Genomic DNA, 61,528 nt, shown 5'->3' with positions numbered 1-61,528 from the left:
ACAACACCAGCGGTGTGGTGAGAGAGCTGCCCTTTTGTCCAAAGCCTCTCCTTTCCCAGGGTATCTGTGCCCTGCTGCTTCTCCAGGGCTTTGGAGCTGGAGCCTCCAGACATCAGACTTGGCACAGAGGCCACACCTTTCCTGGCAGGCAGAGGGGTGCACACTGGAGACTGTGCTCCTCCCTCCGAGCAGTCACCCTACACGGACTTGAGGGGGGCACTTCCAGGGACCTGAGGGGGGCTACCTCCTACTCCTCCAAGACTGGATAGAGTAGAAAGAAAACTATCTTTTTGAAAGAATCATCGAGACTATCTTTAAATCCTCTGAATCTCATAGTCAAGTACACGATCACTTCTTCCCTTATTTTTCTCCCTTACCCTCTTCAGACGCACACACAGAGCACCTGTGGGAAGGAGGGCAGTGGTTGGCAAGGCGAAATGACAACTGTGAACAGGGAGGTCACTTTTGCCCCACCCCCCTCAGGCAGACACCCTGACTTACGGCAGAACCTGGAGGCTCCTGTGATGTCTGACAAAGACTGCCAGCAAACCGAGCAAGGGCGGACCCACCGGAACACCTTGTGTGTCAAGTTTCTAAAAGTGTTCAGCAGAATTTTTGGGGTAAGTTTTCTCTATAGTCATTGACTTGTACATGTCTATTAACTATTTAATTGTGATATTTTATTGAGAACTAGTTAGGCCACAGCACAGGCCCTGTCGTGTCTTGAGGGATGGACTCTCCTGACAGATGCCTTCCTTCACCAAAGGGCATCACGCACCACTGGCAGTTAATTACACTGCCAGGCTTTTATTCTCATAGCTGCATTGATTGAAAAAAATTATTCAAATGTTCACAAACCGGAATTGGCTTCAACATTTCAAAAAATGGAGCTTGGCTCTTTTTACATGTGAGTTCTAGAAAGGCTCCTCTCTGCCTTTCTCAAGGTCACACAGGTTAGTTATTCAAAGCTAGACACAGGAACCAAGCTTCCTGTGTCTGGACTCAGTGCTTTTTCCTGAGCCAGCCTGGGGTCTCTAAGCAGGGCTCCCCTGCAGAGATGACCTAACCCTCTCTGCTTTTCTCCCTATCACTGCACCATCTCCTGCAGGAGGTCGCCGTAGCAACTGTTATCTGCAAAAACCAGCTCCAAGGGATTGAGGTGGGACACTTCATGGGAGGAGATGTTGGCATCTACACCAACGTTTACAAATACATATCCTGGATTGAAGACATCACTAGAGAGAAATGAGACCCTTCTTTCCCTCTGCATCCTACTGGCTCTGCCGGAAGTACTGAACAAGCCATTACTTCCCCCAAACTCAAAAATAAATAAATAAATAAATCTCTAAATAAAAATCTTTGGATGCAGCACATCAGTGGCCTATGTTTTCTTGTTTGGCCTCTGCCCAGATCCCATGATGATGTGAAGAACCAAGAACAAACATAAAATGGGCGCTTAACATCATTAGTAGGTTACATCCATTATCTCATTTAATGCTCACAAATAACTTTTGAGGTTACCTTTCATCCGCTTTACAGATGGGAAGCAGGTCACTGAACATTATTCATAGCATAGTAGACAACAGAGCCTGTCGCAGAACCCCAAAATGCCACTCTTAATTCCATGCTCTTGGCCACAATATTATAGGGGAGTCCACAGTATCATAACAGATGTTGGCTTCTGCTGTCCTAATCCCTCTGGTTATATTCAAGGGCTAAATCTCTCACTTGAGGTGAAGTGCTCCACTACTGGAATAAGTTCTCCTAAGAATGGCCATGCTTCACCTCAGTGCTGTAGAGAGAGGGCAAGTGGGTGAGTAGGAAGGGAAAAACAGAAATTTAGGACAGGGCCAATTACTATAAACCCAGTCCTGAGAAGGTCTGGCAGCTTCAGAGCAACTGAATAGTCCCTCAGAATATTAGACCAAACTAAGACATCCATCTTCAGTGTTTGAGAATATACTTGCCTCTGTAGTCTTGATATTACCTATTAACCTCTGTTTAAATCTTTGCTAACTGGACAAACACAAAATGGCATCCACAAAATGGTATCCAAAAATTTGCATTTCTTATGACTAATGATAAATAGAATGTTTATATAAACTTTTGATTTCTTCATCTTTTAATTGACTCTAAAGACATTTTCACTCTTTGGTATGTTTTCATTCTTAATCATTATAATGATTAAGAATAATAATTCATCTTCCTGATGATATATATTCAGTTAGATTTTTTTCTCATTTTATCCTTTGTCATTTAAATTCACATGCATGATGCTTATGATATCCAGTTTCACATTTTTATGTAGTGAAAAATGTAAATAAGTTTTAGTATGATTTTTCTCCTTGATGGCATACTTGGAAATTTCTTCTATATCCCAATATTTTAAAATACTCATTCATATTTTCTTCTTGCATTTCAGTTTCATTTCTTACATTTTATTCTTAATCTCAAATTTTATATATTTTAAGTGTGAAGTAAAAATATTATATTCTAAATGACTGGCAACTTGTTTCCAGCACCATTTATAGAATGGTCCTTTTTCCAAAAACTACATTTATCTTATGCTATACTTACATATTTTTCTGGCATTTCCAGTCCATCTTTAATTTATTCCTTGCAAGTACAAATGTTTAAAATTATTTTTCACCAAGACTAGAAATGATAGTAATGTTAAGGGTAAATATTTATAGCTCTTACTATACACCATATATTCATCTTAACAATTTACATCTATTAAATCATTGAGCTGCAGAGCAACAAACCTGCCTCTTCTAAATGATATATGTATTCTTCTAAAACTTCAAACTCGGGGCATCCCTGGTGGCACAGAGGGTTGAGCGCAGTGCTGTGAAGCTGTCCGCAGCCTCTGCAGTGAGGGTTTGATTCCCTGCAGGCCAGGGAGATTCCCACATGGCGTGGCAGACCTCTCCTGTCGCACCCGCTGCTCCCGTCAGTAGTGTATTTCAGTCAGTCTACCTGTTCTGCTCCCCACTCTGTCTCTGGTGAATCCTCTCGCCCTCCCACACCTCTGGCCTGTACCCCAGCTCTTGTATAAAAATAAATAAATCTTTTTTAAAAATTAAATAAATAGATTTAAAAAAATAAAAAGTGAAACTTCAAACTCTTCAAAATCATGTGAAAAATGAAAGGACTTCCAGGGTAGACATTGGAAGAGATTACTGAAGACCTATGGAACTTTGTGACCAGAGCACTAGGCTGCCATAAAAAGAATCATACTAAATTGCCTAGAAAAATGCATCTCCACTAACTAGCCTTTGCATCCAGCTTCAGTCAGTTGTTCACAGTCTCTAAACTGAGGTTTTGGCTTCTCTAGAACCTTTCCCTTCTGCCTGAATTGACTCCAATTATATAAACACTGATTTCTTTAATTCAGTTGTGAATATGCTATCACATCCTTCAAAGTCCTTTAGCATTTCAAGATTTTCTTTATTAAAACATTTCAGAATTTGCTCACTAACCTCAAAAAAATCAATCCACTAAGCTTTCACTGATAACTTTATAACAAACTCCCTGTTCCTTCATATGAAATGTATTGCTAATCCAAAAATTGTCTAAACATGTCTTCTTGTTACTAGAAAAAAAGAATAAAATATTTGCTAGAATAAAATGGAATGAAAAAATCTTATATATCTATATTCTGTTGAAAAGTGTCACTCATTTTTGATCTGCTCATTCTCAAATAAAGTCTTATAAACTTTTCTTTAGTCTTCATATTCTTGAATTGCTCTAGAATGTTCCTGAGTGTGACAAGAGTCCCCCCATCTTATCTCTCTTGTTTGGTACCTTTGATCTTTTTAAATCAAGGAGTTTTTCCTGTTTATTGTCTTCTCAGTACCTAATTGCTAAGAAGAAAAACCATACAGGGTACAATTTCACCAAATCATTGGATTTTTAAGATCAATGTGTATATTTAAAAGTCTTGTGATAATTTTTTTCCTTGTAATAAAAAATGTATTCATTAAATCAAGGGTTTTTTAAATCTATCTTTCACTCAGTACATTTCTTGCTTATTAACTCTTCAAATACTTCATTATTTTTCTCACTTTCCTTCTCTCTCTGGGACTCCTTTTAACATAGATATGACCTTTCTTTTTGTGCCATATAACTTTTCTAATCTTTTACATTTTAATCCTTTAATTTGTTTCTAATGCCTTCTGAGAAAATTCAGTGATCTTCCAGTTCATTAAGCTACCTTCAGCTGTATCCATTCAGCTACTTAAATTGTGCAGCACTTTATTTCTTCTAATTTAGATATACAAATTTTAGAAGTCAAAAGAGAATCATACTTTTCTTTACACAAGACCTGCTAGCTTAGGAAGGTATCTGACCAAAATTCAGAGTCCCATCTTTGCCAAGATTTGGAGACTTGTCACTACGAATCAAAGAACACATTCACAGAAAAGGAATTACCAAGGACACAATGCTGAGCACTAAAGTGTGAGTGGTGGTGCTTCCCACTGACTCCATGTTACAGCCAAATTCCTTCTAGTAAGTTTATTGTGTCACATGAAGTTGGAATATGTAAAAAGTACAGGAATGGTGAAGCATTTACATAATTCAGATTCTGTACATACTGTTATATGTTTTAGCTTTAAAAAGTAAAGTTAAAAATATATTACCTTGGGGCGTTTGCAATTGTATGGGGGAATATAAAAATAAAATTTATTATTTAAAAAAATAATAAATAAATAAATAAAAATGAAAAAAAAATTAAAAAAATAAAAAAAATATATTACCTAACAAAATATATATATATATTACCTAAATTTATAAAATTAATAACTGGTAGGATGACAAATAAAACTAATCAAATTTTGGAGATGGGAATGGATTTGGGGTTAAGTGAGATAATTCTCAAACTTTGATAAAAAAAAATCCAAAAGTTACAGCTCAATGTTGATAAACCAAGAAAGAGAGGCAACATCTTCTTATTTAGAGTTGTGAGCATAATCACTAGAAGAACTAAGACAAATGATAAAACTCAACTCTTTCTCAGTGGTAAGACTAACAATAGGGAGTGGAATGGGGAAATGTTCACCTTTCTCTACCTTTTAAAACTTCTTTAGCTCTATCATGCACCATCAGAAATCACACCACCTAATAGGAAGGAAAACTAGTAATCTCTAAACACACGCGCATGTGTGCACACACACAGAATCACATGGTTGCAGCTGCAGCTCTGGGAATGCAAACTGTAAAAGATTCAATTACACATGAATCAATTCAAGAACATGGATTTGCCTCCAGATTTGTTTTCTTGTATAAAACGCAAAGCAGCCTCACACCCCATCATGAGCTATATCTTGTACAAAATTTGAAGTAAATTAAATTCCAAAAGGTAACAGGAAAATGCCAGTTTTTTGTCCCTAAGAAGAGTCAAGTCATAGAAACTTTGGTCTGCTGTCATTTTTTTTTTCACTTAAGATTTTTATTTTTGCATAGAAGAACTGGGTTGTAGGCCAGAGGTGTGTGGGAGGGTGAAAGGATTCACCAAAGACAGAATGGCAAACAGAACAGGCAGATCCACTGAAATACATTGCTGAGGGGAACAGTGGGTAAGACAGGAGAAGTCTACTGAGCCATGTGGGTTAGCTCCTTGGCCAGGGATTGAATTCAGGCCGTTGCAACAGACACAGTGGTAGCGCTGAGACTTTAACCCCTATGCCACCAGGGAGACCCTGTTGTGATTTTAGATCTTGGTTCTCAGGTATCCCAACCAATATCAGAGTTGAAATTTTAGTTATTTATTACAACTTGTTTAAAATAGTCATAAACTTGATTATTCAATAGGCTAGTCTCACTATGAAGTCACACAAGAGGAACTTAAGGTTTATTAGGAAAAGCACAAGTATATTTGTCATCCAACAATCTGGGACTGTTCTTACGCATCATTTACCAGTTGACAATCTTGAGCAATCATCACTACAGCTTGAGTTTTCTCATCTGCAAAATGGGAGTAGAACTATGAGCAGCAGAGAGCTGCTATTAAAATCTAATGAGAGACTAGACTACACATGAGAATACCTAATAACACGTAAACCCCAACACAAACATTAGGGACTGCTGTTATCATTATTCCAATTGGTCACGAAGGAATTCTACTTGAACACAGGTATGTTATATAATGGAAAATTCATCCTAATATAGAAAATATAATCAAGATAAAGCACGCCTCTACTTGGAAAGACCGGACATTATCATTTCCAGAAGATAAAACACACACTTATGCTCACGCAATTCACAGTGGGGCCAGCACTTTCCTCAATGATACCTAATATCCACCTGTGCCCAGCACACTCACAGCTTTGAACAAAGAAAGATATATGTTGGAGAAAACAGATCAGTGAAGGTAGATTAGCATGGTTAATAACAAGTAAAAAAAAATTAAGTATCTCAAGTGTTATATTTTGTCTTACATATCCGATAGAATTGAAGTAAAGAAAATGTATTCAAACGGGGCTAAAAGGCAGAGAAATATGCAGGAAGAGGGCTGGGATTAAAGGAGGGAGAAGCAAAGCTAGTTCTTTAAGAAGGCAGCGAGAGGCAAAGGAAAGCCCTGGGCCAGGAGAAGGAGACTAAGGTCTGGTGTGAGCACTGGCATCAGCTCTGCAAAACACTAGGCAGACCATTGCCCATTCTGTGTCCAGCTCCTTCATGTTACAGAGGGTGAATTGCAAGACCAGTAAGAACAGCTAGCTGATCATTATAAAATGTGTAAAACTGTCTACTATGGACTAAGTGGTGTTCTAGGCAACAGAGATGTAGGAGATACTAACACAGACACAGTCCCTGCTGACATGGATTGGACATTCCAGATGATCTCCATCAAGACTGGCACCCAACTCTGACTTCAGGCTGTGGAGGCCCCAGATGGAGAGTCAGGAGGCTCCACGACTGCTCTCTTTGTGAGAAGAAAGTGCCCCTCACTCCCATCTTGCTCCACACCAGATCCCAGGTACTGGAACTTAATATATAGATTATGATAGCCAGCTAATTTTTATCGTAAAAGGAAAGTCTAGAAATCACAGAAATTTCCAAAAATATAAAAATGTTTTCTTTTGTTTTCTAGTAAGATTTCATAAGAGATAATTTTTTTTAAAAAATTGATGCTTCTTTTTTAAAAGATCATTTCTAAAATCACTGAAATAATGAATAGGTGCAATTTCATAAAAATTAAGGATCACTAGACTGGTTATTCCTAATCTCTGTTCCCTATAATAGGAAGGATATAACTGATAAACGTAATTTTTTTTTTTTTTTTTGGTGGGACCCTCGCTGGCAGCCCGGGGAACGAACTGGCGCTGCAGAGGCTGCGGGCAGCCTCGCAGCCCAGCGCTCAACCGCTGCGCCACCAGGGGAGGCCCTAAATGTAATTTTTAAAGTAATGAATCACTTGCTATTTATATGATATATAAAACATAACACCTCTTTTACCATAGAACCCCACCCCTAATTTCTTTAAATACATTAAAACAATGTACTTCACGTTGTAAAAAGACAAGCAGTACTGGTTTTTATTCTGTATTTCCTGTTCCTATTGACTTGGTGTCACAATGGAAAATGTTTAAAGAAACAAAAGTCAGCTCTGTTAGGGGGAGCTATCAAAAGAGCATCTCCAAAGATCTGACCACACTTGGCACCTTCAGCTTATGGGCCCCAGGACCTCTAAGCACACGCTGCCTTCCGCAGGATTCTCTGACAAGACTGCTTCACCCTGGGGTTACCCATGATCAGTTCGACAGAATGAAGAGAAGGATAAGCAGCCATAAGTGTCTCAGAGATGAAGAGAGAGGTAGGACGAGCGGAAGACTTGGCACTGACAGAAAAGGGGACAGCCAGCACGTAAACAGTGTGGAGAACAAAGAAGCAACCCAGGGACTTCAGGGCAGTGATGTGAGCCTCGGCCCAAGCATCACTCCTACCAGATGTGCACACCTGCATCTTCCTGTGACGTCTATACAAAGACACTATCAGCATCCCAGAGGAAAAAGAAACACCATGAAAGGCAACCCACTTCCTAAACTGAGCTGTACCATATAGATATACACAAAGCACCGAGGTGAGCGGAGGTACAGAAGGCTGCTGTTTCCTTGGGAAGAACTGTGGAGCTTTAAGTCAATGTGAGCTACAGCCAACAAACTGATCACGAGGCACCCCAGAAGTCCCCAGAGACTGGGCAAATAAGTCTTTGTCTTCCCTTTCAGCCACAAGCAGACAGGGTGTTCTACAGTGGTAATCTTCCTGCAGTAGAAGATACTGAGGAAAGTGGCAAACCACAGGCTGACCTGGCTTATCAGGACACAGAAGGTATTGAGCTGAAGAGGCCAACGTCTGCTCTTGGAAAATGGAAACAAGCTTAAGTCCATCATAGTCAGCCACTGAAGGAGAAATCTGCAGACAGCCAGACCCAGAATAAGGAGATTGTAGACAGAGCCCTTGAATTTCCTGACCAATTCTCTAAAACTCCAGACAGCAAGGACTCCGTTTGCAACCAGGCCAATGAGAAACTCAGCCACTGCCACCAGCATCAGCAGCCCCACGGCAGCAGGAATCAGCATGGCTGGGAGCAGAGATGCCACTGCTGTCCCAGGAGGTGGGCAGCTTCAGGCAGATGAGCATCTGCAGCCCCTTGGCCAGCTTCAGGTCCCCCGAAGTGATGCTATGCTCACAATAAATTTTTATACTGCGAAATCTGGCTTTGCCTGGGCTGGCACTGCTCCAACCTGTCCTCAAGCAGACTGACAGCTGTGGCCAGGATCAGAGTTTAGAAGTTATGATTCCCTCTGTATTTGCATGCACAAGCACAAACCCAGAGCCTAGGCTCGGAGATTGAAACAGCACCACAATCGTCAACCCTCCTTCTCAAGAGTCATGGGCTTGGTACCAAAAATTATATACAAAGGAGCAGGAAACCCAAAGTCCCCTTATGAAACCTCCAACAGCCTTTTTTAAGGCCTGAGCTAATCATGCCCATTGTGATGATTGCTTAAGGTTATGGGAAAATGCAACCTTCCTTCCTCCAGTTTCCTTGACCTGGTAAAGACCCGCTATCCCACGTTTATTTCCAAATATACTCACACTGGCAGCAATTCCTCTAGTTGGCAATCAAGAAATCCCAATCTCTGGTTTAATGTCAATGGCTGGGCCACTGACGACCACTCAGAGAGCTGTCAGTGCATTGGAGTAAGGTGTTTACTTTATCTATCCCTGAGGTCTGGCCTACCAGCCAGACACCAATGGGGGATGATGTGCTTGTGGGCTTTTTGATAGCAGGATGTTCTCCAGGTATTATGGTGAAAATGAGAGGTTATGTTCTGACATAAAGAACGGGCCCAAGGTGGTAGCTTTCAGAATGCCTAGATTGTCCCATCTTGTTTCTCTCCACTATTAGGGATAATCTTAATGGTAATTTTGGGCTTGGTGTTTGGACCAGGCCTTTGAAATGTATCATGTCTCTCTCTTCCACCTTCAGATGATTGTCCAACAAAACCCTCAAACTACCCCACCCTTGACAGGACCCTATGCCACTGCCCAGCACTTCTATCACACACTTTAATGTCTCCGTCCTCTTTATCCTTCCTTTTTTTTTTTTAACTGAAAATGACGCATCAGCAGGATGCTGATAACAATGGTCAGGGAAGTGCAAAATCACACATGTTTAAGTGTTTATGAAGAAATATGCAGTTATTTAATAGCTTAATAAAGATCGTTTTTGCATGGTATGGGAAAATACTGACAACATACTGCTAAGTGAAATGGAAATAAATGTATACATACAATGTGATACTAATTTTTGTAAGAAGCAATATGTACATACAAAGAAAACTGCAATTAGCAATTAGGTGGGAAAATTCTGCTATACTTTAAGCCAGGCTAGTGACTCCCAAGGATCATTTACCATGGGAAACTCATTACCCAGGGTTCCTCAGCTAAACCTAAAAAATAGAAGTGGCAACGTCAACGGTGAAGTTTTGTTTAATCTGAGGAGCTTCCCTTTATACTTTAGTACCCAAGGGAACAAATTTCCATTATACAGGGAAGCAACACCCATGTAAAATGCATTAATCACAATGTTCAAGAAAATTTCTTAGAAAAACTGCTAGTTTAAATATATAAGTCAAAGAAACTGTAGGATAAACTGAAATACAGGTACTTGGGCCAAGGAAGTCAGACTACACGAACAATAAATTTCTCTGGACGACGAGAACTTTGCTAACAGAAAAATCTTGTTCCCAAACTATGAGGTGACTCCAGTCATTACTGAATATAGACATTTCACTATTTGTTGAAACAAAGAAACTTCTTTCCTTTTGTTTTCAGTTTAGGATGTGTGAGAATAATGAGAACAGAATGTCCTGGGTGGTAAAGAGCAAAAATGATCATATCAATAATTCCAGCCTCCAGGCTCATCTCTACACAAGGCAGGAAAATGAACATGGTAGCAACGGAATAGGGGATGTAGAGCACCAGGAAATAGATCATCAGCTTCATAGCACCCACATGAGCTGCAGTCTGGGGATTCCAAAAAGCAGTGGTGCTTCTCTGCAGCGTCTGTACATGTCTCCGCAAGGAACTGATTAACAGGGAAGCAGACATCACATTGATGATGAGCTGCAGGAAAGAACTCAACACCAAAAACGTTGCGAAAGGCACAGTGTCCACACTGATGTGAAACTCTGTGCCATTTCTCCCAGCCAGAAATTCAGGATGGGGTGATGTCTGTAAAAACACAAGATACAGGAGCGTGGTAACGGCAGAAATCAGCACACAGGCCAGCAGCAGCTGGGGGACCTTTGCGGAGAGATTTCGTTTCAACAGTAGAAACAGTGAGTGTTGGAAGTTAGTGATCTTCACACAGTACAAGGCGTTGAGCAAGGTTACAAACCAGAGGCTATTAGAGTCCAAAAACATCCAACAGAACATTAAAAAGGTGGATACATGCACTGACTTTTCAACATTTGCAGAAACAAACGTGTATATCAAATATAGAAGTAACAATCCCAGCAACAGAAACCGGTTGATGCCCAAGCTAAACAGGAGACTGTCGAAACTGGAGAGTCTATGGTTTTTCATCCAGGTCTTACAACTGACCACTGCAGTAAACAGACTGGCAATGAGCCCGACAAAATTAAAAGTCATGGTGACAATAACAGCAGAGAAAAACACTATGTAACGCATCTTGACTCACTGAGGATTCCGAGTGGTGCTGCCGATGCTGGGAGCAGGAGGAAGGCTGGAGTGTGCCAGCCGCAGTGCCCAGCCCGGGAGGACAAGTCGTTCTTGTGTTTCCCCCAGTGCCCAGTGTGGCAAAAGAGCCATTAGTGCTCCAAGAGCCAGCTGCTTTTACTGAATGCAAATCTTCCAAAGATTGCCTTACTATTTCTCCTTCACATCCTGCTTTCCTTAGAAATGCCTCATTATGGCAGCTGAGGTGAAGCTGGCAGTGCTCTCCCCAAGACCAGGAGAGCTGCAGGGAGGACACAGGGCAGGCCCAAGGCCTTCAAGTCAATTGACAGATTCCCGGTCCACCAGCATTTGGTCCCTATTCATAGTGAATGCAGCTTTTCTTCACAACAACCCCAAATAAGTCAGGAATTCCAAAATCACTCCTATGCGCCCCAGCGCCCAACAACATAGCCACAGAAAATCAGTCCAAGTTCCCTCTCCCCTGTGATCTGTTGGTGTTTTACTGATTGTCGCCAACTATGGTTCCAGCCATGCCAACATGACCCTTTTATCCCTTAGCACCTACAATGAATAACAGTTATCTAACTCAAATAGATCAAATTCAAAAAAGGCCTTTGTCACTTAATTCCATCTTTTCATAATGATTCTGTTCTTACTTGGTGTTTTCTCACTAATTACATATATAGATTAGCACCATAATGATTTGCTGTGATTTGATTTCGTTTGGGAAATAAATATCAGCTATCACTTGTTTCCTTTATGATCTAGGTGCATGCTCAGATCCCATATGGCTACTCCCTCTTGGTATTTAACTCCCTATGAATGTATTTTGGTCCCAGATACACTGTGATGCTTTGATATAGGTTTGTGGCCAGACAACTCAATGTCTGATTTCTCTGTAACTGCTGAGGTAGCAATGGTGACACCATGCCGGTAAATGACACTGGCCAAGGCTAGGAGAGAGAGCAGGGCTATGGCATCTATTGTCTACTTTAGCTGGTGGGTGGAACCAAAGTACACTTCCAGATACAGCCAGCACACGCCCCAAACCAGCAGCGAAACAAAGCATACAACGTTCTGCTACCAAATTCGTATAGGAATACACTGGAGAGTGGGTAAGATCGCAAGACTAGCAAGTACAGCAGAGGGGAAGACATACATACACAAGGTCCCGTAAGACAGACGACAGGAAGGCAAGCTAGTGGAAGCCTTGAGTAGAGCCAGGGGCTCACAGAGCCTTTTGCACAAACTAGTGGGCACTGACTGACACATGCCAGCTGAGTTAAACAAGCAAACACACAGTGAACAAGCAAAGCAGCTATGAAAGGGAGGATTATGTTATCAAATGGATTTCTACTTCGTTACCTATAATATAGATCATTGCAAAATAATTAATTACAAACACCACATCTGAGCAGAATGAATAATATGGAGCAAGATCTGAAAATAAACTTTCAGTGAGGAACTGATAGCTGAGTTATTCCCCTGCCCCCCCAGGGGATTCAGAAGACCAGGTCCTTTCCCAAATAGATACGGCCCCCATCACTGTGTCTCGAGGCACAGTAAGACTGCTTTCTCCAGCAACACACCCACTCCCAGACACAGCCCAGGCCCAGCATTAATAAAGGGCAGACCACAGATGTCTGGGATTACACTACAGTCTGACATCTCCAAATCTTGCATAAAGATAAACAGAGAAGGGGATTCCACCTTCACCCACATGCTGGCCTTCAGTTTAATGACCAGGAGTAGTACTTCAGCGTTTTCCCTGCACTTAATTCGACCCTGCTAGGTCAGGGTAGATTTAGGGATCACAGTAAGAGTAGAAGGGAGGGACTCCTCTGAAGTTTAAGCAAAGGCACCAAGAATCAAAAAACAGCCAAGCCACAATCTAGTGAGGTTATGTTCAAGTAAGTAACAGGAAAATCTCCACACTTGAACCAGAGGCAGCATCAAGATTTCAAAGAAGGAATGAAACCAGGAGTCAGAGCAAAGCAAAGTTGTCAAAGTGACAGAAAGTAGGAGCATGTGTTCAAGAGGGGGTAGAACGAATAAGAGATCTGGGTCAGGGTTTGCAAAGCAGATGTCAATCAACACAGCGTGGATTTCCATAAACTTCCCTGTGCAAAAAGCAGCACAGACTTCTACTGGCTACAGACGCACCCATCTCTGAATCCTTATTTTTTAAGAATTTTAAATGAATTATCAAATCATTCTTTCAAGTTTCAAATGCAGATTTTCAAAAGATCATTTTAGGTTAAGTCAGATTTACGAACTTCCCTAGCAGCTTCAAGAGGCAAGTATCCATTTGAAAGTAAACAGTGTAGATCAAAAGATATTTTATTTTCATAATTTTAGAAACAAATACGTAAATATAAGGACAATCCTAAAATTAATTCGGGATTCCATATGACCAAATGCCAAGTAGTGTGTTGACCCTTCAAAACACAATCCCATTCACAAAATAACAACCATAGCAGCCACATTTACTGACAGTTTATTCCATGTGGGACTTGAAGCATTTTTCATGATACCTCACTAATTCCTCCTAACAACATATCACAAAACACTACTACTGTCCCCCTTTTATAAATGAGGAAAAAGTGAAACAGAGGGAGGTTTAGAAACATCCCCAAGACCACCCAGTTCATAAAAGCCAGGGTCAGGATGTGGGCCCAGGTGGTCTGGTTTCAGGGTCCACATTCTTAGCCTCAACTATCTACACCTAAGAGACCATAAACGCTAGATTTACTGCGTGTCCCAACTGCACATATTCACAAGTTTGAGACTCCTTCATGGTCTTAAGCAACAATATACTCGTTGATATGTCAATGCTGTCTCAGTGTAAAAAAAATAATAACAGGACAAAACACAACAAAGCAAAAATGGACAATTATAAACCAGAGACATCCTGCAGGGGAGGAGGCCGGAGAGATCGGAGGGAGGGAGGAGCACAGGGGACTGAGGTGATGGTGCATGGGTGCACTGGTGAAGGAAACGCTATGGGGACTACACCTAAGGGGGTGGGGGAATAGCAGATATTGTTTAAAAATGAACAATGATGTAAAAAATAAAAAAATTAATATAAAAAAAGATATGTCGATGCTGTCCAGTGAAAGCAAATTAATATCTATGTAATTTCTTTAAAATAAAATTAACTAAACTCATAAAACTGCTTATATTGTTTTTTAAAGCTCTGAAATCTTAAAGCAGATATGCATCTTGGTTAATTTTAAATAAAAACTGCTTACACAAAAAAAAAGAGAGGAAAAAAAACTTTGCTTATTCTGAAAAATTAAAAATTACTACAAAATCATAATAATAAAGGAATGCAAGAACTACTAAAATGAAATGACTTCACTACCAAGCTGCACTGAATCTCGTACCCAATGGCCTTCATGTTATTTCATAGTTTTTGACAGTCATAACAGTTTGCTAGAAACTGGTATCCTGGGGAACTGCTGGTGCTAGACAATTCACTGGTTTTTTTTTAAGATTTATTTATTTATGCATACAAGAACTGGGGTACAGGCCAGAGGTGCGGGGGGGTGAGAGGATTCACCAGACACAGAGTGGGGAAAAGAACAGGCAGATTTACTGATATACACTGCTGAGGGAGCAGCAGGTGAGACAGGAGTGGTCTGCTGTGCCATGTGGGTTGCTCCCTGGCCGGGGATCAAACTCAGTGCTGCAGTGGCTGCAGGATAGCTTCATAGTGCTATGCTTAACCCCTTGCACCACCAGGGAGGTCCCCAATTCACTGTTAATAACACAATAGCTTCACCTACTGAGTGCTGCATAGAATACGCCGACACACGTCACTTCACCAATCTCTAGTACACCTGAGATTCATGTCACAATCACATTTTAAATGAGGGAAGAAAAGACCAAAGAGGCAATAAAAGTAATTGCCAAATGTCAAAAATCTTGGAAAAGGGAAAGCAACTGAATTCTGACCCACGTCTGTGGGACCACAATGCTTTTGTCCTCTTCCTCCAGGCCACTATATTGTTTTATTTAAATCACCTTATCACTATCATATAACGTTTAAATTAAACCTAGTAACTAGCTTATTATAATGAGCTAGTAATAATTAAAATACATTTCCACAGTTATATAATGACAGTGTTTTTACTATACTGACATTTGCCAAAGTCTGTTTCTCCCTCCAAAACAACCAGACAGAGAGGCCATGAGAAGCATCCTCCAGCAGGAAGGGGCAAAGCAGCAGTGTCTGCTGGACCCTCTGCTGTTGCGTCAGGCAACACCACGCTGACAAAGACACGGGAGTCGTGGAGCAGGCTGCACAAGGCAGGATGCTGCTTGAGAGCAAGATCCTGGCCATTTTTATTGAGAGAATAATCATACAGCATCAGCTACGTGCGTTAGAAGGACAAGGAGAAAATCATATGGGGAACACTAAGGAATGTCATTAGGGCTTGGGGAGACATGAGTCCGCTGACCATGTTATCAGCCTGATGACCGAGAGTTGTCATCGAAACCAGACCCCAGGCCTCCAAACATGGCCCTAATCTTAGCAACAAGGCATTCCACTGATCAGCTTCTGGGGTCCCTTGTCATACATCGGTCCTCGGCCCCCGGGCATTCCCGGTCATACCTCATGATACATACCCTCCCCAGAGTGATCAAGCTTTCTGCTCTTGATTGATTTGAAAGGCACCTTGAAAGGCTTGGTTCATATGACTGATTGACTGGGAAGTTCTGACCTTTGTATAGGAACACAGAACTGCAGTTAACCATAATGGTGGCTGAACAGGCCACTTAAGTCTGCCACACTCTGCCACTTAGGGAGAAAAGGCCACCTTGGACCCACACTTCAGATAACAAGGCTCACACCAGAGCATCTCCACAAACAACTGCTTCAGCTTTTTGTGTCCCAGAATGAGAATAAATGAGTGGCCAGTGGAATAAAACATTTTAATTATATCTCCAATCATCCTAATCATCTGAGTTCCTGGTAGGAAATGACTGGATGATATCATTAAAAGGGCAAGGAAGTAAAGTAGAAAGAGAAAGAGGAAGGAGAAGATGATTTTGATGGCCCTCTTGTGCGCCTCAGTGCTTGGGTCACTGGAGCTGGTGCCATTTTGCTGCATCTGCCGCGTGTGCCTCCCCAGGGAGAGGATGAGCAGAAAGGAGGAGGCCAGAGACACAATTAGGGGAGGAAAGTTCCACAGTATCCCAAGCCCGTGGATCAGTTCATATTCACTTTTCTTTCTGAAGTGCTCAGTCACATTCCTTGGGACATCACTTCCAATCAAAGCAGAATAGATCTTAAATTCATGGATCAGAGACGTGGCACTTGCACACGACAGAAGCAGAGCACCCAGCAACATCCCTGCAACCAACCTGGAGACTCTCCACTTGAGCCACAGGAATGTGGGGTGAGAGAAACTGGCAATTTTCAGGCAGTAGAAGTTATTGAGACAGGTGACAAGCCAAATGCTCAAATCATTTGTAAAAGTCCAGATAATTTCAAGTAAATGCTCTGCTATTCCTTTATCACCTACTTTGGAAGGAAACAACATTAAAACTCCATCAGCCAAGAGAGAAAACAGTAAAACAATCCTGGAGAGAGCCAGTGTAGTGACAATGAAGTCAGACAAAGAGATTCTCTTGCTCTTGAGCCAACTACTGCCATGGACCCACACAATGAAGCCGTTCCCCAGCATTCCTAGGATGAACTGTGTGGTGGACAGAAGCAGAAACAGGCACTCCGTGAGTCCCATCATGTCAGCTGCTAGGCAGGCCTGATCTTGTTCTTCCTGTTGATGGGCAATCTCCTTGCCGATTTGAAATTTTTCTCTCTGTCTACCTATGGCTTCACAGTACCTGTTACTTGTCTCTGCCCAAATGAGGCTGCTGTAGAGCACAGTGTAGTGTGTTCCCTCTGCTTCTTCCTGGTCACTCTGTCCTCTTCACAGATGACATGGATTGTCACGTTCCAACTATGATTGAAACTCAGAAGCTCTTTGCTAACATGCAAATGGAGTAGTGTCTGGTGTCACACGGAGAAGGAAGAGATCTGTGTGATAGCGAAGATGGAGGCCTTGGGCTCAATTTCAAAGGGGGCAGAGTTCTGAGCCACCCAGAACAGAAAGGTGTCACCAGAGAGTCATACAGCATCTCTTAAAGAGTGAGAAGTCTCAATTCTCAGGATGGGGGGCCTCAGGGAGGCCACACAGAGAGAGGAAAAAATCAGAATTCCACCATAAGGTTTCACCAAGGTTACCCTGAAGGGAGATTTAAGTGCACAAAGTAGAAGTTCAGTCGGTGCCATTGGTGCGGGACTAGAATTAATAGTTTTGCCTCTGGAGGATCAATTACATGAGGTAGCTCTAACCTCTCTAGAAGTCATATCATCAAAAAATCCCTAACTATCTTAATGTGTGAATGACAACAATATGAACAAGAGAAACAACAGCACATAAACTTTTCAAAATATGGATTTTTTTTTCAGAGTGCAAAACCACTTCACTGATAAGTCAATAATATAAGACTGACCAAATCACCCATGCATACCAAAGAAGGCTTATTTATCTAATATGGTGCCTTACAAATTTACACATGACCAACAGTCATATTTTCATATGAACTTATATATGTGTATATAAACATATATCACTATATATGAACACTTATTATATATAAAACATACCTCAAACTATACATATAAAACTCATACTTCATGATCTAAATACATTTATAAAAAAATAAAAATATACATACTGGGAACACAAAACTTTATTTTCCCATTCTATATGTGTGACACTCCAATATTTTCTATCCCATTCTTAAAAGTTAATTCCCAAAGTTAAGTTGTGTGGCTACATAAAAAAAGAAAGCCAGTACATTTCAAAGCAAGGCATAAAAGACTGCGAGCAAGTAAGAATGAGGAATTGTCGGAAGGAGGAAAACTTCAGGCCAGTTCCAAAGCAGGTGCATGGGAAGAGCTCTGTAATGGGTAGTCTGGTCCCAGTGCTTCCTAGAAAGTGGCAGGAAGCCACTGCCTCCTGGCACCTCAGTTGGTAATAAAAACATGCTGGGATTGTAGGCTGGATTTCCACTCGTCCAGATTACTGAGCGCTTTATGAGCCGTCGGTGGGCCAAGCATGTGATCACAGTAGCGCGCAACACACAGCCCAGGGAGCACACATTCTGCTCCTCACCCTGCAGCAAGACTGCGGCCAATGAACTCTGGCTATGGCTGTGAAGAGCAGAGGAGACAGTCACGCTCCACCACTGGCACAAAGCCTGGGTGAGGTGTGACCGTCATGAAGGGCAGGGATTCTATGGACACTTTCTGAGGGCAGACATGAGGACCCAACTCCAGATGCCAGGCAGAACTTTAAGGGGAGCATGGTTGCTGGCTGCCATGTACCCAGGAAGCCTGGTTTGGACACATACACACACACAAAAAAAAAAAAAAAATCAGAGGAAAGAGAAGGGTAGTTTCCTGACAGACTACTCCTCCTGTTAAGAAAGGCTAAGCAGGCAACTGAGACATTTAGTTATCCAATAAGGAAAAGCAAGCTACACATTGAGACTTACTTCTAAAAGCTACACATTGAGACTTACTTCTAAGAGTGTCTGGAGACAGAGTGTATCTCCCGTCTCTTGTGAGAACAAGACTGAGGAACAGATGAGATTAGAATTGGAGTTTAGATCACAGTTCACGTATCAGTGCCGGCACCTTAGTTTTGATGAATGGGCCAGATTCTATAAGATGTTAACTTCCAAAAAACTGAGAAGAATATGGGAATTCTCTGTACTCTCTATACAATTTTTGTGTAAAATAAAAAATGAAAACTTTACACTTTTGAAAAGTATGTGCTTCTCAGTCTGTAAAGCTGTTTGTATAAAAATCACATTTTTAACAATTTGAGAACAGCATGTCTCAGAGACTTAGGAGACTAAGGTTTTTTTCCCCCAATGTTGCAAGATCATGTGAAGAAAAGATCAAGGACAGAGACAGCAGACGGGGCTGTCTGGACACCGCCATCCATAGCACAGGGCTCACAGGTTCGTGACAGCCCCAGCCTCCATGGAACAAAACTCATGGCCAGATCCCAGTGCAGGGCGTGTACAACAGGGTCCTGTGTCATTCACAGAAAGGCTGTGTGCCTCCAAGTTGGACAGACCTGACCTTGCCTCCCGCTGCTACACTGGCACCAGTGTCCAGCCCAACTACTTAGTAGCTGTGTCCCCAGGCAAATCCATGAACCTCTTGGAGCCTCAAGTACCTCTTTACTAACATGCAGTTGTCACCGTTTACCTCCCAGGGCTACTATGATGATGAAGGACTTGCAAAGTGATGTTGCTTGATGCCTAGAAAACAGCATTCTCAAGTTAATCTTATTCTTTCCTTCTGGTGATTGCTCGCTTCAATCTCCCCTTTCAGTGAAGAAGGAGAGCACCTGAAGCCAACTATTATTCACAGTAGGCAAATGTAAGATGATTTCAATTGCTATATCCGAAGAAAGGGGGCCAGCTCTGCACAATTCCAGCACCTCTGGAAAGCAAGATGAAAGGTGAAAGACAGATCACCCCAAGTCTTTAAAAACACACAGAAGTCAAAGAAAATGAGGGATGGTGAGAGTTAGACAGATATTTCTGAATAATACCAATGTATTTAATTATTCCTTTTTCTTTAAGAGAAGTATTTCTTTAAAGATTTATTTATTTATGGGCCTCCCCTGGTGGTGCAGCGGTTGAGTGCTGGGCTGCAAAGCTGCCCACAGCCTCTGCAGCGCCGGTTCAATCCCCGGCCCCCAGCAAGGGTCCCACATGGCGCACAGACCTCTCCTGTTGCGCCCGCTGCTCCCCTCAGCAGTGTATTTCGTTGGTCTGCCTGCTCTGCTACCCGCTCTGGCTCTGGTGAATTTGCTTACCCTCCCGCACTTCTGACTGTATCCAGTGCTTGTATAAATAAATAAATAAATCTTAAAAAAAAAGAATGCTCATAATATTTTACTATAATAATAAAACTTTAAAAATAAATAAATAATATAAATAATATAAATAAAGATTTATTTATTTATGCATACAAGAACTGTGGTACAGACCAGAGGTGTGGAGGCTAAGAGGAGTCACCAGACACAGAGTAGGGAACAGAACAGGCAGATCAACTGAAATACACTGCTGAGGGGAGCCGCGGGCAAGTCAAGAGAAGTCTTCTGTGCCTGATGGGTCAGCTCCCTGGCCGGGAATTGAACTCATGCTGAGGTGGCTGCAGATAGCTTCATTGTGCTGCATCTTAATCCCTTGTGCCAGAGAGGCCCTTAATTATTTCTTCTCTGAGATATCTGGATTCAGATCAGTATAGTCATTTCCCAACTACAAATACTGCAAAACAGAAACAAATAAATTTCCCATATTTAAAATAGGTCAGAAATGTTATGAAACAACTCAATACAGCATGTTCTCAAATAACATCATTCTGTTCAACATTTCCTTGTAACATGGATGAGATAAAGGAGATATTAGATGACTTTGAAAGAAACCACCTCATTTGGTTTTATTTTCTAACAGGAGCCCCAACTCCTGGTTTGGAGATGCAGCAGGATACGCCTGGCTCTGCTGTAGGCCCCTTGTACTCACAACTACACCTGGCATGAGCTGGGCTTGACAGCCAACCCCAGCAGAGGGCTGAGTTTTGAAGCTCCGATGGGGAGTGGGTTTTAAAACCTAAGTGGTTTTAAAGATGCACCATCAGGCTTGAGCTCATACCAGTGCTGGTCAAGTTTAGGAAATAGTGTGAAACCTGGGCACCCTGAAAGGGGTATGAGCCACGGCAGCAGACATATTTGGGCACTCAGATCTCCCAAACTCATTGAGACATGCTTTCCTAGGACATCCTTCACTTCAGATCTTCAAGACCTTTAGTTCCTGTCTTCAGTTCTCCAACTCTAGGCTTGAATTGTCAGTTGCTGCTGCCTGCTCTCCAACACTGCAGGCTGCTGTTTCTGCCTCCAGCTCAGTCTCCACATTAACTGCTGATAGGTGCCCTGGCATGTGCCCAGCACCTCTGAAAGAGCTGAACACTGGTGTCTGATCATCTGGCACCTCCTCTGAAAGAGTTTGTCTGCCAGCGCCTGGTCCTCTGGCACCATCTCGGAGAGCTGTCCACCACTTCTGATCCTCGGGCACCACCGCCTGACCACTGCTCCCGCCTCCAGCATGTCTGGTACCTCTTCCTGATGCTGTTACCTCCAACACTGTCCAGTCCAACCTTCAGTGGCTGCTGGCTACTGTGGTGCCCCTCAGCAGTGCCACCTGTGGCCACTTCCAGCTGCCACCATCAGTTGGGTCCTGGTCCACCACTTACTGGTGTGCCACCAGCTCAGGCTCTCAACAAAGAGACAACACCATCCTGTGCAAGCTGCTCTTGGTTTGGATACCAGACACCACAGCCATTATGTGGGATAGGACAGATAGCCATTTGTGACTTTAGAAATTCTTTACTTTTTCCTTATCTCTCCCAACTTCCCCCTTATAAATAAATCTGTTGCACTCTCAGGCTGGGTCACATCTTGCTATTGTAAGTGCACAGGTGAGAACCCATGAACTGTGACATTTCCCCCAAGGTCTTCATGGTGTCAGTTTTATGCCATTCCAGTTCAGGTCTCCGTTTTGAAGTAGTATGCAAACATCATGAAGGGAGGCCTTACTGGAGTGCCTATGCCGCAACACTCACTTGCAAGAAACCAGAACAACACTGAGTCATCTCCCCATGTGCTCCTTCCTGCTGAGTTACACTGTACCACACAGCCACAGTCCAGAGCACCATGCACCGTTACCGTTCTGGTGTGCTATTTCTACACCACCACCCCACAAGACGGACCTCACACCCACTCCACCAGTTTGAGGGATGGTATGCAATCCAAGCCCAGCGCCCTGCGGTCTTCCTTACCCTCCATCCTCTGCCCTTCCTTCTCCCCTCCACCACCTCCATCAACTCATTTATTTCCTTGTTGGTAATTTCCATGGCACGCAAATTCTCACACATCTGTGGAGTTTGCTTTCATGCTGTTTTTCTCAGGGAATAATACTAGACATGGACTTATTATCCAAATTCCTGGTGAGTTTTGTCAAACCACCACTTCCTCTTACACTCCACACTCAGGAACAATGGGAGGCAGGACATACAAATATTGAAAAAAAAAATCCTAACAGATTTTCATGCTTCTCACTCATCCAGCCCTTTGAGAATCAGTCAGCAAGACTGGAGGGCCCATCTCCAGCTTTAAGTTGTCAAAAAGAACACTTGGAAAGTTATTTGAAATGCTTTCACTAAGTAAGCATCACATTTACCTGAATGTTTTGGCATTTAAGGCTATCCAAAAGTTGCATTAGATACATGCTTTAAAACACTAATGTTTCTTTCCTCTTTATCCTTTTTCTTAAAAAGATTTATTTATTTATGCATACAAGAATTGGGATGTAGGCCAGAGGTGGGGGGTATGTTGGGAGGATTTAGCAGAGACAGAGTGGGGAGCAGAACAGGCAGATCTACTGAAATACACTGCTGAGGGGAGCAGCGGGGAGACAGGAGAGGTCTGCTGCACCATGTGGGTAGCTCCCTGGCTGGGGATCAACTCGTGCTGTGATAGCTGTGGATAGCTATTAGTGCTGAAGCTTAACTCCTTGCACCACCAGGGAAGCCCCTCTTTATCCCTTTTTTTTTTTTTCAATTGAAACACTGAATATAGCTCATCAGCAGAACACTGGTAGCAATGATCTGAGAAACCAAAAATCATACATGCTTAGGTGAAATTTAGGCACTATAAAGAAACATAAAATTCAGGGCCTCCCTGGTGGTGCAGGGGGTTGAGCGCAGTGCTGTGAAACTGTCTGTGGCCTTTGCAGTGAAAGTTTGATCCCCGATGGCCTGGAGCAACCCACATGGTGCAGCAGACCTCTCCTGTCTCTCCTGTCTCTCCTGTCTCTCCTGTCTCGCCCGTGGCTCCCTCCAGCAGTGTATTTTGGTACATCTGCCTATTCTGCTCCCTGCGCTCTCTGGTGAATCTTCTCACACACACCCCCCCCCTGTGACTCTGGACTGTACCCCACTTCTAAAAAAAAAAGAAACTTAAAATTCTTGAAATAGTTAACATTTCATTTAGTTGTACATGAGCTGTATCTACTTTTTCATCATCTTTCTATTGGCCTATTCCTTCTCAAGTAGCAGCATTCAAAAGAAATTTTAAAACAGTTTCTCCTTAAATTATACTACCTATTGGTTTAAAAACACATATAAGTCTCAAGACTTCAAAGTCCAATGTCTACAAGACACTGTAACATATATTTCACCTAAGGAAACAAAGTACTCAACAGATTTTCACACGCACACCCACTACACCTAGACAGATAGACAGATATTTGTGGGTATTTTTCAGGCTGAACAAATCCTAATTCAATTATCATCCTGGATATCTTCTTTCTGCCCTAGGAAATAATGCTATGTACTGGGCAAACTCCTACTTTGTTCCTATGTCTTTCCCCCTATCTTGTGGGATAATGGAAAAAAGATAAATTTTAGAAATAGAAGATGAGTTGAGCTCTGAATCTACCCTTCCCTACCTTTCTTAATATGAGCTACTTAAATATTTAAGCTGTCTGTGTATCAGATTTCTCATCTGTGTAATGGGTAATAATACCAACTTTACCAAAGAAGTTATCAGAGTGAGGAACCAATAAAATAATGCAATATTGAGCTTGTTATTGAGCAGTTATAAGTTATGGCAATGCCTCCCAGTTATAGTTACCAAAGTGGATGTTTGATGATGTCTGCAGACACTGTCCTGCAACTACCCTTCATTTCAGAAAGTGGTCATTCCTAAGAGTTCTAAACATCCCTCCTTTTCTGACTGGCAGGGTAGGGAGATGCAAGATACCACATATTTGTAGTAGAAAGCCTATACTTTATCATAGTTTAAAGAGATAAACTCCAAAAGCTTTATTCAAATGATTGCTTTATAAGTTCTCAGTGACAGAGCATATGGGAAACAGCAAAATTCCAAACACGCAGCATTATTCAAACTGCGACCAAGGAGCACATTGGGCAAATGCCTAAAAAGTCTGAAGACGTTCTTAAAATAGCAAAAACAGTTCTACAGTAAGTCCTAATTAAAAACAGAACATCTAATCTAGAGGGGGAGGGAAATAAAAACGATGTAGGAAAATAAAGAAATAAATTGGTAGAACTTTGACAATACAAGAAAAAGGAACTCAGATAATCTGAAAGACTAATGATTCTTAGTCTTTCTTAGTGAGTAGAAAATGGATGTTGAAATCAGAACATCCTATATGTGACCTCTGGATGGATGGATGGATGAATGGATGGATGGAGGAGTGTTTATATGCTGCAAAATAATTAACAGCATGTCTATTTCTGATAACAAAGGAAATCTATGCTAATTTTAGAAAACCTGGGGGAAAATTTTAAAGCTCTACCTAAAAATAATTGTTTGTGGGGCCTCCCTGGTGGCGCAAGGGGTTAAGTCTCAGCACTGTGTAGCTATCCGCAGCTGCCACAGCACAAGTTCAATCCTGGCCAGAGAGCTGACCCACATGGCTCAGCAGACCTCTCCTGTCGGGCCCACTGCTCCCCTCATCAGCGTATTTCAGAAGATCTGCCTGTTCTGCTCCCTACTCTGTCTCTCACCTCCTGTACCTCTGGCCTGCACCCCAGTTCTTATATGCATAAATAAATACATCTTTTTTTAAAAAATTGTTTGTATTCTTCTATGTATGAACATATTACTTTTTACAAAAACTAGTATCACACTGTATATATACATTTTTATTTTCATTTCACTTAACAGTATATTATCAGTATTTTCTCATGCCATGCAAAAATGATCTTTAAATATTAAGACATTAAATAACTGCATACTATTTCTTCATAAGCATATATATTATTGTACATATTTGTGATAAAGCATAAGTTACTGAAAAGGCAGTAGTGACCCAAAACTGCAGTGTCTAAAACATTGCAGACTGCTCTCTCATGAACAGTCCTGGGGGTAAGGTGAAGACCCTCCAGAACTGCTGTGGCAGCTCCAGGAACTACGGAGTCCCCTCCAAGATGGAGAATTGCCCCACTGCCCCAGAAAGACACCTCAGCTGTGTGGTCCAAGATGGCCAGTCATTACATGGGCAGTCCAGTCCACAGGAAGAAGAAAGGTGTGGGGGAGGGCACAGCCATTATAGTGGTGATATCTAGAAATTACACACATCACTTCTACTCACTCTGTTGGCAGCCCTTGATCACACAGCAATACCTGCAGATAAGAGGAAGCTGTAAAGTATAAGTAGCTCCCCAAATTCTGGGTAACTAAATTTTTCATACTACAAAGAAGCAGGAAAGAAAAAACTGACATTGGGGGATCATCAGGGTTTCTGTGACTCATTTAGAGTTCTTATGTCATGGTGTAGATTTAATCCCTCTGGTTACTGCTTTTATAACACCTAGAAGTAAGATTCAAATATAGTATGGTGAATACCTACAGTTTTTGTGGTATAAAACACTGGTTTAGATCATTTTTTTTTTAAGATTTATTTATTTAGGGCCTCCCTGGTGGCGCAAGGGTTAAGACACAACCTATGAAGCTAACCACAGCCATTGCAGCACGAGTTCGATTCCCGGCCAGGGAGCAACCCATATGTTGCAGCAGACCTCTCCTGACTCGCCCGGCTGCTCCCCTTAGCAGTGTACTTCAGTCAATCTGCCCATTCTGTTCCCCACCCTGTCTCTGGTGAATCCTCTCACCCCCTGCATCTTTGGCCTGTACCCCAGCTCTTGTATGCATAAATTAATAAATGTTTAAAAAAAGATTTATTTATTTATGCATACAAGAACTGGGGTACAGGCCAGATGTGTGGAGGGTGAGAGGATTCACCAGAGACAGAATGGGGAACAGAACAGGCAGATTGACTGAAATACACTGCTGAGAAGAGCTGCGGGGGAGTCAGGGAGGTCTGCTGCACCATGTGGGTCTTCTCCCTGGCTGGGGATTGAACTCATGCTGCAGTGGCTGCTGAGAGCTTCATAGGTTGTGCCTTAACCCCTTGTGCCACCAGGGAGGCCCCTGGTTTAGATAATTCTTACTGAATACTGCAGTCAAGAATTTTGTGGGAAGAATGAAAAAAATAATATAATTGTAAATTGGGGATTTGCAGGATTTTTTTATTAATATAGAATATCATTTTAATAAGGTTACTTATTTTAACATATATGAATATTTCTTAGGTTTTTTTAATAAACGCCAAAAAGCAGTATAACTAAAAATTACTACTCCCTAATTTCCTTTCCAAAACTTGTAAATACTCCATGTTCACATTCTGTTCCTCTGTGGCCACAGTCCTTTGTAACAACACCACATTGTCCCCCCCCCCCAAAAAAAAATATTCTCTAGAAAACTGTGCAGTGTCCACATATCAATGTACTAATTTATAAACAGAAGACATAGATCACCACCCCCAGGCACTCCACCACCAGTCCTATGATTCCCTAGGCTTTCCACTGTATTCCATTTATGGGATCAGATACAAGCTCTGGTAAATGTGCACTCAGATTGTGTTAATTCCGCCATTTGACACATCCTTTTCACTTTAGGATACATCACCTGGTTTTAACATACTAGGAACCATCCTGATATGGGATTCAGGAACACCTATCACTTCCCTCCACATATCAACTCTAGCTTTTCGATTCTTGCCAGAATAAACCTACAAATTCAGTTCTACCCTTTCTTGCTACTAATAGCTTCGTTACATCAAGCAAGTTAAGGACGCTATTTCTGTACATCTGCCACAGTGCATACCTATTTCCCTTCACCATTCATTCCTCCCTTTGCTCTTTGAAACTTTCGCTTTTCCTTTCATCTTTGTACCTGTACTTTAAACTAGGCTAGTGGACTCAACAACCATTCACCCCGACCTGGACACCTTGAAAAAGCTCAAAAATTTAACGAGGAATATGAACTATAATGGTTTGCTTAATTGAGGAAACTTCCCATTAAACTTCAATAGTCAATGGAAATAAGTGGTGAAGCTATTACACAGGGATACAACACCCACACAAAATACATGATAAATAATATTTTTTAAATTCCATAAAGTATCTGACTTTAAATATTAGAAAAAGTAATGCAAATTGAACTGAATTCAAGCGCTCACACACATAGGAAGTCAGATCCCAATTAGAAAAATTAACTTCTCAAATCTCAGGGAACTCTGATAGTACAGAAAATCTTGCTCCCAAACTATGTGGTGACTCCAGCACCACTGGATATTGAAATTTCACTATTTGTTGAAACAAAGAATCTTCTTTGCTTTTGTTTTCAGTTTAGGATGGGTGAGAATAATGAGGACAGAATGTCCTGGGTGGTAAAGGGTGGAGATAATCATACAAAGGGATCTGGCCTCCAGCCCCACTCCTAGAGAAGGCAGATGAAGGAAGAGGGTCGCGACGGAATAGGGGATGTAGAGCACCAGGAAATAGATCATCAGCTTCATAGCACCCACATGAGCTGCTGTCTGGGGATTCCAAAAAGCAGTGGTGCTTCTCTGCAGCGTCTGTACATGTCTCCTCAAGGAATTGATTAACAGGGACGCAGACGTCACATTGATGATGAACTGCAGAAATGAACTCAACATTAAAGAGGTCACGAAAAACAAGACGTCTGCATCGATGTGAAGCTCCGTGCCATTTCTCCCAGCCATCGATTCACGGCGACGATGGGGTGATGTCTGTAGGAACACAAGATACAGGAGCGTGGTAACGGCAGAAATCAGCACACAGGCCAGCAGCAGCTGGGGGACCTTTGCGGAGAGATTTCGTTTCAACAGTAGAAACAGTGAGTGTTGGAAGTTAGTGATCTTCACACAGTACAAGGCGTTGAGCAAGGTTACAAACCAGAGGCTATTAGAGTCCAAAAACATCCAACACAACAAGGTAAAAATGGTTACAGGCTCTGGCCTTACATCCTTTGGGAAAATGAAGGAGCAAATAACAGTCAGAAAAAACAATCCCAGCATCAGAAACCGGTTGATGCTCAAGCTAAACAGGAGCCTGTCGAAACTGGAGATTCTATGGTTTTTCATCCAAGTCTTACAACTGACCACTGCAATAAACAGACTGGCAATGAGCCCGACAAAACTAAAACTCAAGGAGAGAATACGAGCAGATAAAATCATTATGTGACGCATCTTGACTCGCTGAGGATTCCGAGTGGTGCTGCCGATGCTGGGAGCAGGAGGAAGGCTGGAGTGTGCCAGCCGCAGTGCCCAGCCCGGGAGGACAAGTCCTTTTTGTGTTTCCCCCAGTGCCCAGTGTGGCAAAAGAGTCATTAGTGCGCCAAGAGCCAGCTGCTTTTACTGAATGCAAATCTTCCAAAGATTGCCTTACTATTTCTCCTTCACATCCTGCTTTCCTTAGAAATGCCTCATTATGGCAGCTGAGGTGAAGCTGGCAGTGCTCTCCCCAAGACCAGGAGAGCTGCATGGAGGACACAGGGCAGGTCCAAGGCCTTCAAGTCAATTGACAGATTTCCCGTCCCCAGCGTTTCGTCCCTATTCATAGTGAATGCAGCTTTTCTTCACAGCAACCCCAAAATTAGGCAGGAATTCCAAAATCACTCATAGCGCCCAACCACATAGCTACAGAAAGTAAGTCCAACTTCCCTCTCCCCTCCGATCTGTTGTTACAGTCATTGTCTCTAGCTAGGATTCCAGTCATGCCAACATGACCTTTGCATTCCTTAGCACCTACAATGAATTACAGTTTTCGAACAGATCACGGACTTCCCATTTCATGGTGATTCCTTTACTTTATATTCCCTCACCAGTCACACACATACAGCGGCATCACAATCATTTGCCATTATCTGCTTTTTCTTGGAAAGTAAATGTCAGTCATCACACGCTTCCACTGTAGGCCAAGTGCATGCTTACATCACACATGGCTATTTCTTGTTGGGCATTTAACTGCCAACATTCTCTGGTCCCAGATACACAGTAATGCTTTGGTATAGGTTTGTGGCCAAACAGACCACTCAACCCCTGATTGCTCCGTAACTGCTGAGGCAGCAAAGGGGACACCATGCTGGTAAATGACACTGGCCAAGGCTAGGAGCGAGAGCAGGGCTATGGCATCTCTTGTCTACTCTAGCTGGTGGCTGGAACCAAAGTGCACTTCCCGTACAGCCAGCACACGCCCCAAACCAGCACGAGACAAAGCATACAAAGTTCTGTTATCAAATTCATATAGGAATACAACGGAAGAGGGTAAGATCAGAAAACTAGCAGGTACAGCGGGGGGAAGACATTCACAAGGCCCCGTAAGACAGACAACAGGAAGGCAAGCCCAGAAGAAGCCCTGAGTTAGAGCCAGGGGCTCACAGAGCCTTTTGCACAAACTAGTGGGCACAGACTGATGCACCCAGCTGAGTTAAACAAGCAAACACAGTGAAGAAGCAAAGCAGCGATGAAAGGGAAGATTATGTTATCACATGGATTTCTACTTCCTTACCTATGATATAGATCACTGCAAAATAATTAAATTACCATGTATATAACAATGTAATTAACAATAATATATAACTAAATTCCACACCTGAGAAAAACAAATAAAATGGGGCAAGATCTAAAAATAAATTTTCAGTGAGGAACTGATAGCTGAGGTATTTCAACCCCCCAGGGGATTCAGAAAACCAGGTCCTTTCCCAAATAGACACGCCCCCATCACTGTGTCTCGAGGCACAGTAAGACTGCTTTCTCCAGCAACACACCCACTCCCAGACACGGCCCAGGCCCAGCATTAATAAAGGGCAGACCACAGATGTCTGGGGTCACACCACAGTCTGACATCTCCCTGGAGATGCCTCCAAATCTTGCAGAACAGAAATAGAGAAGTAGTTGCAGATGCCACACTTATGACTCTAACTCCACTGACCCTCGGGAAGGCAGCTCTGGTTTCAGCCAGCAGAACCAGAGGCTCCCTCTGGCCTTCCACCTTCTCCACCCACATGCTGGCCTTCACTGAGATGTAGAAAAATGGCAACTTCAGCATTTTCACTGCACTTACTCTGACTCTGCTAGGTCAGGGTAGATTTAGGGATCACAGTAGGAGTAAAAGGGAGAGATTCCTCTGGATTTAACTGAAGGCACCAAGAACCAAAAAGCAGCCAAACCAAAATTTCTAGCGATGTTATGTTCAATTAAAAGATAGGAAAATCGGACTTCCCCGGTGGCGCAGAGGTTGAGCGCTGGGTTGCAAAGCTGCCCGCAGCCTCCGCGGCGCCAGTTCGATCCCCAGCTGCTCCCCGGCCACTGGAGGAGGGTCCCGCATGGCGCGCAGACCTCTCCTGCCGCCCGCTGCTCCCCTCAGCAGTGTGCTTCGGTCCTTCTGCCTGCTCTGCTTCCTGCTCTGGTGAATTCTCACACCCTCCCGCGCTTCTGACTGTACCCAGTGCTTGCATAAATGAATGAATGAATGAATGAATGAATAAATAACTCTTTTTAAATAAATAAATACATACATACATACATACATACATACATACATACATACATAAATAAATAAATAAATAAATAAATAAATAAATAAATAAATAAAAGATAGGAAAATCTCCATATCTACACCAGGAGGCAGAATCAAGGAAAGACTGGAACCAGGAGCTCATAGCTGGGCAGAGAACTTATCAAAATGACAGAAAGTAGGAGCATGTGTTCAAGAGGGGGTGGCATGAATTAAAGATCTGGGGTCAGGGTTAGCAAAGCAGATGTCAGTTGACACCACGTGGATTTCCATAAACTTCCCTGTGCTGAACAGAAGCACAGACCTTCACTAGCTACAGAAATGCCCACTTTAGAGTCCTTGTATTTTAGTGAATTCTGAATAAATATTAGATCATTCTTTTAGGTTTTCCCAGATTACCATTCAAGATGTAATTTTAGGGTAGGTCAGAATTCATAATTAGTTAAAATTAGGACTTTTGCGAACAGATTCAAGAGGCAGGTATCAGTTTGAAAGCAAACAGTGTAGACCAAAGATATTTTATTCCTATAATTTTAGAAATGAACACATAAATATAAGAACAATCCTAAAATTAATTCGGGATTCCATACGACCAAATGCCAAGTAGAATGTTGACCCTTCACAAATGATGGCAAAACACAGTCCCATTCACAAAATAACAATAGCAGCCACATTTATTGACAGTTTAGTCCATATGGGACTCGAAGCGTTTTTCATAATACCTCACTAATTCCTCCCAACAACATATCACAAAATACTACTACTATTCCCATTTTACAAATGAAGAAGGTGAAACAGAGAGAGGTTTAGAAACATACCCGAGACCAGTTCACACTAGGGTGGATGTGGGCCCAGGCTGTCTGCTTTCAGGATCCACATTCTTAACCACAACTATCTACTCCTGAGATCCCATTAATGCTAGAAACAAATTTCAGATCTGCAGTGTGCCCCAACTGCACATATTCACAAATTTGAGAATCCTTCAGGTCTTAAGCAACAGTATTCTTATTGATATGTCAGTGCTGCTCAGGTATAGGAAATGAATCAATGTCTATGTAATTTCATCAAAATAAAATTGAATAAACTTATAAAACTGCTTATTTTTTCTTAAAGCTGAAATTTTGAAAGCAAATTTGCTTTTGGCTAATATAAACAAGAGAAACTAGCAGATATTTGTTCAATCTGAAAAATTAAAAATCACTACAAAACTCACTTTAGCATTATGATAAAGGAACACAGGGACTACTGTAGTAAAATGACTTCCCCAACAAGCTGCGCTAGGACCTGGTCTCCCTACCAAGGGTCTGCACTTTATCCCACACCTTTAACATTACACCATGGAATTCTGGAAACAGGTCTCCTGCGTGAAATGCTGTTGCTATTGTATAATTGCTTCACCAACTGAGTGCTGCATACAATACACACATTCCAGCCTCATGCATTTCTACTTCCTTCTGAAATCAGTATCAGAGCCCACATGTTAAAATGAGAGAAGAAAGAAACAAGCAGGTAATTAATTAATTAAAGTAACTCCTCAAGTGACAAAAATTTTGGCAAAGGCATAGAACTAGAATTTAAACCAAGTCTGTAGAATCACTACCGTTTTTTCTATTTACTTCAAATCTACTACATTGTTCATTTACATCGTTTATCTATCAATATGGACAGTTAAAACTAGTCATTAGCTCAAAATATTGAGCTGGTAGTTTCTCTGTATAAAGAGTATTATTACTATATTGACATTTTCCAAGATGTTTCTCCCTCTGCAAGTCAATCTTACGAGGGAGGAGTGTTCCCAAGTGGGGCAGGGAAACACAGTGGTGTCTCTCCCTTACTGATGTTATAGAACTGGTACGCAGAGTCAGGAGGAGCACTGAAGTCCTGAGGCAGGCTGAAGGACTCCCAGGCACCCTCCTGTGCCCTCTGTTCCTTCTGCCATTTTAGGAAGAAAGGGACACCTATGATCCATTACGAGCCTTAGGCCACATCATATTCACAAACGTCTGCTTCAGTTTATTGTTTCCCAGAATGAGAATAAATGTGTGGCCAGTGGGATAAAACATTGTCATTGTTTCTCCAATCAACACAATCACTTTAGTTCCTGGTAGGAAACGACTAGAATATGCAATTAAAAAGGCAATAAAATAGAGTAGGAAAAGAAAGAGGAAGGAGAGGATGATTTTGATGGCCCTCTTGTGGGCCTCAGTGCTTGGGTCACTGGAGCTGGTGCCATTTTGCTGCATCTGCCGCGTGTGCCTCCCCAGGGAGAGGATGAGCAGAAAGGAGGAGGCCAGAGACACAATTAGGGGAGGAAAGTTCCACAATGTTCCAAGAACGTGGAGCATATCATATTCACTTTTTTTCCTGACGTGCTCAGTCATATTCCTTGGGACATCACTTCCAATCAAAGCAGAATAGATCTTAAATTCATGGATCAGAGACGTGGCACTTGCACACGACAGGAGCAGAGCACCCAGCAACATCCATGCAACCAACCTGGAGACTCTCCACTTGAGCCACAGGAATGTGGGATGAGAGAAACTGGCAATTTTCAGGCAGTAGAGGGTATTGAGACAGGTGACAAGCCAAATGCTCATATGATTTGTAAATGTCCACAAAATATCAATAATTTGCATTACTATGCCTTCTTGGTGCACTTTATAAAAGAACATCGTTAAAATGCTATCAAACAATAGAATAGACAGCAAAATAATCCTGGAGAGAGCCAGTATAATGATGATGAAGTCAGACAAAGAGATTCTCTTGCTCTTGAGCCAACTACTGCCATGGACCCACACAATGAAGCCGTTCCCCAGCATTCCTAGGATGAACTGTGTGGTGGACAGAAGCAGAAACATGCAGTCCACGAGTCCCATCATGTCAGCTGCTAGGCAGGCCTGATCTTGTTCTTCCTGTTGATGGGCAATCTCCTTGCCGATTTGAAATTTTTCTCAGTCTACCTATGGCTTCACAGTACCTGTTACTTGCCTCTGCCCAAATGAGGCTGCTGTAGAGCACCGGTGTAGTGTGTTCCCTCTGCTTCTTCCCGGTTATTCTGTCCTCTTCACAGATGACATGGATTGTCACGTTCCAACTATGATTGAAACTCAGAAGCTCTTTGCTAACATGCAAATGGAGTAGTGTCTGGTGTCACACAGAGAAGGAAGAAATCTGAGTGACAGTGAAGATGGAGGCCTTGGGCTCAATTTCAAAAGGGAGTAGAGTTCTGAGCCACCCAGAATAGAAAGGTGTCACCAGAGAGTCATACAGCATCTCTTAAAGAGTGAGAAATCTCAGTTTTCAAGAGAGGGGGCAGCCTCAGGGCCATACACAGAGAGAGGAAAAGATCAGAATTCCACCATAAGGTTTCACCAAAGTTACACCGAAGGGAGATTTAAGTGCACAAAGTAGAAGCTCAGTTGGTGCCATTGGCGCTGAACTAGAATTAATAGTTGTCCCTCTTGGAGGATCAATTACATGAGAACTCCAACTTCTTCCCTACAAGCTGTGTTATCAGAAATTATTAATGATATAAATATTAAAATAATCTCAATAAGCTCAGATCTGGGATCCCAGAGAGGAGGGTTAACCACAGTGCCACAAATCTGACCCAGTCCCCCACAGCACATCCACAACATTGGCTGGCTCCCTTTGCCCCTTCTACACCCCAATGACGAAGCAACTGCTAATACACGCCTCTGACTACAGACTCCAGGAACCTGGATAGAACATGTACTCAGTGTTGCTAGCCCTGGCCAAGGAAATCCCTTCTCAGTACGCCTGAAACAACTGTAATCATCTTTCCTTCAGTGCAGCAGCAGGTGTTCTGTGAATCCCCCTGAAAGCACTGGGATTCAGGACAAATTTTACATCACTTAGGTAAAGGACAGAGTTTAGAGAGTGACTGAAATTCCAGTTGCAGCAGCAATGAAAGCAAGGCTGCTCCTCACCCTCCTGTGATTACGAAGAGGGACCCAGGGCGGGCTGGATGAGCAGGGTACTCCTGCATGCCAGGGAGGTACCCCAGCCTCCCTATTACTCTCACTCCTTGTAATTAAATTCTGAAAGCGACTTTGTCAATAGGAAAATTAACAGCATGTTTGTTCAGTCTATAAATACCTGTTTTGGGGATGTCAGCTATTGTAAGAATTGTCTGAAAAAGCCATCTAACCAACACCCAGGGAATTTTTGAGCTGTGGGAAGTTACATTTCCCACTGATGGAAGGAGAAAGTCACCAATTTTGGGGGGAAATAGCTTATGGGCCACTCTCTGTTAGGAGAAGAGGCAGAAAGCCTCTCTCCCCAGCAAGCTTGTTGTACAGGCAATCTCCGTAGAACTCCTAGTAGCACTTGAGAATTACCTTCTTCATTGTGCTATCAATTTCCTTTAAGAACAGTGATCATACATGCTCAGCGAAATAAGCCAAAAAGAAAAAGAAAAATACCGGATGGTCTCACTCATAGCAGGAATCTAGAAAACTTAAATAAGGGACCAGGAAAATGAATAACTATAAGAAAGTGAAAATCAAAATCAACAAAAAACTATGAACCAGAGACACTTTTAGGGGGGCGGGGGCGGGAGGGGAGGGATTGGGGTCAGAATGGGGGGGCTGCAATTGTATGGGGAATATAACAATAAAATTTATTATAAAAAAAATAAATAAAAGTTATTGATATATTAAAAAAAAAAGAACAGTGATCATATTTCCATGATTGTCCAGCACTGTCCTGGTATGTTACTGTCACCCCAATTAATTATTAATAATGTCCCTTTCAGTGTTAATCTCACTGAATACTCAAGCTCTGATCTTAGTGCTTAAAATATAGCAGACCCTCAATAGATGTATATTGAATAAATGAATTTTCTTGATGTACAATTCCATAGGATTTTTGCCTTCAAATTTTATATTTGTTTTTTAATGTTATTAGGTTCCAGGAACTGGAACAATGGAAAATTAAGTAACCTGGAAGATAGATTCTATTTCAGTATCTGCCATTCATTCCCCTAATACTTCTTGAGCCTCTGCTATGTGGCAGGCACTGTATTGTGCAAATAATTATGGATGAGTAAGCAAGAGACACGCTGCAAAAAATAAATAAAATGACATGATGATGAGTTAGAAAATAATACAGTGCTTAGTTTTATATGATACATTGTTTTAAAGTATCTACCATTTCACTTCATTTTCAATATATGAGATGAATTCGATCATTCCTTGTCCCCATTCTTTAAGAAGACACTAAGGTTTGGAGATTTTCATAGAGAAGAAATGGCAGAGCAGAAGATTCTAACCCAGGCAGCCTGACATCACATTCCATCATCTTAAAGATCTTAGAAGTCACCTATTGATGTGACATCACGAGACACAAGGTGAACAGTGGGACCTGGAACAGAGATACTGTCAGGGGACACAATCTCAGATCCCCTTTTATATGTCATACTGTTTCATTTGTTCTGGGTTCTGATGGCCCCCACAAACTCTAGACATGGGCCACAACTCAAACCAACTGGCTCTTAACAAGAACCTATACAAGCCACTGGGTCTCATACTGTCTGTAGTATCATTCCTCATTTATCTATATAGCACATTTTGTCGATTATATGCCACTATGGTAAACTAGAAAAACTAGGGTAACTGTGTCCTTGTCCTAGCAACACTTTTAGCTAACTATGTAACATTAGGCAAATTTCTTGATCATCCTGACCCTTAGGTTCCAAGTAAAAAAGGGATGACAAAATGGTTGCTATGAATGAACGCCTTAAGGGCCTGGGTTTCTGGATCAGACCTGGATTTGAATCTGAGTGTCACTGCTCATCAGTTATGTGACCTTAGGAAAGTTAGTCTCCCTCAACCTCAATTTGCTCATCTGCAAAATAGGCATAATATTTCAGAGCTGTTAGTAATTAAAGACAGTACCTATAATGTAAACTACTGGAGCATTCTTTAAATGTTAGTTATCATCAATAGGGTATAGTGATACCATTACCTACATTAAACAGACCACTTTTATGTGAACTTCTATTTAATGCAATACCTATTACATATAAAGTAATACATAATATATATGTAACTTATAAAACAAACAAAATAAGCACCCTGAAGCTTACCACCCACCTTATGAAAATATCACCCGTACTAAGGCATGTATCTGTATGCTGCTTCCATATTCTCCCCCTTTCCTTCCCCCACTTTGGTGTGGTAACGAATCTTGAGTGTTGAATTCATCTTTGCTTACCTTTTTGAATAGTTTTATCATATTCAAACATATCTATAAACATATTTACTATAAACATATTTATGTTTATCTATAAACATATTTACTTGTATTTGCTTTTGAAGCTTTGTAAATTACTATACAAATATTTTCTGCAAAACTCATATTGACTGAATGTTTCTAAAGAAGATTCTTGTTTAGCAACAACACACATTTACACTGCTGTCTAGTATTCCACCATGTATTTGTCCATTTTTCTTGATGGAGCTTTGATTTCCAGTATTGTACTATTATGTGTGTTGTTGCTATGGACACCCTTTGAGGTGTTTCTTGGGACACAGGGACAGCAGGCACTTTAAAGGCAGACTGACTAGGTGAAATTCCAACATAAGGCAAAATGTTTTCTCAGAATAAGGTTCCAATTTACAAATCCCCATTAAGTGTAACAGTTCCCCTTGGTTTGCAACATCCTCCATTGTGCTTTGTTATCACCAATGTATTGAAATTTTCCAGTTTGCAAATTGCATTAGTTTATCTTTTTTGATTGCTGAGTAATATTCCATTGTGTATATGTACCACATTTTCTTGATCCAGTCATCTATTTGGGGGCATTTGGGTTGTTTCCATAGCTTAGCTATTGTAAATAGTGCTGCTATAAACATAGGGGTGCAGGTGCTCTTTGGAATTAATGTTTCTGTGTCCTTTGGGTAGATACCTAGGAGAGGAATTGCTGGATCATATGGAAGCTCCATCTTTAGCAGGCTGAGGAATCTCCACATAGCTTTCCATAGTGATTGGACCAGTTTGCACTCCCACCAGTAGTGCAGGAGAGTTCCTTTTTCTCTGCATCCTCACCAACATTTGCTGTTGGTAGTTTTTTTAATAGGTGCCATTCTCACTGGTGTAAGATGGTATCTCATTGCAGTGTTAATTTGCATTTCCCTGATTACAAGTGATGTTGAACATTTTTTCATATGCCTGTTGGGAGCTGGAAGGGATCATGCTCAGCGAAATAAGCAAGAAAGAAAAAAGAAAAACACCGGATGGTCTCACTCATAGCAGGAATTTAGAAAACCTAAATAAGGGACCAGGAAAAAGACTAAGTAAAAATCAAAATCAACAAGCAACTATAAACCAGAGACACACTACAGGCCAGGGAGGAGGGAGCAGGATCAAAACAAGGGGGTGGGAATTGTATGGGGACTATAACCAAGATGCAAATGCATAATTGTGCAAAAATGAAAAATGATGTAAAAAATATATAAAATTTAAAAAATAATAAAAAAGAAATGTGTGAGTATGGAAGGCTGAAACTGAAATATCATTGAAGTTTTGGGTGTTTTGATTATTAATGAGGCCAATCACTTTTTCATATTTTTTTTATTAAAAATTTATTTATTTATGCATACAAGAACTGGGGTACAGGCCAGACATGTGGGGCATGAGAGGATTCACCAGAGACAGAGTGGGGGAACAGAACAGGCAGAATGACTGAAATACACTGCTGAGGGGAGCAGCGGGTGAGTGAGGAGAGGTCTGCTGCACCATGTGGGTAGCTCCCTGGCCAGCTGGGGATCCAACTCGTGCTGTAGAGGCTACGGATAGCTTCAAAGTGCTGTGCTTAACCCCTTGCACCACCAGGGAGGCCCATTTTTTCATATATTAATGGATGACTTATTATTTCCTTCTCGTGACATGCCTCATCCATGTCCATTTTCCTACTGTCATTTTCTTATTGTTGTGTAGGACTTCACAGATATAGATCACATTATTTTGTAGGCGTTTATATACATGTATATACTAAATTATGTTTCCATTATACTACTGCAAATATCTTCTATCCCAGTTTGTGACTTGTCACTTTACTTTCATTATGGTAACTTTTGATCAACCAAGTTTATTTACAGTTAAATGAATCACTCTTGCTTTTTAATAAAACTTCTATTTCTATGCCTCAAATTCACCTTGTCTCATACTTTCTTTCAAACTTTGCAAAACTTTGCCTTTCACAAAAAAGTCTTTAACCACACTTTGACATTTTGCATGACCGAGATCTGATTTCAGTTTTTTCTCATGGATGACAAATTTTCATAGCATCATTAATCTACAGCTTACGCAGGGATTTATAAAACCATTTTCATCATCTATCATTTCTATACATACATGGTCTCTGCATTCTTCATTTTGCACCGGTGTTCTATACTGCAGCTATAATATGTCACTAATCACTAGAGCTGTTTATAGAAAAAGTCTTTTCAAGTGGCAGGGTAAGTCCCCAACTCATTCTTCTTGTTGAGTACATAACCTGTACCTGGACATTTGCCTATCAATACACCTTTAGAATCAACTTGCCCATGCCCCAAAGAAACTTCTGGGGTCTGTAACATCAATTTGATGACATCTGTATAGTTTTGATGTTTCCAATATACATTTCAGTGTTTAGCCTTCATTAAAGTATTTCTCCATAGACACTACACACTTGGAGACTCCTTTTCTGATAATCTTGATAACATCATCTTTGCTGCTGCTTGCAATTGACTTGTATAGTGATCTTATTTCTAGCAACTTATTCCTTCTAAAAAGATTTGTTTTCTATGTAAAAGACAGCACTTGTAACTGTTTTCCTTCCAACTTAACATTTCTTTTCATTCTGCAACTGTGCTTCCTAGTCTCAGCTCAAGTAGGTTACAGAAATGGTGGTAAGATATCCTTGACTTGCTCCTGTTTTAAGAGAAATGCTCTCTTCTACTTTTAAGGTTTGACACACATTTGACATACCCATTATCAAACAATTTCAAGATTGGCACCTGTCAGTGGGTGCATTTGCCTAACTTGCTCTTGCTCCAGTTCCTCATTGGAAATTGACTTAGATGTCCCTTGCTTCGTGCAAGCCTCAGATTTCACACTGAAACTCTAATTCCCAGCCTATCTCAAGACAGGACCCCGTGAAGAGATGAAGTTACATGATGGACCCTGACAGGGTCATGTCCTTAGAAGAGACACCACAGAGCTTACTCTTCTTCTCATTGCCAGCTCACTGCCATGGGGCACATAAGGAAATGGTGGCCACCTACAAGCAAGAAACACATGCCTCCCATAAAACTGACAATGCCAGCACGCAGACCTTGGGCTTGCATCTCAAGAATTATGAGAATATAAATGTCAACTGGTTTTATATTAAGTCTAAGGGTATTCTGTTCTGGCAGCCTGAGCTAAAACTATCTTGTACTTAGAATCTGTTGATTTAGCAGCAGGACACTCCTCATTCCAGAAATCCAGTCAGTTGTATGGCCAGAGGACACGTCAGGGCAGTATTTCTATACTTAACCTAACTGCTCCTTTATTTAATAGGGAGCTGCTAAGTTAGGTAACCTCAATAAAGACTACAAGCAAACTAGCTGATGAAAAAGTGCACTTATAGTCATTCCTTCTAAGCTAATTGCTATGGTTTTATGTACATTTTTATGCCCCAGTCCCCACAGCAAACTTAGAATGAGACACAGATTCAAGGGTCTGTAGGACTGTGGGAACAGTAGGAAGATTACTTGCAGTGGAAGGTCATGTACATGGAGATAAAATTAAGAATGTATTAATTTCAGAAGGATTGGATTTAGTGCAAAAGACAAATAATAGTTTACACAGGCAGAGGTTTATTTATGTCTCCCGAGGGAGTCCAGAGGCAGGCTCTCCACACTGGTGTGGGGGCTCCAGCGTCAGTGCAGATTGCAGCAGCTTCTGTCTTCTATCCTGAAGACTGTTCCGTGGCCCATGCTGGCGACTGGAGATTCAACCATCATGTCCACGTTTCAGACAAGGAAAAGCGAGTTGAGGGCCTGGAAAAGCAAAAAGAAGGAGCCTCCCTCCCAACAGCTCAGTTCGCTTAGGAAATCTCCTGGAAACATCACCAATGGCTTATGCTTCTACCCCCTCACCAGTCCTTAATTGCAAGAGGAGCAAGAACGCAGTAGTTGAGCTGTGAACAGTCACCCCCTCTAATCCCCCCCTAAAAACATGGGTTCTCTAAATGTAAAAAGGATCATGGATACAGGGTGGTGTATTAGTCATTTTTTTATCTTTGTATTTTAGGATGCTCTGATATCTTAGGTACTTGCAGACCCCGAAGAACAGACAGCCCTCCCAAGGACAGTTAATTCCTAGAAATAGTGAGTGACTTGCCCACAAGGATACCCTTGACATGCAAGTCAAGCAATCCTGAGAACACAATGCTCATTCACCTCCTTGTACCAGCTTCTACAGGCCAGGACATTACTCCCCTGTCCAAATCACCCAGCAACCCTCTACAGAACAGAGCTGCAGAACATTATTCCAACTACCCAGTCATACACTTGTTCTTTCCCCTGCAAAACCACAATAAAATTCCGGCCTGCACTTCCCTTCTATCCTTCTGCCTCCCAGTCTACCCTGGTGCTTCCCCATGTTATCCTACAGAACATGCCCTCTGCCCTCTTCACAAGACCTGTAAGTAATAAACTTCTTTCAAATGTAGGTGTCTCTCTATGTCATCTTATCATACCTAATTAAACCAAATCCCGGTATATCACATATAGCAACGCAATGCAATCTTGTCCACAATACAGCTTTCTATAACAGAAAGCTGAAGTCCTGGCAACATCTGAGACGTAGTTCAGAAAATTTGCTTACAATGTGTTTGGCAGAAGAAAAATAGAGTTGCTTTATCTCAGCTTCTCTTCTGAGCTCCAAACTCATTAATCATCACCCTGCAAATATAAGCTAGAAAGTCGACAATTAAACTGATGTTCAAACCTAATCTATTATTTCTATCTATTATTTCTCCTTTAAAATCAGTTCCTTGGGCCGCTCTGGTGGCGCAAGGGGTTAAGTCTCAGCACTATGAGAGCCAGAGCCACTGCAGCACAAGTTCAATCCCCAGCCAGGGAGCTGCCCACATGGCGCAGCAGACCTCTCCTGTCTCCCTTCTGCTTCCCTCAGCAGTGTGCTTCAGCCAATCTGCTTGTTCTGCTCCCCACTCTTTCTCTGGTGAATCCTCTCAATGACCCCCTCCACTCCCCACTGGGCCTATACCCTAGGTCTTATATGTATAAATAAATTAAATAAATCCTAAAATAAAATAAAATCAGTTCCCACATCAGTGTTCCTTAGTCTCAGAAGCTATCCACATAGCCGCCCTCAGCAGCAACATCAGAGTTATCTTTTAACTGCTTTCTCCTTACCACCAACACCTGTTCTGTCACCTAGATCCCAGGCAGGAGCTATGTTCTTCCTAGTTCCCTAACCCAGAACCCAGCACAGGATATGGATCACACCTGGTGCACAGTGAATGAATCAGAGAATCCCAAACGCCCTTCCTGTCGCTTCTCAGCACCACTGACCTTTCTCGGCTTGTTTAGTACATTCCTAACTGCCTCATCCTTCATCTGTCTTCACTGATCTTTCCAAAGATGATTCCCAAGACATGTCCTGGCTTAAAACCTTCCATAGCTCCCCACTATCCAATGCCCTGCAAGCTTTCCAGGGCCTTTATTATCAGGCCCAACCTACTTTCCCTGTCTTAACTGTCACTCCTTCATGTAAGTTTCCAGATCTTTGTTCATGCTATTTCCTCTGCTGAAAACTAACCTGACTATGATCTGCTGTGCCCCATTATGTCCACCAGTGTTAGTGTTCCTTACACCATTATCATTGAACTGCTCCTATTTACACCACCTACCCAACGCCACATCCTAGGTTATGAGCTCCTTCAATAGAGTCCCATCTCCACCCCTATACTCAGGCCTCTATAGCTACAGGGCACATAGCAGCTGCCTGAGAGATTTCTGAATTTAAAAAGATGCCAAGGTTTACTGTAAATAGCCACAGCAGATCAAAAACAAAAATACTATCAAAGTGGAAAGCGCTAGGTAATTCCTGGAAGTTAATAATTTTTAATATGTCGAGTACAGTAAGTTAAGATTAGCTAAGATAGTCTATAAATATCCCATGAGACTTGGTGAGAGGGACATGGTGACTGAAAGAGTGTCATGCCTTCCTTAAAAGAACAGAATTAATAGCACTTGTATATCTATATTGAGCATTTGTTTTCATTACTACGCACTAAGTAAGCCACTTGCATGTATTATTTATTGTGCTCTTCAAAGTACGCCTATGAAGGGAGTGCTACTATAATCCCCCTTTTACTCACAGGAAGACAAAGCAACAAAAATCTGAGTCAGGGAAAGTAAGAAACTCACCAGAGGTCACTTAGTGAGTAAAGCAGGGATTCTAATTCAAGATTTCTGACTACACAGTCTTAACACTGAACTATTGATAGACCAACTTTTTCAAATGACAGATGTAGCAAAAAACTAAGGTCAAGACATACACTGGGTATGGCCAAGTTAGACGCCGAAGCCCAAAGCACAGGAGACAGCAAACGGACGTAAGGCAAGAAAAAAAAAAGTCATTATTGTGGTTCAAAAAGCTACAGACACCCTAGTGTCCCTCAGATCGAGGGACTGGCACGGAGGCATCTTAAGAGTCCTCAGTGGGGAGGCCAATACTGTTGATGACTCCTGCTCAAAGTCTCATTCTCTGAAAAGTGACTCTGGCAAATGCTTGAACAGCCTTCCTGACAATTTCAGCTCTCAGGAACTGGAGGACACAATATAGGAGCAGACACTGTGAACTTACGTTACCCAGTAAAGAGACATTACTAGGCAAAAGGAAAGAAAGGACCGCCTAGAAATAACCAAGTGTCCCCTGACACTTCCCTGCAGGGTCATCAGAATGAGAATCAGAGTAAGCGGCAGGGGCATTTCACCTTCACTCCTCAGTCTCCCAACCAAAACCAACCAGGTATTCAACTCCCAGTGTGATCCAGACGCACCCCCCAGGAGCCCTGGCCACAGCTGGCAGTGGGAGGTTCTGAATACTTAGGGCCGATGGGAGGGGGCAGCAGGAAGTGAGCAATGGGCCAAAAGCAAAACATAAACTTCACAAGCATAAGTTCGAACGTCAGATATGCTTTCTGTAAGCCACATCATTCTCACACGCCGTGTGAGTCTCAGTTCCAGGGATCACCTCCCGGTGCCTCCTCACAGCACAGGTTACATCAGACAATGATAAACCACATTAGCTCAGTGCCTGGCATAGAGTAAGCGCACACATGTCAGTCACTTATATCAGTGTTACCTTATAAGTGATTTCTCTGTAACTAGCTAACTTTAGGATTATCAATCACCCTCCACCACCACTCTTCATGGAATGCAAACTCTGACAGAGAAATATGTAAAATGGCCCTGCCCTCATTTCCATGTCAAGTTTCAGCACAATCCAACTGAATATTTATTAAGCCCTCTGATGCTGCTGTGCTAGGCTGAACTGAAGAGGGCTAAAGGGTCATGTGAGGAAAAGATGACCTCGCCTTCAAGAACTTCATGATCTTTCTAGGGACAAAGTGAAACTAATTTCTCCTAACTGAGCTACAAAGGTTAGACTGTAACCCAGTTAGCATGAGTTAACTCCCAAAAGCCACAAATACATGTTTCAGTGTTTGGGGGGCACCTTTGTATTAACTGTCCAATGAATCTGAACAAAGAGATGACTCTATGAGAACTGTGCTGGTAACAAAGTGTGGACCACCTATAGGCTGGTCTGGAAAGCCAGTCATCATGGGTTTTTGTATACATTAAGAGGTTTACAAAGAGAAAGGGAAAAAAAAAAGCAGAGGTGAGTGAAGTGTTTAAGCAAGACATGTTAAGATGCAGATCAGGGAAAAAACTCATGCAAGACTAACCTGCTCACCTCTAGTCCATGCAGCAGTAATATCTGGAGATAATGGAGTACTGCAAACTTGGCTTGGAAATAATGGGAAAGACTTTATCCCTCAAATGAAATTTTTGAATAAATAAATGTTTATTTTTTCTCATTATAAAAATACTCAACTCAAAAGAAATTAGAATACAGAAAAACGTAAGGAAATAAGAGATTCACACAAATCTACACTATCCAGAGATAATCACATTTTGATGTTTCTCCTTCCAGACATTTCTAAACATACATTAATTATATTCTTTTTCAAAACTGGGTAACACCACGCCTGCTGTTTGACACTTATTCTCCTACACATCCATGAGTCATACTGATCTCTCCAATTACTGCAGAATCCCAAAATTAAAGTAACAGGGGAGTTTTCTGCAGGTGCTTTTCTTGGCACCATAAGAACATGAAACGCAGGACACAAAACTGGACTTCTGAACCCTCAAGCCTGTCACCACTGTCAGACTCCACACGTCCACTGTGCCTAGACCAGCTGGGAGCATTAGATCGTTTCTCAGCAGATGGGGCTGCCAGGGTGGGAGGCAGCCTGACCGGGGGGAACCCTCAGGTTACAGCATCCTATGGACCTGTGGCCTCTGTGCTGAACACGAGCCTGAGAGTGCTGCCAGCCCAGCCTTAGAGCCGTTCAGGCAACCCCAGTGGAGCTTGGAGAGGACCCCTGCTCTCAGGGATCCTGGAAAATACTTCCTGTCCTGCTGCACTCTGGACTCAGCATTGCTCAGGGTTGGTCACTCAGCTGTCTTAGTCACTGTATCACTCTCCTAAAGCAGATTCATCGTTCCTGCTTAAATGAACCAAATCTGCATTAATTCTTACATCTTTAAAGAAGCATAAAAGATAAAAGTAGCTTTGCAAAAGAAATAAAGACTTTCCCAAAAGACAAATTTTATCTACTTTACAATTTTCTAAACTAAAACATGGCATAGAGGAGTGGGGAAATCACCACTGCAGTCTTAATGTGTAAAACCAGAGAGCAGAATTACATGCTAACTGGCGGCCCAGCTATAGGGAAAAAGACAGCTGATAGAGAAGGGTAATTGTTTTTCCCTCTTCCCAGGCAGAGAGAAGATAAAGCTAAGGAACTCTACCTCACCTTAACCAATCCTCACTGAGTACAAGACACTAAAGTCTTTAGAAAATACCTTAGAGTGAGAAACTCAAGGATCCACATCACAGGATATGAATTCTGAAGCTTTTACAGCCCGGCAAGACCTAAGCTACAGTCAGCACCACACACTCAGGCAGAGGCAGGAGGACACATATTTGGGTAACCAGAGGCCAGGCTGGAGCAGGCCCAGACGGAATGAGCAACTGCCACCAGCTGAACTGGACAACCTGCTCAGCAGCAGCCAACCTCTGAAAAAACTGCAGTCAACTAGCAGGCAACCTGTAGAGGGCTGACACAGACTTTATAAAGTAAAACATGCCTTGAAAAACCAAATTCATTTTATGTAATTTATAGCAGTACATTATGAGTACTCTGCATAGTCCTCCTTCTAATAAAAGCAATCACGTGCACACATGACTGTACAGTACCTACATCAAGAGCACATGTGAACAATGAAAGGGAAATGTCACATCTGAGGCTCTAACCCAGGAAGGCAATGTCAAACAAAGCTTATTGAGGGAACTCCCCCCAAAGTTCTGGACAAGACAAAGGATGTCTACAAAGAGAACAGGGTTACCAGAGCCTCCGTACCATCACCTGGAGATGAACAGTTTCCTCCCTAGTCATATTTCAGGCTTTTACTGTCAGTAAACTTAGATAAATGTACTACTGGAAGTGTCTAAAAACAAGGGAGGTTAGGGTAGGTTAATGTCGAAGCAGTTTAGGTTAGAGACAAACTACTGCTCAGGAACCCTCTTCAATTAAGGCTAAAGTTCACTCTCCTGTTGAGATCATTTTTCTGTCAAGATTTATGTCTAGTCTGTGCAAAGCACTGGTTAAGATGCAGGTACACCGAGAAGACACAGTCCTTGCCTTCAAGTGCACAGAGCACACAGAAAAGAAGATCATCATTTACAACTGTGGGGTAAACACCTGACGTACAGTAAAGCTCAGTGAACACGGAGGGGTTGAATCAACATTATGACAGAAGCACATCAAGCAAAGGGTCTTCCTAAAGGACATTCATACTTTTGTGATAACACGAGCAACTCTGAAAACCCACAATTTTATATGCCCATACATAGACACCATCCCTAAAGAATAAACAACTAGCAAAAACCATACCAGACAGGAGCCACCAAGGTTTATGGCACAAAAAGGGGAAGAGGAGCAACAGTTGGGAAAAATATTACCACTCATTTTATATAAAAGAATATTTTAATCTTGTCCTTAGAAACTAATGAGACTATACATTATACATGATTTGAAAGTGAGACTGTACCAAATAATAGCCAAAGAAGAATCATCCACTCTATTCCTTCTCTCTCGTCTGGTCGCTCAAAAATATGATGTTATCTGTAAGGAAGCCAAAGTGTTAATACTATTTTCAGAACTTTTCTCCATCCCATTTAACCATTCCTCTCTAATAGAAGCGCATTTTGTGTTGTTCACTGAAAGGATTTGAGGCAAATTCTCAAAATACTAAATACCTTGCTATGTCCGTGAGGGTGTATCAGTGCAAAGCGAGCTTCAAGTTGGGCTTCAGCTGTTTGGCTGACCATTTGGACCTTACTGAAGGGTGGGATATTATTTGTCTTCCCCAAAGACAACTAAAGTCTTTTCAGCAACAGCTTCCTGCAGTAGAACTCGTCTCAAATGTGGATGCTCGCAGTGCCCAGACAGGCGCCTTTAACCCAGGCAGCATACCTCCACCGCCGAGGACCATGGCACCATACCGCCCGCCCCGCAGTACAGAGGAAAGCACAAGGACCTTCACACGGACAGCGAGCAAAGGCAGATTCATTTAGGCTTTTAGTTAGGTTTGAATGTCACATAGAAGACATTTTAGTTTTCAATTTTAAAAAAGTAACTCTTATATAATCATTTTTGGAAAAATGTTTAAAAATCATTTCCAGAGTAAGCATTTCTATAAGAAGCTCAGCACATGCTTCCCCTGTCTCGGTCACAGCCTTCAGAGACTCAAAAATAAAGTCCTCACTTTAAACAGTAAGTACTGGCGTAGACTGTTCAATTCATACTCTGCTCAAAAGTTACTTGAGAAGTAAAACTGTAAGTACAAAGCTAACTGTCTTTAAAAAAAGGAAAAAAAAAATGTAGAAACTGTAAACAAGGCTACAAGCCACACTCAAAATTCTCCCACTGGGTTGCCCTATAATCTCATTAGCATAAGTACTCACAACCCCAGTGAAAGTTACTTACACTAAGAAGATTTAGACTGAGGGAAAACCAAAAACAGCTCTTAACACAATCTTCTTACCAGCTATGATTGTTGTAGCTTGCCGCCGCACATTATTTTTATCCGTGTATTCACCATAGTCAACTTTCCCTTCCACAAAAATTCGAGACCTGTTATAAATAAAATTTAGTTTTCAGTATAGAGATTCCAATATGCTTCACAAGAGAGTGGGATCTGAGTAGCCATGAGTACACACTAAGGATGAAAGAGACAATCACACAGCCTCATGCTGTTAGAATTAAGAGCACTGGACAGAATATACAGACTTAACACATCAAGTAAAAAAGAAAATATTTTCTTCCTTGAGATGACTGTGTGTATAATACTTCATGGAAGTCTTAAAAAAATTAAGTCTTTACAAAATTAAGCCAAAATTTAAAAAAAAAAAAAAAAAAAGGCAACCTTTAGGCCAGAAGGTGGCAGTATCCTTCAATTTCCAGACTTGATTTGCGATGTTTTGAACTTCTAAGATTTGATTTTCACTTATTTTTCTATTCCTTTCTATACTTGAGGTACATGAACTTATTCTCAAGGGACTTAGTTGATTAAATTTCAAAACAGAGGTTTCTACCTAGTGTTTCACTGAGAGGTTATGACTTTTTGTACCATCTCTAAGACACTATCTAGAAGACAACTGTAACTGACCTCTTGAAGAGAAGATACTGACCAGAAGGAAGCCAGTTTTCAGCCTTCACCATGACCAAAAAAATACAATATAGAAAGTAGACAAGACCGGCAAGTTGACTGGATGCCAGGGGAACACACACACAGAGACTCATCAACCAGCAGGTGCCCACATACGGATTTTCCCTGGCGTCACCTGTGTGTTCACATGTACACATACATATATTCCTACGTATATACAATGGAGGCATATATGAAGAAAAGGTATGCGGTTATTAAAAAACAGAAATTTCAGTTTTCCTGAAAATATTTTTCATGTTTTAATATTCTATAAAACAAATGTATTTCTAAATATACTATGACTACAGTGCTGTTAACCACAGCCTTTTGTCCTTCTGTGAATTTGGAAAAGACACTTTTTTTAGACATAATCGATCCAAGCATTGCATAAGGGAATTACAAAGCCCATGTGAAATTATCAAATATAAAACAGCTGCTGTGCCTACGACCACAATACCGCAGTGTCAACTCCAGACATTCCAGATTCTCTGAGAAGGATCTTACGTGGCTGCAATAGGCAAGACACATACCGCCCCCCCCCCCCCAAATCAGGACCTTGACGCAGCAGCACTGGTAGCCCCTAAAAGCACACACTGCACCTGTTCCGGTGGCACTTAATCCCCACCTCCTCTCTTGCCTCAACTGCTTCTACTTATGTACACCCTGTGTTTGCCTAACCTAGAAGATCTCAGAAAACTAAAATCACATTTTATTTGCTTCTGAATTAGTGTCACACGCCAATGCACCCGGCACATAGTAAGAGCATGGAATAAATATCTTAAATCAAGTAATCTGCAGTACTTAGGAATAAAGGAACTACCCATCCCACGAGAACACAGGTTACCAGTTGTTTTAAGACCACTCAATCTGTAAGATCTTTCCTTCCTAGACTTACCCTTTCTTCACATACTGGTATGCCACATCTCTAAGTCCTGGCCGGAACACCGATATTCTGTGCCAGGTTGTCTTTTGACTGACATCACCTAAATCAAAATAGGAAATGGGATTACAAATGCCAGCAGACGAAACAAATGCTGAAGATCAACAGGCCCAGCAAAATCAATGTCACGATTTCCAAGATAACAGAACTGAATTAGAGAAGAAAGACCCTTTCTGGAAGTAGCTCCCCTCTACCAAGGTGGTTGGCACTAAGTAACATCTTTTGCTCTAATTAAAACCCCAGACTTTCCTACTCACCCATTTGGTATGTTTCACTTTCCCCTGATCGCCACATCTCATTTGTTGCCATAGAAAAGATTGTGACTGGGTTCTTTCCTTCCACTTGTCTCATCACAGGGTCCTGACCCACTCGCCCAAGTAACTGCACACGATTCAAAGCTGAAACACAATATGTACATACGATGAGCCTAAGAGAAATCTCCAGAAGAGGAGCAGCACTTCAATTTCAGCATAAAGTAAGGCCCAAAATATAGATAATCAGAAAACAAAGATGAAGTGGAGAATAAAGGGGTTGGTAGGAAAAGAAGGTTGGGTAAAAGAACAAATCTATAATTTGAAAATCTGTATAAATACAAGGAAATATTTTTGTTAAACAACAGCTTCTATAATCCTTTACTACCCCAGGCAAATAACATAACCTTGGAAGATTTAGATAACCAAATATGATAGAACTAAAAAAGTTCTATGGAAGGAACTCACAAGTGTGAGTAAAAACTGACTGACATGGAAGAAGCACCTAATTATAGTAGGCCCTGCTGCCTGACGGGGCAAGGTCAAGATCCGAGTGGCAAATGGAGCCGAAAACACGATAAACAGCTTATAGCCCAACCAGTGTACCTCCTCTGCAACACATCTGAGAATACTAGCATAATATTTGAGAATATTAGCAACACATTTGAGAATATTAGCAATATTAGCATAACATGCTTTCAACTTGAAAATTAGCTGTTACTTACATCTTTCAAGAACCAAACTGCTAGCTGTTTCTGATTCATGTCTTACAAACTGCTGCAGTACCTAAGTGGAATAAATGAAAACGCTTTTAATTTGGGGGAAGGACAAACACAGGCAGGACACCTTATCACATTTCGCTGCCAGTCAGCAGCCCCCACAGCACAAATCCAGGCAGGAGCTGCACTGCCCGCGTCCCAGGTACGCAGCACTAGGACCATGCAAACACTGCAAGGCAGCCGATTGCAGAAGCCCAAGTGTGCAAGGAAGGTACCAGAGAGCAGGCCCAAGAAAACTCACTGATAGTCTTCTCCTCATTACAGCAAACCCCTCATTATGGGACTTCTGTGCTTGCACACAAAAAATAGAATCACAAGTATGCTGGAAAAGTTCAAGCTTCCGATAGACCAAAGAAAAAAGTCCAAGACAAACAAATCTGGTTCTTTATGTACAAAGAAAGGACTGTCCAAATCGGCTTGTCAGAAAGGGTAGTCACTGCCACAGAATAGCAGCACCGAATCATGTAGCAGCTGCCATTACTGACAATCAGACAAGTGCTTTACCTGTGGTCAGTTCATCCACAGAATAAACTTATAAACTATGTGAAATGACCCCCAGTTTAGAGATGAGAAAAATGAAGCTCAGAGAGATTGTTATTTCCCCATAATCCTACAAGAAATAAATGGCCAGTCACACCTAGACTCCAGGGCTTTGTGACACCATGGTTACTGCTTTTCCCACCACCCTCAGCTGCCTCCTTAAAGACATTCTGCTCGAGGACTACTGCCAAGCTATGAGCACACATTACTGGGCACCATGCTGGGTACAAAGGTCAGAGCTAACCATTGCATCAGAGGCAAGTGCCACATGGTAGCACTGTTTATATAAAAAGCAAATTCCACCAATCAAATGAACACCCATTGCTGAGGTAGTGCTGGCTAAGGAATCCTATCACTGTTTTGGGGGCAGACAGAGGGTAAAAAAGTAAAAAAAAAGATGTGAGTTACGACATTCTAAAGAATCAAACTGCTAACTACTACCTATGTCAGGGTCCTAGAAATGTCCTAATATGAGTGCTCAGATGAGGCAGACCTCATAAGTCTTACAGAACAACGTGTCTCACTGTGGCACACAAAAATCAAGACCTACTGGAGATCTGGCAAAAGAGAATTATTTAATTTTAAAGCCTTTTTTTAACCCTTTAAGTTCTGCTTAATACTACAGTATTAGACAGTATTAGCTAATCCAGTTTCACATTTGACCATATACGTGCACACCTGCACGCGCGCGCACACACACACACACACACACACGTTAAAAGTATACACAGGGTCAAGTCTACAGTACAGGGAGAGATGAGAAAAGATTTCATAAAGGAACTGATTGTTCATTAGTCTTAACAGGATGGTGCATAGGAGAAAAGTGTTATAAAGGGGAATCTACAAACAAGGTGACCATCTGTGGTGAGCGAAAAGGGTGGTCTAGGTTGGTTCAAGTCTGGTTAGAGTGACTGGAGAGATGTGTAGGAATATAGGGAATGAAAAAGAATCTTGGATATGGTGAATGTGTGAGGCTGTGACTTCAGCTGCTCTCCTCCAATATAGAGAGATTGGAGAGAGTGAGGGCAAGCAGTCATGTCTTACAGAAAAATACTCAAAAAGTGATTCTCATACTAAAGACAAAAAATTGCTAAAGACAAAAATATGCTCTCTAACTGATCTAAATGCAAACACATCTTAAAAAGCAATGACTCCCGTTACACACCTGAATAAACTAGAAAAATTTTCTTTTGTTTCAATGACAAGATTCAAAGTTAAATCTTTTTGTCCCCAACCCTATCAAATAATGACACAGAAGACAGGTGGTCTCACAGGTCTTTTTGCCTCTACATTCAAAAGCCTAAAGATATCTGGTCAGCAGGGCCGATCAACACTAGAATGGAAAAATGATTACCTGTAATACAGGTCTTCGAAACATGGTTTCTATTTTCTTTTCATGCAATCTAGTGTTTCCTCTTTTCCTGAAGAAAAAAGAAAGACATTAACTACTGTATCTTTCAGCAAGAACACATTCACTACTGCTAAACACCTATATGCATTCATGCTTTTTATGCACTTCACCTTGAGAACCTAAATGAACTCCCTGTGTTAGGGGGAAAAGGATGTCCTAAAGCTAATCCCATGCAGGCTTTGTGAACTCCACCCCCACCCCAGACACTGGGAACTCCAAATCCCATTACCACCAAAGGGAAGGTGGCTGGGACCATCTTCATCACCATGGAAATGGTGGCAAACAGTGAAAGGGGGGAATTGTTAGGGGGAAAAGGTTGTCCTAAAGCTAATTCCATACAGGCTTTGTGGACTCCACCCCCACCCCAGGCCAAAGCCAAAGACACTGGGAACTCCAAATCCCATCACCACCAAAGGGAAGGTGGCTGGGACCTGAGAGGGTGGGGTTAAGCAGCCAGGTTGATATAAAGCCAGACACATGGGCTTTGGGGGGTCCCCCATTTTGGCTTTCCACCAGCTTGCAGAGTCCGGCCAGCTCAGAGAGCGCTTTTTGGGTTTCCAGGTCGGCGGACCGGGTAGGACGCATTAAAGACTTTATTTCCCTATTTTCTCCCTGAGTTGTACATTTTCCTTATTTCCTTTTCCCTTGTAAATAAACCTTTTATTAACCTTTTGTGTGTGCCTGTAGTGGAGTATTCATAAGTCCCTTTTAAGCGCGCGGGTGAGGACCCACAGCCAGGCAACCCGTTCAATATCGGGGCTGCCCTATAACACCTGCACCTGCGAGGTGGAGCCCTCCCCCTCCCAGAAGCCCTCACATCTATATATTATTTTGATCCCCTTCAATTTCCTCATGCTCTAACCCATATTAAAAATAAACAAAAGAGTTCAAATCTGCTTCCGAGTGACTGCCCTTCCACTGCCCTCTCAAGTTTCATTACAATGAAAGTTGCCTTAGGGCAGGAGAAAATCTCAGTTATTCACTGCCCGATCCGAAACAGCTGAAACAGGTGTGAAGCCATCGTGAAGGCTCAATAAATACTAGACCGTCATCCGGGGGGTTAAGTTTGAAACCTGTCCCTGCAGAAGCCACCGCCTCTGTCCTCGTTAGCGAAGACCAAGGAGATGCCTGCGACGCCGGGGCTCCCGCACCTCGGGGCCTTTCCTGAAGGGTGACCCAGGCCGAGAGCCTTGGAGCTGGGCGAAAGCGCGGAGTCGCCCCGCGAGTGAAAAGTTCCAGACCCCGACACAGCACCGCCCTGGCCCGGCGGGGAGAAACGCACACCTAGCGCCCCACGCGCGCTTCCTCCCTCCCTCACCTGACGCGCCAGCCCACAAGGTCGCGAACCAGGCGATCACTTCCGGTGCAAGCGCGACGCAGGTTCGCGAGAGGAAGAAGAAAGCGGAAGGTCCTCCCGGGTGTGTCGTAAAAATGCTGCCGGCCGGCACGGAGGGAAACACGCTCCCTAACGCGCGAGTTCCGGGAGCTTCCTTCCGGCAGGCGAGGCTGGGCCGACGCCGCCAAGTGGTGAGTTAAGTTGGCTTCAAATTACTGATGAAAGAAATTTTGCATTGAAGAGGTTTCCCGCGGAACTCGGGAGGGGGCGAGGTTGGCGAAACAAAGACTAGCTCTGCCTCTCAGGAGAGCTAAAGTCGTAAGAAAGCCCGGAAAAGCTATAGGGAGAGCTGAGAGCGCGAACTTTTCTATTTGAGGGAGGGAGGAGGGTGGGGAGAGGGGATTTGATAGAAACTCATTAAAACATCGAGGTCATGTTTTAATGCAACATCTTTGAAAGTCAAAATTGCCAAAAATTCTCTCTTGAACAAAATATTCAAATGTCAGTCGATACAGGGTCTCAGCCAGCTTGCTCCTGAGGTTCGAGGGAACGAAACCTCTACAGCAGGTTTTTATGTGTTAAAATTTTTCCCAGGTATTAAAGCTGTGGAAATATTGAAAAATTGAAAAGCGAGTAAATCAAAACACAACTTTTTTTAAGATTAAATATCTTATTTATACAAGCAGTATTTTAATTTTGCTTTCCTGGCTTTAGTAGAGTGAACTGACCCATATTTACCAGACCTACTTCTTTATTTCAAGGTGCAAGGATTGCCTTATTTGACAGTTTTTCTTGAAGAAATGATAATCTTGAATAATTTTAATTAACTTCAGCATACTAATGACTGTGGGGTTTTTGGTGCCTCTTCAATTTCGACTCATTCACCCTAATCCTGGCCAGGTAAGAAAGAGAGGCATGGAGTCCAGCAGATGGCAGAATACAGACCAGAGGGGTCTCCCCAAACCTCTCCGGTATCCTGTTCCTGGCACTATCCAGCTTCTAGAAAAGATACCATTCAGATCATCTTAACAGACAAATGGCTTCCTGAAGAGCCTGCTTAAAACTGTAATGGCCCATTTGTGCCCTTAAAGGAAAAAAATATAAACCAATTTAACTTCTGGCCTCCATCTTACTGCACAATGTTCACTTCCTGAAACAAGCCTTACACAGCTCAGACTTTGCAATGTATATGTGGGTCAGCCCACATCCCACCTGCTATGCTATAATACTATCAATGCCCACCAATGATTTCCTGTTCAAAAGTCCTACTTCCACTTAACATTTAAGTCAAATGAGAAACTCATCCTTGTCTCCAAAGCCAGTTTTCCCTCAGAAACACCTTGTGGTGTTTCAGGTTTGGGATTAAATTCCCAAACTTGAACTTTGGAATCATCTTTAAAACATCTCCCTAATCATCTACATCCATTCTGTTGTATCCAATCCCTTACCCCTAAAAGCTATTTCTACATTATGCTACACGTCTCTCTCTCTTTCTGTTCACAATTACTTTGAGAGTGGGGAGTGCAGAAAAGTTTTTAAATAAAAACCAGAAAGCACCATAAAAATTGAAAGCAGACTGTCCTGGGAAACCGGTAACCTTATAAATAATATCTAAGTGGAAATTCTGGGCTAATCTGAACCCTCTCTGCAACTGGAATTACCTCCCAATATACATTCTCCAGAGACTGTTGACTGGAGAAAATTGCAAGTGCTGATACTTTCCTTTTTCTTCTTTGACAAAAAATATTAAAATGTAAAAAAAGTCTTGTCATGGGAGAACTAAGTTATTTTCTTCTGTTATCAAACTTCTTTCCTGCACAACAGATGCTTCAGCATTGCTTTGCTCTCTCCTCCGCAGCAGGGATCCCGTTCCCCCTACTTTCAAAATTTTAACTTTCTCTGTTCTATTTCGCTTCCTTTATACTCTATCTTGTATAAGGATTTAAATACCCATATAGGTGCTTCCTCTTCTTCCCCATTAGTTGTGAGCACTTAGAGGACATGGGCCTTGCAAAAACAATAAATTATGCAAATGGCAGTGACTGAATGTGCTTTTGTATGAGGTGTTCCCCTTCAAGATTCTATAGTTCAGGGGCTTTCCTAGTGCTGCAAGGGGTTAAGACACAGCACTATGAAGTTATCCACAACCATTGCTGCATGAGTTTGATCCCTGGCCAGGGAGCTAAGCCACATGGCACAGCATACCTCTCCTGTCCTACCCACTGCTCCTCTCAGCCATGTATTTCAGTCAATCTGCCTGTTCTGTTACCCACTCTGTCTCTGGCGAATCCTCTCACACTGCCCCGCCCACCCCACACCTCTGACCTGTATTCCAGTTTTTGTATGCATAAATATTTAAAAAGAATGTACAGTACAAATTTGAATAAGAAAGTCCTGAAACTTCTTCACAGTGCATACTCAACACACACTTTAACATAATCCTAGACTTCCCGGCTTTCATCCGTGGACCCAGAAAGGGTCTTCCCAGTGCTAAGAAGTAGTGACAGCGCCGTGACTTTAATCAGTTCTTGTTCCCCTGGCAGTAGTGGGGTAAATCAGAGCTTCCATCCTTTACAGAACTAGCTAAGAGAAGTGTATATAATACATGCACAAAGTCACAGAGTTTTTTGTGGCCTTGCCTTCTCCCCACCCCCCACCAAATTAAAAGAAAGTCTCAGCCACAGGCATCAAGTGGTAGAGACCAGGGTTGGCAGTGTTTTATCACAGAGAGGAAGCTTAGGGCAATTCTGTAGCTGTAAAAAAAAAAAACTTTGGATATTTGTGTCAACTTTCACTTTGCTCTTAAATATTTTTTCCTCAAGCCTCATAATAGCTTAGACAATTACAGCACTTCTTACCTAAACTGATTACAAGCATCTATTTGAAGTGCTTCACAGGAATGTTAGCAATAGTTCATAGTTACTGGGGTTATTTGCTAAATTAAAAGACCACCACCTAACAAATTTCATGTAATTCAAGATTGAAATTAAAGTTCATATAGAAACAATCTGAAATGTTGATGTTTGTCTTCTAATGTTCATCTTTCTGCCACTTTAGTTTTGTGGCTCCTCCACGTCAGGGCTTGTGTGGGAACTTATTGAAGCACAGTGTTATTTCTTTCCCCTTAAGTCTCAGGATTATCTGTCAACACCTTCATGGGTTTGTGTTTAAGATACAGCTAGAGAAAAGCAACATATTACCTCCAAAAGTATTTAAATTTAAGTTCTTTCATGTTGCTGGCCCAATGATGTCATTATTTGATGGTTTGAGGTTTAATTCCTGTTTAATTTAGATGTTCAATTCCTGGGTTATCTTTTGATCCCAGTGCAGAAGCAGAACAGACTGAGGATGAAGCTTGTTAATGAGGCAAGGAGTCATCTTTCACCTGAAATGGAAAGGATTAAATCCCAAGCCCAGAGAAGCCCCATCCTGCTCACATCCAACAGTGTCTGTACAACTACCTGCTTTTGGTGACTCCCTGCTACTGTGGAGCTAAGAGAGAGAGGACGCTGTAGTTTGATGCCAAGGGCTAAGGTAAGCTCTGAAGAACATGATAGAGAAAGGGTCATAGGCCCTAATCCTAGTGGTTGCCAATGCCTGAGATGATAGATGTAACCAAGCACGGTGCATTGCTGGATAATATACCTGTTTCTGACACATAGCACTGTACTGCAAGCCCTGTACTCACTGGGGCAGGGAGGAAAGAGAGAAATGAATTCCATTTTCAGACCTTTAATAAAAGATTAGTTGTTTGGTTTTTTGGGGTAGGGGGGCAGTTAGTGGCAATGGGCAATCCTGAGTACTATTCCCCACTTAATTGCATGGAAATAGCTGCTATTCCAAGACAGAACAAAGAATAGAGGTTTGTTAAAAGAACGTCTTAATTTGATTTTAAAAATTACGGGGGAAAGACAGAAAAAAAAAGGCTACAAATCACTAACAGGCTACCTGCATTCATATGACACAACTAGAAGTTATCAAATGTCTCAATGACCCATATTATTTTACAGAAGAACCCGCTCATTACCCGATTTTGTGTCCGTGAAACTGGACCTTACACCAAGACTTATCAACCTACCAGATTCTCTCACCTTTTTACTCAGAAAGTGGTTTCCTACATAAACAGTTCCTTCTTTGTTTGTCACAGATTACAAAGAAGATGCTTTCCCATATTTGGCTTTGGACAAGATAAAAATCTTTATTTACAAATATTCCTTTAAAAATATATACAGAGAAAAGGATTTTGATAAAATATAAAATCACAGGAAATAAGCCAAATTCTGATAAAATCAAGGACAAATCGGTGACACCCAGAAAATCAAAATCAACCATTAATATTAATAAATGGGTCAGTGCAAACAGATTGAGGAAAAACCAGATCACTTCCCTCAAACCCTCTACCTAGTGTTTTTGTTCCATGACTTAATAGCCAGCTCAGAAATTTCAAGTTATAAAGACTTATTTCTACCCACCTCACATCACAGTGAAGTCATTTTTCTAATAAATGCAGTAGCAGAGAAAGAAATGGTCCCCATTCTGAAAATACAGCAGGAAAACCATATGCTAAAAGTGGCTGAGGATTCTTTTAAGAATACCATCAGATCAGCTGGGAAGCACTGTTGAGATCCAGGCACAATTTCTTGTAAGCTGTTCCCTTAATTCAAAATTGTGTTCCTTCCATGTGCAGAGTGGCTGGGGTCCTGGGGAGGTAATCAGCTACAGCAACCATTAGGCCCATAGGCCGCTTCTTCCCTTTGTATGTCCATGTGCGCCAATGAACGTGAGACGTGAACCAGCAGTGAGAGCAGCATTTGGAGTATGACAGCAGAGAAAAGAATGGCTACTGGTTATTGCACTTGAGACCACTGCTAATAGGAGACCTTACTAGCCTGAGGATCTTGGCTGTAGATGCTCAATTAGGAGTGATTTTTTTAATCTTTGGGCATTCAAGTTGGTTAATCTTTCCCTTTATAAGAGGATGGTTGACATGGTCAATATCCATTTCTGGAAGTGATAGCTTAAGAGTGGGTTAGTATGAAATGGGTTCTTATGGGGAGGACTGGCCACAAGTAAAACTTGAGGACTTTGCACTCTTTCTTCCCACAAGGCGTCTGGTGCTTCTTGATCCTGTGAGGATCCCAGAGACTCCAGGATCACTATGGTCATCCCGTGGGGACCGGGCCAGCTGGGCTTCCCTCAGCTCCCTGGCAATGAAAGGGGAAGAACATGTTACTTAAGCCCAAATTAGATATAACATTTATGATCCACACTAACACACACACTTTTCTTTTTCAGTATTTATAGAGCTAATTACTGACTAGAGAATTCAGCTCCCGTGATCGTCTTAAAAGATAGCTGCACACACATACCATAACACATGACAGGTGCCATTTTCTAGCACCTACGGATTGGGAAATAGTCTTTAAAATTAAAAAATAATAATAAGGGAACAACTCTAGACTCCATATGAAAGCTCTAGGGATTCACAAAGCACAGCCCATGAAGCAGATCTCACCCACCACCAGTTTTTGTAAACAAAGTCTTATTGGAACTCAGCCCTATCTGTTCATTCATGTGTTATCTATGTAGTAATGTTTTTTGCATTAATACAGCAGATATGAGGAATTGCAACAGATCACATGGCCCACAAAGCATTAAGTATTCATTATCAAGCTCTTTACAGAAAAGCTGAACACCCCCTGGTCTAGAAAACTTTAAGAAGATACCTGCTCCTTCTCTATGATGGGTGCTCATTGCTGGTAATGCCGATGACAGATACTTACACCTCCCAGCTGGCCCCGCAGAATGCACACACCTTAAAAAGTACTTACATTACTATGGCAACACATCTATAAGTATTTGTATCTTGTTTATTTGCTGGGAAAATCAGATCTAAAACTAGAGCAACAAATATATTGACTTGCTTATTAGGAAGCATTACCTGACTGAAAGCTTAGATTCTCTAAAGCTTATTGCCAAGAAATCATTTGGGAGACTTTTCAAGCTAATATTTGTCCATGATGGATTGTGTATTCAAAGGAAGGTATAATTCTAAGCTTGTTTCAGAGGACCACTTTTATATTTTCAGCAGTAATAGTCACTTAATGCCCTCGGCACGCTGCTCAAACACCACTGCCTGACCTATCTCCAACTACATCCCATCTCATTAATTCCTATTTGTTTAATGAAGGCATAGACTAACAAATGAATGCATACATAAATATGAGTTACTGTGAATAAGTGAAAAATACTTCTTCCTCTGAACAAATACCAATACAGCAGGGCCTCCCTGGCGGCTCAAGGGGTTAAGCACGCACTGTGAAGCTATCGGCAGCCTCTGCAGCCTGAGTTCGATCCCCGGCTGGCCAGGGAACTACCCACATAGCACAGCAGACTTCTCCTGTCTTGTCCGCTGCTCCCTGCAGCAGTGTATTTCAGGCAGTTTGCCTGTTCTGTTCCCTACTCTGTCTTGGTGAATCCTCCCTCCCTCTCTCTCTCTCTCTCTCTCTCTCACTCACTCACACACACACACACACACACACACACACACACACACACCGCCCTCTGGCTTGTACCCCTGTTCTTGTATGCATAAATAAATAAATCTTATAAAAAAGAGATAGCATATCTATCTGACCTGAAATTGAATGGATGTCTGAAGTAGGTCTCTTCCCACCTCATGTATGGTTATGTTGCACTGGGCAGTCATCCACCAGTTACTTGAATACCTGTTGTCACTCAGAATCCTACCAGGTTTTCTCTTGCAGGTGTATTTTCTTGAACTCCTCATTTTGCTTCCTCCACAGTAACTGAACTTTTTCACTCTCAAGCAGTCAAGCCCCGGGGCCTCTAGCAGGACCTCAGGCTGCAAGTCGTGTAGGAAGGGACCTACACACAGTGCTGAGTTGGGCTGAACCCATAGAGTAGACACACCAGACCAGCCACATCACTGTGAAAAACACACACATAGATTCTTCCTCAACTCCAGCAACTAAAATCTACCTTTCCAGTGTGGCTGTCTTGAACTTTTCCAGGTTAAGCTGCTGCTGCAGCTCTTCCGTTTTCCCCAGGGAGGGCCGGAGAATTCGGCTTCTGGCCAGAGCTGCTGCAGAAGGTCTCTCCCCTGGGTCAGCGTGGATCATGTTCTGGTGAGGTACGGCCAAAAGGAAGAGGTTAGAAGCATCACTGTGGGAACAGCTCCCCACCCAGAACCAATTCCACCTCAGCTCTGCTGACTAGTAACAGATACTATCACGTGTCCTGGGAAACTCAGCTGCTCCTTTTTGCAAAAGGAAGAAATAAATGAAAACTTGGCTCCACCTAAGACAGGATTCTCATCCCTGTCCAGGAGCATCGGTCAGCCACACCTCTGCTTTGACTCTAAGTGTCACATTTTATAGCTAGTTGGATGAC

At 42.0% G+C, this 61,528-nt stretch overlaps 8 protein-coding genes across 8 annotated transcripts in view; 1 reads left to right on the top strand and 7 right to left on the bottom strand.

Moving 5' to 3' along the window:
- Positions 1-1,249, top strand: part of PRSS37 (serine protease 37) — a gene marked incomplete at both ends in the record, with an annotated part of 5,132 nt that extends 3,883 nt beyond the window's left edge. The window contains 2 exons of the mRNA XM_084230835.1: positions 488-620; positions 1,109-1,249. Coding sequence (XP_084086961.1) covers positions 488-620; positions 1,109-1,249 — 274 coding nt within the window. The remainder of the gene's footprint in view (positions 1-487; positions 621-1,108) is intronic.
- A 6,440-nt stretch (positions 1,250-7,689) lies between these two features.
- On the bottom strand, positions 7,690-8,609 carry TAS2R5 (taste 2 receptor member 5; the record flags this gene model as incomplete). The annotated part of the gene is given in 2 exon segments (XM_084230270.1): positions 7,690-8,012; positions 8,015-8,609. Coding segments are annotated over 2 exon segments (891 nt in total). The 5' UTR covers positions 8,583-8,609.
- Positions 8,610-10,302: 1,693 nt separating this feature from the next.
- On the bottom strand, positions 10,303-11,202 carry LOC311168960 (taste receptor type 2 member 4-like; the record flags this gene model as incomplete). Its single annotated transcript, XM_084230667.1, has 1 exon — positions 10,303-11,202. One exon carries the CDS (start codon positions 11,200-11,202, stop codon positions 10,303-10,305), a length of 900 nt encoding a protein of 299 aa, XP_084086793.1.
- Positions 11,203-16,016: 4,814 nt separating this feature from the next.
- On the bottom strand, positions 16,017-17,026 carry LOC311168159 (taste receptor type 2 member 3-like; the record flags this gene model as incomplete). Its single annotated transcript, XM_084229513.1, has 1 exon — positions 16,017-17,026. The coding sequence occupies exon 1, from the start codon at positions 16,962-16,964 to the stop codon at positions 16,017-16,019; it is 948 nt and encodes a 315-aa protein (XP_084085639.1). The 5' UTR covers positions 16,965-17,026.
- Positions 17,027-27,540: 10,514 nt separating this feature from the next.
- Positions 27,541-28,587, bottom strand: LOC311168959 (taste receptor type 2 member 4-like; the record flags this gene model as incomplete). The annotated part of the gene is made up of 1 exon (XM_084230666.1): positions 27,541-28,587. One exon carries the CDS (start codon positions 28,585-28,587, stop codon positions 27,541-27,543), a length of 1,047 nt encoding a protein of 348 aa, XP_084086792.1.
- A 4,146-nt stretch (positions 28,588-32,733) lies between these two features.
- Positions 32,734-33,716, bottom strand: TAS2R3 (taste 2 receptor member 3; the record flags this gene model as incomplete). Its single annotated transcript, XM_084230664.1, has 1 exon — positions 32,734-33,716. Exon 1 carries the CDS (start codon positions 33,652-33,654, stop codon positions 32,734-32,736), a length of 921 nt encoding a protein of 306 aa, XP_084086790.1. The 5' UTR covers positions 33,655-33,716.
- Positions 33,717-47,229: 13,513 nt separating this feature from the next.
- Positions 47,230-52,746, bottom strand: SSBP1 (single stranded DNA binding protein 1; the record flags this gene model as incomplete). The annotated part of the gene is made up of 6 exons (XM_084229420.1): positions 47,230-47,273; positions 48,196-48,284; positions 49,754-49,841; positions 50,056-50,196; positions 50,775-50,835; positions 52,723-52,746. The coding sequence occupies 6 exons, from the start codon at positions 52,744-52,746 to the stop codon at positions 47,230-47,232; spliced, it is 447 nt and encodes a 148-aa protein (XP_084085546.1).
- Positions 52,747-59,162: 6,416 nt separating this feature from the next.
- WEE2 (WEE2 oocyte meiosis inhibiting kinase) overlaps positions 59,163-61,528 on the bottom strand; it is a gene marked incomplete at both ends in the record, with an annotated part of 22,670 nt that continues 20,304 nt past the window's right edge. Inside the window, 2 exons of the mRNA XM_084230663.1 lie at positions 59,163-59,319; positions 61,118-61,260. Of these exons, the coding sequence (XP_084086789.1) occupies positions 59,163-59,319; positions 61,118-61,260 (300 nt within the window). The remainder of the gene's footprint in view (positions 59,320-61,117; positions 61,261-61,528) is intronic.

This window comes from Talpa europaea, assembly GCF_964194135.1.
Source record: "Talpa europaea genome assembly, chromosome: 3".
Taxonomy (NCBI): Eukaryota; Metazoa; Chordata; class Mammalia; order Eulipotyphla; family Talpidae; genus Talpa; species Talpa europaea.
This window is presented reverse-complemented; position numbering and strand designations above follow the sequence as displayed.